A 67,333-nucleotide genomic window follows, 5' to 3' on the forward strand; every position below is an offset into this window, starting at 1 on the left:
GCCCCACGGGCTGTGGGGCCACGCGAGCCGCTGCCAAAGAGCTTTCCAACGAGGCACGGCTTTCCCTCCTGGCTCTTCGGGCGTTGGAGCTGTGGCCAGAGACGCGGCCCTACCGGAAAATGCTTCGGGGGCTGGAACGGCGGCGCCACATGGGCGCCGGTGGCGCCGAGGCTGACGGCCGCCGCAAAGCCCGCAGCCCCACGGGCTGTGGGGCCACGCGAGCGGCTGCCAAAGAGCTTTCCAACGAGGCAAGGCTTTCCCTCCTGGCTCTTCGGGCGTGGGAGCTGTGGCCAGAGACGCGGCCCTACCGGAAAATGCTTCGGGGGCTGGCGCGGCGGCGCCACATAGGCGCCGGTGGCACCGAGGCTGACGGCCGCCGCAAAGCCCGCAGCCCCACGGGCTGTGGGGCCACGTGAGTGGCTGCCAAAGAGCTTTCCAACGAGGCACGGCTTTCCCTCCTGGCTCTTCGGGCGTGGGAGCTGTGGCCAGAGACGCGGCCCTACCGGAAAATGCTTCGGGGGCTGGCGCGGCGGCGCCAGGTGAGCGCCGGTGGCGCCGAGGCTGACGGCCGCCGGAAAGCCCGCAGCACCACGGGCTGTGGGGCCACGCGAGCGGCTGCCAAAGAGCTTTCCAACGAGGCACGGCTTTCCCTCCTGGCTCTTCGGGCGTGGGAGCTGTGGCCAGAGCCGCGGCCCTACCGGAAAATGCTTCGCGGGCTGGCGCGGCGGCGCCACGTGGGCGCCGGTGGCACCGAGGCTAACGGCCGCCGGAAAGCCCGCAGCCCCACGGGCTGTGGGGCCACGCGAGCGGCTGCCAAAGAGCTTTCCAACGAGGCACGGCTTTCCCTCCTGGCTCTTCGGTCGTGGGAGCTGTGGCCAGAGCCGCGGCCCTACCGGAAAATGCTTTGGGGGCTGGCGCGGCGGCGCCACATAGGCGCCGGTGGCGCCGAGGCTGACGGCCGCCGCAAAGCCCGCAGCCCCACGGGCTGTGGGGCCACGCGAGCGGCTGCCAAAGAGCTTTCCAACGAGGCACGGCTTTCCCTCCTGGCTCTTCGGGCGTGGGAGCTGTGGCCAGAGCCGCGGCCCTACCGGAAAATGCTTCTCAGGATGGCGCAGCGGCGCCAGGTGGGCGCCGGTGGCGCCGAGGCTGACGGCCGCCGCAAAGCCCGCAGCCCCACGGGCTGTGGGGCCATGCGAGCGGCTGCCAAAGAGCTTTCCAATGAGGCACGGCTTTCCCTCCTGGCTCTTCGGGCGTTGGAGCTGTGGCCAGAGACGCGGCCCTACCGGAAAATGCTTCGGGGGCTGGAACGGCGGCGCCACATGGGCGCCGGTGGCGCCGAGGCTGACGGCCGCCGCAAAGCCCGCAGCCCCACGGGCTGTGGGGCCACGCGAGCGGCTGCCAAAGAGCTTTCCAACGAGGCAAGGCTTTCCCTCCTGGCTCTTCGGGCGTGGGAGCTGTGGCCAGAGACGCGGTCCTACCGGAAAATGCTTCGCAGGCTGGCGCGGCGGCGCCAGGTGGGTGCCGGTGGCGCCGAGGCTGACGGCCGCCGCAAAGCCCGCAGCCCCACGGGCTGTGGGGCCACGCGAGCGGCTGCCAAAGAGCTTTCCAACGAGGCACGGCTTTCCCTCCTGGCTCTTCGGGCCTGCGAGTTGTGGCCAGAGACGCGGCCCTACCGGAAAATGCTTCGCGGGCTGGCACGGCGGCGCCACGTGGGCGCCGGTGGCACGGAGGCTGACGGCCGCCGCAAAGCCCGCAGCCCCACGGGCTGTGGGGCCACGCGAGCGGCTGCCAAAGAGCTTTCCAACGAGGCACGGCTTTCCCTCCTGGCTCTTTGGCTGTGGGAGCTGTGGCCAGAGCAGCGGCCCTACCGGAAAATGCTTCGGGGGCTGGCGCGGCGGCGCCAGGTGGGCGCCGGTGGCGCCGAGGCTGACGGCCGCCGCAAAGCCCGCAGCCCCACGGGCTGTGGGGCCACGCGAGCGGCTGCCAAAGAGCTTTCCAACGAGGCACGGCTTTCCCTCCTGGCTCTTCGGGCGTGGGAGCTGTGGCCAGAGCCGCGGCCCTACCGGAAAATGCTTCGCGGGCTGGCGCGGCGGCGCCACGTGGGCGCCGGTGGCACCGAGGCTAACGGCCGCCGGAAAGCCCGCAGCCCCACGGGCTGTGGGGCCACGCGAGCGGCTGCCAAAGAGCTTTCCAACGAGGCACGGCTTTCCCTCCTGGCTCTTCGGGCGTGGGAGCTGTGGCCAGAGACGCGGCCCTACCGGAAAATGCTTCGGGGGCTGGCGCGGCGGCGCCAGGTGGGCGCCGGTGGCGCCGAGGCTGACGGCCGCCGCAAAGCCCGCAGCCCCACGGGCTGTGGGGCCACGCGAGCCGCTGCCAAAGAGCTTTCCAACGAGGCACGGCTTTCCCTCCTGGCTCTTCGGGCGTTGGAGCTGTGGCCAGAGACGCGGCCCTACCGGAAAATGCTTCGGGGGCTGGAACGGCGGCGCCACATGGGCGCCGGTGGCGCCGAGGCTGACGGCCGCCGCAAAGCCCGCAGCCCCACGGGCTGTGGGGCCACGCGAGCGGCTGCCAAAGAGCTTTCCAACGAGGCAAGGCTTTCCCTCCTGGCTCTTCGGGCGTGGGAGCTGTGGCCAGAGCCGCGGCCCTACCGGAAAATGCTTCTCAGGATGGCGCGGCGGCACCAGGTGGGCGCCGGTGGCGCCGAGGCTGACGGCCGCCGCAAAGCCCGCAGCCCCACGGGCTGTGGGGCCATGCGAGCGGCTGCCAAAGAGCTTTCCAATGAGGCACGGCTTTCCCTCCTGGCTCTTCGGGCGTTGGAGCTGTGGCCAGAGACGCGGCCCTACCGGAAAATGCTTCGGGGGCTGGAACGGCGGCGCCACATGGGCGCCGGTGGCGCCGAGGCTGACGGCCGCCGCAAAGCCCGCAGCCCCACGGGCTGTGGGGCCACGCGAGCGGCTGCCAAAGAGCTTTCCAACGAGGCAAGGCTTTCCCTCCTGGCTCTTCGGGCGTGGGAGCTGTGGCCAGAGACGCGGTCCTACCGGAAAATGCTTCGCAGGCTGGCGCGGCGGCGCCAGGTGGGTGCCGGTGGCGCCGAGGCTGACGGCCGCCGCAAAGCCCGCAGCCCCACGGGCTGTGGGGCCACGCGAGCGGCTGCCAAAGAGCTTTCCAACGAGGCACGGCTTTCCCTCCTGGCTCTTCGGGCCTGCGAGTTGTGGCCAGAGACGCGGCCCTACCGGAAAATGCTTCGCGGGCTGGCACGGCGGCGCCACGTGGGCGCCGGTGGCACGGAGGCTGACGGCCGCCGCAAAGCCCGCAGCCCCACGGGCTGTGGGGCCACGCGAGCGGCTGCCAAAGAGCTTTCCAACGAGGCACGGCTTTCCCTCCTGGCTCTTTGGCTGTGGGAGCTGTGGCCAGAGCAGCGGCCCTACCGGAAAATGCTTCGGGGGCTGGTGCGGCGGCGCCAGGTGGGCGCCGGTGGCGCCGAGGCTGACGGCCGCCGCAAAGCCCGCAGCCCCACGGGCTGTGGGGCCACGCGAGCGGCTGCCAAAGAGCTTTCCAACGAGGCACGGCTTTCCCTCCTGGCTCTTCGGGCGTGGGAGCTGTGGCCAGAGCCGCGGCCCTACCGGAAAATGCTTCGCGGGCTGGCGCGGCGGCGCCACGTGGGCGCCGGTGGCACCGAGGCTAACGGCCGCCGGAAAGCCCGCAGCCCCACGGGCTGTGGGGCCACGCGAGCGGCTGCCAAAGAGCTTTCCAACGAGGCACGGCTTTCCCTCCTGGCTCTTCGGGCGTGGGAGCTGTGGCCAGAGCCGCGGCCCTACCGGAAAATGCTTCGGGGGCTGGCGCGGCGGCGCCAGGTGGGCGCCGGTGGCGCCGAGGCTGACGGCCGCCGCAAAGCCCGCAGCCCCACGGGCTGTGGGGCCACGCGAGCGGCTGCCAAAGAGCTTTCCAATGAGGCACGGCTTTCCCTCCTGGCTCTTCGGGCGTTGGAGCTGTGGCCAGAGACGCGGCCCTTCCGGAAAATGCTTCCGGGGCTGGTGCGGCGGCGCCAGGTGGGCGCCGGTGGCGCCGAGGCTGACGGCCGCCGCAAAGCCCGCAGCCCCACGGGCTGTGGGGCCACGCGAGCGGCTGCCAAAGAGCTTTCCAACGAGGCACGGCTTTCCCTCCTGGCTCTTCGGGCGTGGGAGCTGTGGCCAGAGACGCGGCCCTACCGGAAAATGCTTCGGGGGCTGGCGCAGCGGCGCCAGGTGGGCGCCGGTGGCGCCGAGGCTGACGGCCGCCGCAAAGCCCGCAGCCCCACGGGCTGTGGGGCCACGCGAGCGGCTGCCAAAGAGCTTTCCAACGAGGCATGGCTTTCCCTCCTGGCTCTTCGGGCGTGGGAGCTGTGGCCAGAGCCGCGGCCCAACAAGAAAATGCTTCGGGGGCTGGCGCGGCGGCGCCAGGTGGGCGCCGGTGGCGCTGAGGCTGACGGCCGCCGCAAAGCCCGCAGCCCCACGGGCTGTGGGGCCACGCGAGCCTCTTCCAAAGAGCTTTCCAACGAGGCACGGCTTTCCCTCCTGGCTCTTCGGGCGTGGGAGCTGTGGCCAGAGACGCGGCCCTACCGGAAAATGCTTCGGGGGCTGGCGCGGCGGCGCCAGGTGGGCGCCGGTGGCGCCGAGGCTGACGGCCGCCGCAAAGCCCGCAGCCCCACGGGCTGTGGGGCCACGCGAGCGGCTGCCAAAGAGCTTTCCAACGAGGCACGGCTTTCCCTCCTGGCTCTTCGGGCGTGGGAGCTGTGGCCAGAGATGCGGCCCTACCGGGAAATGCTTAAGGGGCTGGCGCGGCGGCGCCACGTGGGCGCCGGTGGCACGGAGGCTGACGGCCGCCGCAAAGCCCGCAGCCCCACGGGCTGTGGGGCCACGCGAGCGGCTGCCAAAGAGCTTTCCAACGAGGCACGGCTTTCCCTCCTGGCTCTTCGGCCGTGGGAGCTGTGGCCAGAGACGCGGCCCTACCGGAAAATGCTTCGGGGGCTGGCGCGGCGGCGCCAGGTGGGCGCCGGTGGCGCCGAGGCTGACGGCCGCCGCAAAGCCCGCAGCCCCACGGGCTGTGGGGCCACGCGAGCGGCTGCCAAAGAGCTTTCCAACGAGGCACGGCTTTCCCTCCTGGCTCTTCGGGCGTGGGAGCTGTGGCCAGAGACGTGGCCCTACCGGAAAATGCTTCGGGGGCAGGCGCGGCGGCGCCAGGTGGGCGCCGGTGGCGCCGAGGCTGACGGCCGCCGCAACGCCCGCAGCCCCACGGGCTGTGGGGCCACGCGAGCGGCTGCCAAAGAGCTTTCCAACGAGGCACGGCTTTCCCTCCTGGCTCTTCGGGCGTGGGAGCTGTGGCCAGAGCCGCGGCCCTACCGGAAAATGCTTCGGGGGCTGGCGCAGCGGCGCCAGGTGGGCGCCGGTGGCGCCGAGGCTGACGGCCGCCGCAAAGCCCGCAGCCCCACGGGCTGTGGGGCCACGCGAGCGGCTGCCAAAGAGCTTTCTAACGAGGCACGGCTTTCCCTCCTAGCTCTTCGGGCGTGGGAGCTGTGGCCAGAGACGCGGCCCTTCCGGAAAATGCTTCCGGGGCTGGTGCGGCGGCGCCAGGTGGGCGCCGGTGGCGCCGAGGCTGACGGCCGCCGCAAAGCCCGCAGCCCCACGGGGTGTGGGGCCACGCGAGCGGCTGCCAAAGAGCTTTCCAACGAGGCATGGCTTTCCCTCCTGGCTCTTCGGGCGTGGGAGCTGTGGCCAGAGCCGCGGCCCAACAAGAAAATGCTTCGGGGGCTGGCGCGGCGGCGCCAGGTGGGCGCCGGTGGCGCCGAGGCTGACGGCCGCCGCAAAGCCCGCAGCCCCACGGGCTGTGGGGCCACGCGAGCCTCTTCCAAAGAGCTTTCCAATGAGGCACGGCTTTCCCTCCTGGCTCTTCGGGCGTGGGAGCTGTGGCCAGAGACGCGGCCCTACCGGAAAATGCTTCGGGGGCTGGCGCGGCGGCGCCAGGTGGGCGCCGGTGGCGCCGAGGCTGACGGCCGCCGCAAAGCCCGCAGCCCCATGGGCTGTGGGGCCACGCGAGCGGCTGCCAAAGAGCTTTCCAATGAGGCACGGCTTTCGCTCCTGGCTCTTCGGGCGTGGGAGCTGTGGCCAGAGCCGCGGCCCTACCGGAAAATGCTTCGGGGGCTGGCGCGGCGGCGCCAGGTGGGCGCCGGTGGCGCCGAGGCTGACGGCCGCCGCAAAGCCCGCAGCCCCACGGGCTGTGGGGCTACGCGAGCGGCTGCCAAAGAGCTTTCCAACGAGGCACGGCTTTCCCTCCTGGCTCTTCGGGCGTGGGAGCTGTGGCCAGAGCCGCGGCCCTACCGGAAAATGCTTCGGGGGCTGGCGCGGCGGCGCCAGGTGGGCGCCGGTGGCGCCGAGGCTGACGGCCGCCGCAAAGCCCGCAGCCCCATGGGCTGTGGGGCCACGCGAGCGGCTGCCAAAGAGCTTTCCAACGAGGCACGGCTTTCCCTCCTGGCTCTTCGGCCGTGGGAGCTGTGGCCAGAGACGCGGCCCTACCGGAAAATGCTTCGGGGGCTGGCGCGGCGGCGCCAGGTGGGCGCCGGTGGCGCCGAGGCTGACGGCCGCCGCAAAGCCCGCAGCCCCACGGGCTGTGGGGCCACGCGAGCGGCTGCCAAAGAGCTTTCCAACGAGGCATGGCTTTCCCTCCTGGCTCTTCGGGCGTGGGAGCTGTGGCCAGAGACGTGGCCCTACCGGAAAATGCTTCGGGGGCAGGCGCGGCGGCGCCAGGTGGGCGCCGGTGGCGCCGAGGCTGACGGCCGCCGCAACGCCCACAGCCCCACGGGCTGTGGGGCCACGCGAGCGGCTGCCAAAGAGCTTTCCAACGAGGCACGGCTTTCCCTCCTGGCTCTTCGGGCGTGGGAGCTGTGGCCAGAGACGCGGCCCTACCGGAAAATGCTTCGGGGGCTGGCGCGGCGGCGCCAGGTGGGCGCCGATGGCGCCGAGTCTGACGGCCGCCGCAACGCCCCCAGCCCCACGGGCTGTGGGGCCACGCGAGCGGCTGCCAAAGAGCTTTCCAACGAGGCACGGCTTTCCCTCCTGGCTCTTCGGCCGTGGGAGCTGTGGCCAGAGACGCGGCCCTACCGGAAAATGCTTCGGGGGCTGGCGCGGCGGCGCCAGGTGGGCGCCGGTGGCGCCGAGTCTGACGGCCGCCGCAAAGCCCACAGCCCCACGGGCTGTGGGGCCACGCGAGCGGCTGCCAAAGAGCTTTCCAACGAGGCACGGCTTTCCCTCCTGGCTCTTCGGGCGTGGGAGCTGTGGCCAGAGACGTGGCCCTACCGGAAAATGCTTCGGGGGCTGGCGCGGCGGCGCCAGGTGGGCGCCGGTGGCGCCGAGGCTGACGGCCGCCGCAAAGCCCGCAGCCCCACGGGCTGTGGGGCCACGCGAGCGGCTGCCAAAGAGCTTTCCAACGAGGCACGGCTTTCCCTCCTGGCTCTTCGGGCGTGGGAGCTGTGGCCAGAGCCGCGGCCCTACCGGAAAATGCTTCGGGGGCTGGCGCGGCGGCGCCAGGTGGGCGCCGGTGGCGCCGAGGCTGACGGCCGCCGCAAAGCCCGCAGCCCCATGGGCTGTGGGGCCACGCGAGCGGCTGCCAAAGAGCTTTCCAACGAGGCACGGCTTTCCCTCCTGGCTCTTCGGGCGTGGGAGCTGTGGCCAGAGACGCGGCCCTACCGGAAAATGCTTTTTGGGCTGGCGCGGCGGCGCCAGGTGGGTGCCGGTGGCGCCGAGGCTGACGGCCGCCGCAAAGCCCGCAGCCCCACGGGCTGTGGGGCCACGCGAGCGGCTGCCAAAGAGCTTTCTAACGAGGCACGGCTTTCCCTCCTAGCTCTTCGGGCGTGGGAGCTGTGGCCAGAGACGCGGCCCTTCCGGAAAATGCTTCCGGGGCTGGTGCGGCGGCGCCAGGTGGGCGCCGGTGGCGCCGAGGCTGACGGCCGCCGCAAAGCCCGCAGCCCCACGGGCTGTGGGGCCACGCGAGCGGCTGCCAAAGAGCTTTCCAACGAGGCATGGCTTTCCCTCCTGGCTCTTCGGGCGTGGGAGCTGTGGCCAGAGCCGCGGCCCAACAAGAAAATGCTTCGGGGGCTGGCGCGGCGGCGCCAGGTGGGCGCCGGTGGCGCCGAGGCTGACGGCCGCCGCAAAGCCCGCAGCCCCACGGGCTGTGGGGCCACGCGAGCCTCTTCCAAAGAGCTTTCCAATGAGGCACGGCTTTCCCTCCTGGCTCTTCGGGCGTGGGAGCTGTGGCCAGAGACGCGGCCCTACCGGAAAATGCTTCGGGGGCTGGCGCGGCGGCGCCAGGTGGGCGCCGGTGGCGCCGAGGCTGACGGCCGCCGCAAAGCCCGCAGCCCCACGGGCTGTGGGGGCACGCGAGCGGCTGCCAAAGAGCTTTCCAACGAGGCGCGGCTTTCCCTCCTGGCTCTTCGGGCGTGGGAGCTGTGGCCAGAGACGCGGCCCTACCGGGAAATGCTTAAGGGGCTGGCGCGGCGGCGCCACGTGGGCGCCGGTGGCACGGAGGCTGACGGCCGCCGCAAAGCCCGCAGCCCCACGGGCTGTGGGGCCACGCGAGCGGCTGCCAAAGAGCTTTCCAACGAGGCACGGCTTTCCCTCCTGGCTCTTCGGCCGTGGGAGCTGTGGCCAGAGACGCGGCCCTACCGGAAAATGCTTCGGGGGCTGGCGCGGCGGCGCCAGGTGGGCGCCGGTGGCGCCGAGGCTGACGGCCGCCGCAAAGCCCGCAGCCCCACGGGCTGTGGGGCCACGCGAGCGGCTGCCAAAGAGCTTTCCAACGAGGCACGGCTTTCCCTCCTGGCTCTTCGGGCGTGGGAGCTGTGGCCAGAGACGCGGCCCTACCGGAAAATGCTTCGGGGGCTGGCGCGGCGGCGCCAGGTGGGCGCCGGTGGCGCCGAGGCTGACGGCTGCCGCAAAGCCCGCAGCCCCATGGGCTGTGGGGCCACGCGAGCGGCTGCCAAAGAGCTTTCCAACGAGGCACGGCTTTCCCTCCTGGCTCTTCGGGCGTGGGAGCTGTGGCCAGAGACGCGGCCCTACCGGAAAATGCTTCGGGGGCTGGCGCGGCGGCGCCACGTGGGCGCCGGTGGCACCGAGGCTGACGGCCGCCGCAAAGCCCGTAGCCCCACGGGCTGTGGGGCCACGCGAGCGGCTGCCAAAGAGCTTTCCAACGAGGCACGGCTTTCCCTCCTGGCTCTTTGGCCGTGGGAGCTGTGGCCAGAGACGCGGCCCTTCCGGAAAATGCTTCCGGGGCTGGTGCGGCGGCGCCAGGTGGGCGCCGGTGGCGCCGAGGCTGACGGCCGCCGCAAAGCCCGCAGCCCCACGGGCTGTGGGGCCACGCGAGCGGCTGCCAAAGAGCTTTCCAACGAGGCACGGCTTTCCCTCCTGGCTCTTCGGGCGTGGGAGCTGTGGCCAGAGACGCGGCCCTACCGGAAAATGCTTCGGGGGCTGGCGCAGCGGCGCCAGGTGGGCGCCGGTGGCGCCGAGGCTGACGGCCGCCGCAAAGCCCGCAGCCCCACGGGCTGTGGGGCCACGCGAGCGGCTGCCAAAGAGCTTTCCAACGAGGCATGGCTTTCCCTCCTGGCTCTTCGGGCGTGGGAGCTGTGGCCAGAGCCGCGGCCCTACCGGAAAATGCTTCGGGGGCTGGCGCGGCGGCGCCAGGTGGGCGCCGGTGGCGCTGAGGCTGACGGCCGCCGCAAAGCCCGCAGCGCCACGGGCTGTGGGGCCACGCGAGCCTCTTCCAAAGAGCTTTCCAACGAGGCACGGCTTTCCCTCCTGGCTCTTCGGGCGTGGGAGCTGTGGCCAGAGACGCGGCCCTACCGGAAAATGCTTCGGGGGCTGGCGCGGCGGCGCCAGGTGGGCGCCGGTGGCGCCGAGGCTGACGGCCGCCGCAAAGCCCGCAGCCCCACGGGCTGTGGGGCCACGCGAGCGGCTGCCAAAGAGCTTTCCAACGAGGCACGGCTTTCCCTCCTGGCTCTTCGGGCGTGGGAGCTGTGGCCAGAGATGCGGCCCTACCGGGAAATGCTTAAGGGGCTGGCGCGGCGGCGCCACGTGGGCGCCGGTGGCACGGAGGCTGACGGCCGCCGCAAAGCCCGCAGCCCCACGGGCTGTGGGGCCACGCGAGCGGCTGCCAAAGAGCTTTCCAACGAGGCACGGCTTTCCCTCCTGGCTCTTCGGCCGTGGGAGCTGTGGCCAGAGACGCGGCCCTACCGGAAAATGCTTCGGGGGCTGGCGCGGCGGCGCCAGGTGGGCGCCGGTGGCGCCGAGGCTGACGGCCGCCGCAAAGCCCGCAGCCCCACGGGCTGTGGGGCCACGCGAGCGGCTGCCAAAGAGCTTTCCAACGAGGCACGGCTTTCCCTCCTGGCTCTTCGGGCGTGGGAGCTGTGGCCAGAGACGTGGCCCTACCGGAAAATGCTTCGGGGGCAGGCGCGGCGGCGCCAGGTGGGCGCCGGTGGCGCCGAGGCTGACGGCCGCCGCAACGCCCACAGCCCCACGGGCTGTGGGGCCACGCGAGCGGCTGCCAAAGAGCTTTCCAACGAGGCACGGCTTTCCCTCCTGGCTCTTCGGGCGTGGGAGCTGTGGCCAGAGACGCGGCCCTACCGGAAAATGCTTCGGGGGCTGGCGCGGCGGCGCCAGGTGGGCGCCGATGGCGCCGAGTCTGACGGCCGCCGCAACGCCCACAGCCCCACGGGCTGTGGGGCCACGCGAGCGGCTGCCAAAGAGCTTTCCAACGAGGCACGGCTTTCCCTCCTGGCTCTTCGGGCGTGGGAGCTGTGGCCAGAGACGCGGCCCTACCGGAAAATGCTTCGGGGGCTGGCGCGGCGGCGCCAGGTGGGCGCCGGTGGCGCCGAGTCTGACGGCCGCCGCAAAGCCCACAGCCCCACGGGCTGTGGGGCCACGCGAGCGGCTGCCAAAGAGCTTTCCAACGAGGCACGGCTTTCCCTCCTGGCTCTTCGGGCGTGGGAGCTGTGGCCAGAGACGCGGCCCTACCGGAAAATGCTTCGGGGGCTGGCGCGGCGGCGCCAGGTGGGCGCCGGTGGCGCTGAGGCTGACGGCCGCCGCAAAGCCCGCAGCCCCACGGGCTGTGGGGCCACGCGAGCGGCTGCCAAAGAGCTTTCCAACGAGGCACGGCTTTCCCTCCTGGCTCTTCGGGTGTGGGAGCTGTGGCCAGAGACGCGGCCCTACCGGAAAATGCTTCGGGGGTTGGCGCGGCGGCGCCAGGTGGGCGCCGGTGGCGCCGAGGCTGACGGCCGCCACAAAGCCCGCAGCCCCATGGGCTGTGGGGCCACGCGAGCGGCTGCCAAAGAGCTTTCCAACGAGGCACGGCTTTCCCTCCTGGCTCTTCGGGCGTGGGAGCTGTGGCCAGAGACGCGGCCCTACCGGAAAATGCTTCGGGGGCTGGCGCAGCGGCGCCAGGTGGGCGCCGGTGGCGCCGAGGCTGACGGCCGCCGCAAAGCCCGCAGCCCCACGGGCTGTGGGGCCACGCGAGCGGCTGCCAAAGAGCTTTCCAACGAGGCACGGCTTTCCCTCCTGGCTCTTCGGGCGTGGGAGCTGTGGCCAGAGACGCGGCCCTACCGGAAAATGCTTCGGGGGCTGGCGCGGCGGCGCCAGGTGGGTGCCGGTGGCGCCGAGGCTGACGGCCGCCGCAAAGCCCGCAGCCCCACGGGCTGTGGGGCCACGCGAGCGGCTGCCAAAGAGCTTTCTAACGAGGCACGGCTTTCCCTCCTAGCTCTTCGGGCGTGGGAGCTGTGGCCAGAGACGCGGCCCTTCCGGAAAATGCTTCCGGGGCTGGTGCGGCGGCGCCAGGTGGGCGCCGGTGGCGCCGAGGCTGACGGCCGCCGCAAAGCCCGCAGCCCCACGGGGTGTGGGGCCACGCGAGCGGCTGCCAAAGAGCTTTCCAACGAGGCATGGCTTTCCCTCCTGGCTCTTCGGGCGTGGGAGCTGTGGCCAGAGCCGCGGCCCAACAAGAAAATGCTTCGGGGGCTGGCGCGGCGGCGCCAGGTGGGCGCCGGTGGCGCCGAGGCTGACGGCCGCCGCAAAGCCCGCAGCCCCACGGGCTGTGGGGCCACGCGAGCCTCTTCCAAAGAGCTTTCCAATGAGGCACGGCTTTCCCTCCTGGCTCTTCGGGCGTGGGAGCTGTGGCCAGAGACGCGGCCCTACCGGAAAATGCTTCGGGGGCTGGCGCGGCGGCGCCAGGTGGGCGCCGGTGGCGCCGAGGCTGACGGCCGCCGCAAAGCCCGCAGCCCCACGGGCTGTGGGGCCACGCGAGCGGCTGCCAAAGAGCTTTCCAACGAGGCGCGGCTTTCCCTCCTGGCTCTTCGGGCGTGGGAGCTGTGGCCAGAGACGCGGCCCTACCGGGAAATGCTTAAGGGGCTGGCGCGGCGGCGCCAGGTGGGCGCCGGTGGCGCCGAGGCTGACGGCCGCCGCAAAGCCCGCAGCCCCACGGGCTGTGGGTCCACGCGAGCGGCTGCCAAAGAGCTTTCCAACGAGGCACGGCTTTCCCTCCTGGCTCTTCGGGTGTGGGAGCTGTGGCCAGAGCCGCGGCCCTACCGGAAAATGCTTCGGGGGCTGGCGCGGCGGCGCCACGTGGGCGCCAGTGGCACCGAGGCTGACGGCCGCCGGAAAGCCCGCAGCCCCACGGGCTGTGGGGCCACGCGAGCGGCTGCCAAAGAGCTTTCCAACGAGGCACGGCTTTCCCTCCTGGCTCTTCGGGCGTGGGAGCTGTGGCCAGAGACGCGGCCCTACCGGAAAATGCTTTTTGGGCTGGCGCGGCGGCGCCAGGTGGGCGCCGGTGGCGCCGAGGCTGACGGCCGCCGGAAAGCCCGCAGCCCCACGGGCTGTGTGGCCACGCGAGCGGCTGCCAAAGAGCTTTCCAACGAGGCACGGCTTTCCCTCCTGGCTCTTCGGGCGTGGGAGCTGTGGCCAGAGACGCGGCCCTACGGGAAAATGCTTTTTGGGCTGGCGCGGCGGCGCCAGGTGGGCGCCGGTGGCGCCGAGGCTGACGGCTGCCGCAAAGCCCGCAGCCCCACGGGCTGTGTGGCCACGCGAGCGGCTGCCAAAGAGCTTTCCAACGAGGCACGGCATTCCCTCCTGGCTCTTCGGGCGTGGGAGCTGTGGCCAGAGCCGTGGCCCTACCGGAAAATGCTTCGCAGCTTGGCGCGGCGGCGCCAGGTGGGCGCCGGTGGCGCCGAGGCTGACGGCCGCCGCAAAGCCCGCAGCCCCACGGGCTGTGGGGCCACGCGAGCGGCTGCCAAAGAGCTTTCCAACGAGGCACGGCTTTCCCTCCTGGCTCTTCGGGCGTGGGAGCTGTGGCCAGAGACGCGGCCCTACCGGAAAATGCTTCGGGGGCTGGCGCGGCGGCGTCACGTGGGCGCCGGTGGCGCCGAGGCTGACGGCCGCCGCAAAGCCCGCAGCCCCACGGGCTGTGGGGCCACGCGAGCGGCTGCCAAAGAGCTTTCCAACGAGGCATGGCTTTCCCTCCTGGCTCTTCGGGCGTGGGAGCTGTGGCCAGAGACGCGGCCCTACCGGAAAATGCTTTTTGGGCTGGCGCGGCGGCGCCAGGTGGGCGCCGGTGGCGCCGAGGCTGACGGCCGCCGGAAAGCCCGCAGCCCCACGGGCTGTGGGGCCACGCGAGCGGCTGCCAAAGAGCTTTCCAACGAGGCACGGCTTTCCCTCCTGGCTCTTCGGGCGTGGGAGCTGTGGCCAGAGACGCGGCCCTACCGGAAAATGCTTCGGGGGCTGGCGCGGCGGCGCCAGGTGGGCGCCGGTGGCGCCGAGGCTGACGGCCGCCGCAAAGCCCGCAGCCCCACGGGCTGTGGGGCCACGCGAGCGGCTGCCAAAGAGCTTTCCAACGAGGCATGGCTTTCCCTCCTGGCTCTTCGGGCGTGGGAGCTGTGGCCAGAGACGCGGCCCTACCGGAAAATGCTTTTTGGGCTGGCGCGGCGGCGCCAGGTGGGCGCCGGTGGCGCCGAGGCTGACGGCCGCCGCAAAGCCCGCAGCCCCACGGGCTGTGGGGCCACGCGAGCGGCTGCCAAAGAGCTTTCCAACGAGGCACGGCTTTCCCTCCTGGCTCTTCGGGCGTGGGAGCTGTGGCCAGAGACGCGGCCCTACCGGAAAATGCTTCGGGGGCTGGCGCGGCGGCGCCAGGTGGGCGCCGGTGGCGCCGAGGCTGACGGCTGCCGCAAAGCCCGCAGCCCCACGGGCTGTGTGGCCACGCGAGCGGCTGCCAAAGAGCTTTCCAACGAGGCACGGCATTCCCTCCTGGCTCTTCGGGCGTGGGAGCTGTGGCCAGAGCCGTGGCCCTACCGGAAAATGCTTCGCAGCTTGGCGCGGCGGCGCCAGGTGGGCGCCGGTGGCGCCGAGGCTGACGGCCGCCGCAAAGCCCGCAGCCCCACGGGCTGTGGGGCCACGCGAGCGGCTGCCAAAGAGCTTTCCAACGAGGCACGGCTTTCCCTCCTGGCTCTTCGGGCGTGGGAGCTGTGGCCAGAGACGCGGCCCTACCGGAAAATGCTTCGGGGGCTGGAACGGCGGCGCCACATGGGCGCCGGTGGCGCCGAGGCTGACGGCCGCCGCAAAGCCCGCAGCCCCACGGGCTGTGGGGCCACGCGAGCGGCTGCCAAAGAGCTTTCCAACGAGGCACGGCTTTCCCTCCTGGCTCTTCGGGCGTGGGAGCTGTGGCCAGAGCCGCGGCCCTACCGGAAAATGATTCACAGGCTGGCGCGGGGGCGCCAGGTGGGCGCCGGTGGCACCGAGGCTGACGGCCGCCGCAAAGCCCGCAGCCCCACGGGCTGTGGGGCCACGTGAGTGGCTGCCAAAGAGCTTTCCAACGAGGCACGGCTTTCCCTCCTGGCTCTTCGGGCGTGGGAGCTGTGGCCAGAGACGCGGCCCTACTGGAAAATGCTTCGCAGGCTGATGCGGCGGCACCAGGTGGGCCCGGTGGCGCCGAGGCTGACGGCCGCCGCAAAGCCCGCAGCCCCACGGGCTGTGGGGCCACGCGAGCGGCTGCCAAAGAGCTTTCCAACGAGGCACGGCTTTCCCTCCTGGCTCTTCGGGCGTGGGAGCTGTGGCCAGAGCCGCGGCCCTACCGGAAAATGCTTCAGGGGCTGGCGCGGCGGCGCCAGGTGGGCGCCGGTGGCGCCGAGGCTGACGGCCGCCGCAAAGCCCGCAGCCCCACGGGCTGTGGGGCCATGCGAGCGGCTGCCAAAGAGCTTTCCAATGAGGCACGGCTTTCCCTCCTGGCTCTTTGGGCGTTGGAGCTGTGGCCAGAGACGCGGCCCTACCGGAAAATGCTTCGGGGGCTGGAACGGCGGCGCCACATGGGCGCCGGTGGCGCCGAGGCTGACGGCCGCCGCAAAGCCCGCAGCCCCACGGGCTGTGGGGCCACGCGAGCGGCTGCCAAAGAGCTTTCCAACGAGGCACGGCTTTCCCTCCTGGCTCTTCGGGCGTGCGAGCTGTGGCCAGAGCCGCGGCCCTACCGGAAAATGCTTCGCAGGATGGCGCGGCGGCGCCACGTGGGCGCCGGTGGTGCCGAGGCTGACGGCCGCCGCAAAGCCCGCAGCCCCACGGGCTGTGGGGCCATGCGAGCGGCTGCCAAAGAGCTTTCCAATGAGGCATGGCTTTCCCTCCTGGCTCTTCGGGCGTTGGAGCTGTGGCCAGAGACGCGGCCCTACCGGAAAATGCTTCGGGGGCTGGAACGGCGGCGCCACATGGGCGCCGGTGGCGCCGAGGCTGACGGCCGCCGCAAAGCCCGCAGCCCCACGGGCTGTGGGGCCACGCGAGCGGCTGCCAAAGAGCTTTCCAACGAGGCACGGCTTTCCCTCCTGGCTCTTCGGGCGTGGGAGCTGTGGCCAGAGCCGCGGCCCTACCGGAAAATGATTCACAGGCTGGCGCGGGGGCGCCAGGTGGGCGCCGGTGGCACCGAGGCTGACGGCCGCCGCAAAGCCCGCAGCCCCACGGGCTGTGGGGCCACGTGAGTGGCTGCCAAAGAGCTTTCCAACGAGGCACGGCTTTCCCTCCTGGCTCTTCGGGCGTGGGAGCTGTGGCCAGAGACGCGGCCCTACTGGAAAATGCTTCGCAGGCTGATGCGGCGGCACCAGGTGGGCCCGGTGGCGCCGAGGCTGACGGCCGCCGCAAAGCCCGCAGCCCCACGGGCTGTGGGGCCACGCGAGCGGCTGCCAAAGAGCTTTCCAACGAGGCACGGCTTTCCCTCCTGGCTCTTCGGGCGTGGGAGCTGTGGCCAGAGCCGCGGCCCTACCGGAAAATGCTTCTCAGGATGGCGCGGCGGCGCCAGGTGGGCGCCGGTGGCGCCGAGGCTGACGGCCGCCGCAAAGCCCGCAGCCCCACGGGCTGTGGGGCCATGCGAGCGGCTGCCAAAGAGCTTTCCAATGAGGCACGGCTTTCCCTCCTGGCTCTTTGGGCGTTGGAGCTGTGGCCAGAGACGCGGCCCTACCGGAAAATGCTTCGGGGGCTGGAACGGCGGCGCCACATGGGCGCCGGTGGCGCCGAGGCTGACGGCCGCCGCAAAGCCCGCAGCCCCACGGCCTGTGGGGCCACGCGAGCGGCTGCCAAAGAGCTTTCCAACGAGGCAAGGCTTTCCCTCCTGGCTCTTCGGGCGTGGGAGCTGTGGCCAGAGACGCGGCCCTACCGGAAAATGATTCACAGGCTGGCGCGGGGGCGCCAGGTGGGCGCCGGTGGCACCGAGGCTGACGGCCGCCGCAAAGCCCGCAGCCCCACGGGCTGTGGGGCCACGTGAGTGGCTGCCAAAGAGCTTTCCAACGAGGCACGGCTTTCCCTCCTGGCTCTTCGGGCGTGGGAGCTGTGGCCAGAGACGCGGCCCTACCGGAAAATGCTTTTTGGGCTGGCGCGGCGGCGCCAGGTGGGCGCCGGTGGCGCCGAGGCTGACGGCCGCCGGAAAGCCCGCAGCCCCACGGGCTGTGGGGCCACGCGAGCGGCTGCCAAAGAGCTTTCCAACGAGGCACGGCTTTCCCTCCTGGCTCTTCGGGCGTGGGAGCTGTGGCCAGAGACGCGGCCCTACCGGAAAATGCTTCGGGGGCTGGCGCGGCGGCGCCAGGTGGGCGCCGGTGGCGCCGAGGCTGACGGCTGCCGCAAAGCCCGCAGCCCCACGGGCTGTGTGGCCACGCGAGCGGCTGCCAAAGAGCTTTCCAACGAGGCACGGCATTCCCTCCTGGCTCTTCGGGCGTGGGAGCTGTGGCCAGAGCCGTGGCCCTACCGGAAAATGCTTCGCAGCTTGGCGCGGCGGCGCCAGGTGGGCGCCGGTGGCGCCGAGGCTGACGGCCGCCGCAAAGCCCGCAGCCCCACGGGCTGTGGGGCCACGCGAGCGGCTGCCAAAGAGCTTTCCAACGAGGCACGGCTTTCCCTCCTGGCTCTTCGGGCGTGGGAGCTGTGGCCAGAGACGCGGCCCTACCGGAAAATGCTTCGGGGGCTGGCGCGGCGGCGTCACGTGGGCGCCGGTGGCGCCGAGGCTGACGGCCGCCGCAAAGCCCGCAGCCCCACGGGCTGTGGGGCCACGCGAGCGGCTGCCAAAGAGCTTTCCAACGAGGCATGGCTTTCCCTCCTGGCTCTTTGGGCGTGGGAGCTGTGGCCAGAGACGCGGCCCTACCGGAAAATGCTTCGGGGGCTGGCGCGGCGGCGCCAGGTGGGCGCCGGTGGCGCCGAGGCTGACGGCCGCCGCAAAGCCCGCAGCCCCATGGGCTGTGGGGCCACGCGAGCGGCTTCCAAAGAGCTTTCCAACGAGGCACGGCTTTCCCTCCTGGCTCTTTGGGCGTGGGAGCTGTGGCCAGAGCCGCGGCCCTACCGGAAAATGCTTCGGGGGCTGGCGCAGCGGCGCCAGGTGGGCGCCGGTGGCGCCGAGGCTGACGGCCGCCGCAAAGCCCGCAGCCCCATGGGCTGTGGGGCCACGCGAGCGGCTGCCAAAGAGCTTTCCAACGAGGCACGGCTTTCCCTCCTGGCTCTTCGGGCATGGGAGCTGTGGCCAGAGACGCGGCCCTACCGGAAAATGCTTCGGGGGCTGGCGCGGCGGCGCCACGTGGGCGCCGGTGGCGCCGAGGCTGACGGCCGCCGCAAAGCCCGCAGCCCCACGGGCTGTGGGGCCACGCGAGCGGCTGCCAAAGAGCTTTGCAACGAGGCACGGCTTTCCCTCCTGGCTCTTCGGGCGTGGGAGCTGTGGCCAGAGACGCGGCCCTACCGGAAAATGCTTCGCAGGCTGGCACAGCGGCGCCAGGTGGGCGCCGGTGGCGCCGAGGCTGACGGCCGCCGCAAAGCCCGCAGCCCCACGGGCTGTGGGGCCACGCGAGCGGCTGCCAAAGAGCTTTCCAATGAGGCACGGCTTTCCCTCCTGGCTCTTCGGGCGTGGGAGCTGTGGCCAGAGCCGCGGCCCTACCGGAAAATGCTTTGCAGGCTGGCGCGGCGGCGCCAGGTGGGCGCCGTTGGCACCGAGGCTGACGGCCGCCGGAAAGCCCGCAGCCCCACGGGCTGTGGGGCCACGCGAGCGGCTGCCAAAGAGCTTTCCAACGAGGCACGGCTTTCCCTCCTGGCTCTTCGGGTGTGGGAGCTGTGGCCAGAGACGCGGCCCTACCGGAAAATGATTCACAGGCTGGCGCGGGGGCGCCAGGTGGGCGCCGGTGGCACCGAGGCTGACGGCCGCCGCAAAGCCCGCAGCCCCACGGGCTGTGGGGCCACGTGAGTGGCTGCCAAAGAGCTTTCCAACGAGGCACGGCTTTCCCTCCTGGCTCTTCGGGCGTGGGAGCTGTGGCCAGAGACGCGGCCCTACCGGAAAATGCTTCGGGGGCTGGCGCGGCGGCGCCAGGTGAGCGCCGGTGGCGCCGAGGCTGACGGCCGCCGGAAAGCCCGCAGCACCACGGGCTGTGGGGCCACGCGAGCGGCTGCCAAAGAGCTTTCCAACGAGGCACGGCTTTCCCTCCTGGCTCTTCGGGCATGGGAGCTGTGGCCAGAGCCGCGGCCCTACCGGAAAATGCTTCACGGGCTGGCGCGGCGGCGCCACGTGGGCGCCGGTGGCACCGAGGCTAACGGCCGCCGGAAAGCCCGCAGCCCCACGGGCTGTGGGGCCACGCGAGCGGCTGCCAAAGAGCTTTCCAACGAGGCACGGCTTTCCCTCCTGGCTCTTCGGGCGTGGGAGCTGTGGCCAGAGACGCGGCCCTACCGGAAAATGCTTTGGGGGCTGGCGCGGCGGCGCCACATAGGCGCCGGTGGCGCCGAGGCTGACGGCCGCCGGAAAGCCCGCAGCCCCACGGGCTGTGGGGCCACGCGAGCGGCTGCCAAAGAGCTTTCCAACGAGGCACGGCTTTCCCTCCTGGCTCTTCGGGCGTGGGAGCTGTGGCCAGAGCCGCGGCCCTACCGGAAAATGCTTCTCAGGATGGCGCGGCGGCGCCAGGTGGGCGCCGGTGGCGCCGAGGCTGACGGCCGCCGCAAAGCCCGCAGCCCCACGGGCTGTGGGGCCATGCGAGCGGCTGCCAAAGAGCTTTCCAATGAGGCACGGCTTTCCCTCCTGGCTCTTTGGGCGTTGGAGCTGTGGCCAGAGACGCGGCCCTACCGGAAAATGCTTCGGGGGCTGGCGCGGCGGCGCCAGGTGAGCGCCGGTGGCGCCGAGGCTGACGGCCGCCGGAAAGCCCGCAGCACCACGGGCTGTGGGGCCACGCGAGCGGCTGCCAAAGAGCTTTCCAACGAGGCACGGCTTTCCCTCCTGGCTCTTCGGGCGTGGGAGCTGTGGCCAGAGCCGCGGCCCTACCGGAAAATGCTTCGCGGGCTGGCGCGGCGGCGCCACGTGGGCGCCGGTGGCACCGAGGCTAACGGCCGCCGGAAAGCCCGCAGCCCCACGGGCTGTGGGGCCACGCGAGCGGCTGCCAAAGAGCTTTCCAATGAGGCACGGCTTTCCCTCCTGGCTCTTCGGGCGTTGGAGCTGTGGCCAGAGACGCGGCCCTACCGGAAAATGCTTCGGGGGCTGGAACGGCGGCGCCACATGGGCGCCGGTGGCGCCGAGGCTGACGGCCGCCGCAAAGCCCGCAGCCCCACGGCCTGTGGGGCCACGCGAGCGGCTGCCAAAGAGCTTTCCAACGAGGCAAGGCTTTCCCTCCTGGCTCTTCGGGCGTGGGAGCTGTGGCCAGAGACGCGGTCCTACCGGAAAATGCTTCGCAGGCTGGCGCGGCGGCGCCAGGTGGGTGCCGGTGGCGCCGAGGCTGACGGCCGCCGCAAAGCCCGCAGCCCCACGGGCTGTGGGGCCACGCGAGCGGCTGCCAAAGAGCTTTCCAAGGAGGCACGGCTTTCCCTCCTGGCTCTTCGGGCCTGCGAGTTGTGGCCAGAGACGCGGCCCTACCGGAAAATGCTTCGCGGGCTGGCACGGCGGCGCCACGTGGGCGCCGGTGGCACGGAGGCTGACGGCCGCCGCAAAGCCCGCAGCCCCACGGGCTGTGGGGCCACGCGAGCGGCTGCCAAAGAGCTTTCCAACGAGGCACGGCTTTCCCTCCTGGCTCTTTGGCTGTGGGAGCTGTGGCCAGAGCAGCGGCCCTACCGGAAAATGCTTCGGGGGCTGGCGCGGCGGCGCCAGGTGGGCGCCGGTGGCGCCGAGGCTGACGGCCGCCGCAAAGCCCGCAGCCCCACGGGCTGTGGGGCCACGCGAGCGGCTGCCAAAGAGCTTTCCAACGAGGCACGGCTTTCCCTCCTGGCTCTTCGGGCGTGGGAGCTGTGGCCAGAGCCGCGGCCCTACCGGAAAATGCTTCGCGGGCTGGCGCGGCGGCGCCACGTGGGCGCCGGTGGCACCGAGGCTAACGGCCGCCGGAAAGCCCGCAGCCCCACGGGCTGTGGGGCCACGCGAGCGGCTGCCAAAGAGCTTTCCAACGAGGCACGGCTTTCCCTCCTGGCTCTTCGGGCGTGGGAGCTGTGGCCAGAGACGCGGCCCTACCGGAAAATGCTTCGCAGGATGGCGCGGCGGCGCCACGTGGGCGCCGGTGGCGCCGAGGCTGACGGCCGCCGCAAAGCCCGCAGCCCCACGGGCTGTGGGGCCACGCGAGCCGCTGCCAAAGAGCTTTCCAACGAGGCACGGCTTTCCCTCCTGGCTCTTCGGGCGTTGGAGCTGTGGCCAGAGACGCGGCCCTACCGGAAAATGCTTCGGGGGCTGGAACGGCGGCGCCACATGGGCGCCGGTGGCGCCGAGGCTGACGGCCGCCGCAAAGCCCGCAGCCCCACGGGCTGTGGGGCCACGCGAGCGGCTGCCAAAGAGCTTTCCAACGAGGCACGGCTTTCCCTCCTGGCTCTTCGGGCGTGGGAGCTGTGGCCAGAGACGCGGCCCTACCGGAAAATGATTCACAGGCTGGCGCGGGGGCGCCAGGTGGGCGCCGGTGGCACCGAGGCTGACGGCCGCCGCAAAGCCCGCAGCCCCACGGGCTGTGGGGCCACGTGAGTGGCTGCCAAAGAGCTTTCCAACGAGGCATGGCTTTCCCTCCTGGCTCTTCGGGCGTGGGAGCTGTGGCCAGAGACGCGGCCCTACCGGAAAATGCTTCGGGGGCTGGCGCGGCGGCGCCAGGTGAGCGCCGGTGGCGCCGAGGCTGACGGCCGCCGGAAAGCCCGCAGCACCACGGGCTGTGGGGCCACGCGAGCGGCTGCCAAAGAGCTTTCCAACGAGGCACGGCTTTCCCTCCTGGCTCTTCGGGCGTGGGAGCTGTGGCCAGAGCCGCGGCCCTACCGGAAAATGCTTCGCGGGCTGGCGCGGCGGCGCCACGTGGGCGCCGGTGGCACCGAGGCTAACGGCCGCCGGAAAGCCCGCAGCCCCACGGGCTGTGGGGCCACGCGAGCGGCTGCCAAAGAGCTTTCCAACGAGGCACGGCTTTCCCTCCTGGCTCTTCGGTCGTGGGAGCTGTGGCCAGAGCCGCGGCCCTACCGGAAAATGCTTTGGGGGCTGGCGCGGCGGCGCCACATAGGCGCCGGTGGCGCCGAGGCTGACGGCCGCCGCAAAGCCCGCAGCCCCACGGGCTGTGGGGCCACGCGAGCGGCTGCCAAAGAGCTTTCCAACGAGGCACGGCTTTCCCTCCTGGCTCTTCGGGCGTGGGAGCTGTGGCCAGAGCCGCGGCCCTACCGGAAAATGCTTCTCAGGATGGCGCGGCGGCGCCAGGTGGGCGCCGGTGGCGCCGAGGCTGACGGCCGCCGCAAAGCCCGCAGCCCCACGGGCTGTGGGGCCATGCGAGCGGCTGCCAAAGAGCTTTCCAATGAGGCACGGCTTTCCCTCCTGGCTCTTCGGGCGTTGGAGCTGTGGCCAGAGACGCGGCCCTACCGGAAAATGCTTCGGGGGCTGGAACGGCGGCGCCACATGGGCGCCGGTGGCGCCGAGGCTGACGGCCGCCGCAAAGCCCGCAGCCCCACGGGCTGTGGGGCCACGCGAGCGGCTGCCAAAGAGCTTTCCAACGAGGCACGGCTTTCCCTCCTGGCTCTTCGGGCCTGCGAGTTGTGGCCAGAGACGCGGCCCTACCGGAAAATGCTTCGCAGGCTGGCACGGCGGCGCCACGTGGGCGCCGGTGGCACGGAGGCTGACGGCCGCCGCAAAGCCCGCAGCCCCACGGGCTGTGGGGCCACGCGAGCGGCTGCCAAAGAGCTTTCCAACGAGGCACGGCTTTCCCTCCTGGCTCTTTGGCTGTGGGAGCTGTGGCCAGAGCAGCGGCCCTACCGGAAAATGCTTCGGGGGCTGGCGCGGCGGCGCCAGGTGGGCGCCGGTGGCGCCGAGGCTGACGGCCGCCGCAAAGCCCGCAGCCCCACGGGCTGTGGGGCCACGCGAGCCGCTGCCAAAGAGCTTTCCAACGAGGCACGGCTTTCCCTCCTGGCTCTTCGGGCGTTGGAGCTGTGGCCAGAGACGCGGCCCTACCGGAAAATGCTTCGGGGGCTGGAACGGCGGCGCCACATGGGCGCCGGTGGCGCCGAGGCTGACGGCCGCCGCAAAGCCCGCAGCCCCACGGGCTGTGGGGCCACGCGAGCGGCTGCCAAAGAGCTTTCCAACGAGGCAAGGCTTTCCCTCCTGGCTCTTCGGGCGTGGGAGCTGTGGCCAGAGCCGCGGCCCTACCGGAAAATGCTTCTCAGGATGGCGCGGCGGCGCCAGGTGGGCGCCGGTGGCGCCGAGGCTGACGGCCGCCGCAAAGCCCGCAGCCCCACGGGCTGTGGGGCCATGCGAGCGGCTGCCAAAGAGCTTTCCAATGAGGCACGGCTTTCCCTCCTGGCTCTTCGGGCGTTGGAGCTGTGGCCAGAGACGCGGCCCTACCGGAAAATGCTTCGGGGGCTGGAACGGCGGCGCCACATGGGCGCCGGTGGCGCCGAGGCTGACGGCCGCCGCAAAGCCCGCAGCCCCACGGGCTGTGGGGCCACGCGAGCGGCTGCCAAAGAGCTTTCCAACGAGGCAAGGCTTTCCCTCCTGGCTCTTCGGGCGTGGGAGCTGTGGCCAGAGACGCGGTCCTACCGGAAAATGCTTCGCAGGCTGGCGCGGCGGCGCCAGGTGGGTGCCGGTGGCGCCGAGGCTGACGGCCGCCGCAAAGCCCGCAGCCCCACGGGCTGTGGGGCCACGCGAGCGGCTGCCAAAGAGCTTTCCAACGAGGCACGGCTTTCCCTCCTGGCTCTTCGGGCCTGCGAGTTGTGGCCAGAGACGCGGCCCTACCGGAAAATGCTTCGCGGGCTGGCACGGCGGCGCCACGTGGGCGCCGGTGGCACGGAGGCTGACGGCCGCCGCAAAGCCCGCAGCCCCACGGGCTGTGGGGCCACGCGAGCGGCTGCCAAAGAGCTTTCCAACGAGGCACGGCTTTCCCTCCTGGCTCTTTGGCTGTGGGAGCTGTGGCCAGAGCAGCGGCCCTACCGGAAAATGCTTCGGGGGCTGGTGCGGCGGCGCCAGGTGGGCGCCGGTGGCGCCGAGGCTGACGGCCGCCGCAAAGCCCGCAGCCCCACGGGCTGTGGGGCCACGCGAGCGGCTGCCAAAGAGCTTTCCAACGAGGCACGGCTTTCCCTCCTGGCTCTTCGGGCGTGGGAGCTGTGGCCAGAGCCGCGGCCCTACCGGAAAATGCTTCTCAGGATGGCGCGGCGGCGCCAGGTGGGCGCCGGTGGCGCCGAGGCTGACGGCCGCCGCAAAGCCCGCAGCCCCACGGGCTGTGGGGCCATGCGAGCGGCTGCCAAAGAGCTTTCCAATGAGGCACGGCTTTCCCTCCTGGCTCTTCGGGCGTTGGAGCTGTGGCCAGAGACGCGGCCCTACCGGAAAATGCTTCGGGGGCTGGAACGGCGGCGCCACATGGGCGCCGGTGGCGCCGAGGCTGACGGCCGCCGCAAAGCCCGCAGCCCCACGGGCTGTGGGGCCACGCGAGCGGCTGCCAAAGAGCTTTCCAACGAGGCAAGGCTTTCCCTCCTGGCTCTTCGGGCGTGGGAGCTGTGGCCAGAGACGCGGTCCTACCGGAAAATGCTTCGCAGGCTGGCGCGGCGGCGCCAGGTGGGTGCCGGTGGCGCCGAGGCTGACGGCCGCCGCAAAGCCCGCAGCCCCACGGGCTGTGGGGCCACGCGAGCGGCTGCCAAAGAGCTTTCCAACGAGGCACGGCTTTCCCTCCTGGCTCTTCGGGCCTGCGAGTTGTGGCCAGAGACGCGGCCCTACCGGAAAATGCTTCGCGGGCTGGCACGGCGGCGCCACGTGGGCGCCGGTGGCACGGAGGCTGACGGCCGCCGCAAAGCCCGCAGCCCCACGGGCTGTGGGGCCACGCGAGCGGCTGCCAAAGAGCTTTCCAACGAGGCACGGCTTTCCCTCCTGGCTCTTTGGCTGTGGGAGCTGTGGCCAGAGCAGCGGCCCTACCGGAAAATGCTTCGGGGGCTGGTGCGGCGGCGCCAGGTGGGCGCCGGTGGCGCCGAGGCTGACGGCCGCCGCAAAGCCCGCAGCCCCACGGGCTGTGGGGCCACGCGAGCGGCTGCCAAAGAGCTTTCCAACGAGGCACGGCTTTCCCTCCTGGCTCTTCGGGCGTGGGAGCTGTGGCCAGAGCCGCGGCCCTACCGGAAAATGCTTCTCAGGATGGCGCGGCGGCGCCAGGTGGGCGCCGGTGGCGCCGAGGCTGACGGCCGCCGCAAAGCCCGCAGCCCCACGGGCTGTGGGGCCATGCGAGCGGCTGCCAAAGAGCTTTCCAATGAGGCACGGCTTTCCCTCCTGGCTCTTTGGGCGTTGGAGTTGTGGCCAGAGACGCGGCCCTACCGGAAAATGCTTCGGGGGCTGGCGCGGCGGCGCCAGGTGAGCGCCGGTGGCGCCGAGGCTGACGGCCGCCGGAAAGCCCGCAGCACCACGGGCTGTGGGGCCACGCGAGCGGCTGCCAAAGAGCTTTCCAACGAGGCACGGCTTTCCCTCCTGGCTCTTCGGGCGTGGGAGCTGTGGCCAGAGCCGCGGCCCTACCGGAAAATGCTTCGCGGGCTGGCGCGGCGGCGCCACGTGGGCGCCGGTGGCACCGAGGCTAACGGCCGCCGGAAAGCCCGCAGCCCCACGGGCTGTGGGGCCACGCGAGCGGCTGCCAAAGAGCTTTCCAATGAGGCACGGCTTTCCCTCCTGGCTCTTCGGGCGTTGGAGCTGTGGCCAGAGACGCGGCCCTACCGGAAAATGCTTCGGGGGCTGGAACGGCGGCGCCACATGGGCGCCGGTGGCGCCGAGGCTGACGGCCGCCGCAAAGCCCGCAGCCCCACGGCCTGTGGGGCCACGCGAGCGGCTGCCAAAGAGCTTTCCAACGAGGCAAGGCTTTCCCTCCTGGCTCTTCGGGCGTGGGAGCTGTGGCCAGAGACGCGGTCCTACCGGAAAATGCTTCGCAGGCTGGCGCGGCGGCGCCAGGTGGGTGCCGGTGGCGCCGAGGCTGACGGCCGCCGCAAAGCCCGCAGCCCCACGGGCTGTGGGGCCACGCGAGCGGCTGCCAAAGAGCTTTCCAAGGAGGCACGGCTTTCCCTCCTGGCTCTTCGGGCCTGCGAGTTGTGGCCAGAGACGCGGCCCTACCGGAAAATGCTTCGCGGGCTGGCACGGCGGCGCCACGTGGGCGCCGGTGGCACGGAGGCTGACGGCCGCCGCAAAGCCCGCAGCCCCACGGGCTGTGGGGCCACGCGAGCGGCTGCCAAAGAGCTTTCCAACGAGGCACGGCTTTCCCTCCTGGCTCTTTGGCTGTGGGAGCTGTGGCCAGAGCAGCGGCCCTACCGGAAAATGCTTCGGGGGCTGGCGCGGCGGCGCCAGGTGGGCGCCGGTGGCGCCGAGGCTGACGGCCGCCGGAAAGCCCGCAGCCCCACGGGCTGTGGGGCCACGCGAGCGGCTGCCAAAGAGCTTTCCAACGAGGCACGGCTTTCCCTCCTGGCTCTTCGGGCGTGGGAGCTGTGGCCAGAGCCGCGGCCCTACCGGAAAATGCTTCGCGGGCTGGCGCGGCGGCGCCACGTGGGCGCCGGTGGCACCGAGGCTGACGGCCGCCGCAAAGCCCGCAGCCCCACGGGCTGTGGGGCCACGCGAGCGGCTGCCAAAGAGCTTTCCAACGAGGCACGGCTTTCCCTCCTGGCTCTTCGGGCGTGGGAGCTGTGGCCAGAGACGCGGCCCTACCGGAAAATGCTTCGGGGGCTGGCGCGGCGGCGCCAGGTGGGCGCCGGTGGCGCCGAGGCTGACGGCCGCCGCAAAGCCCGCAGCCCCACGGGCTGTGGGGCCACGCGAGCCGCTGCCAAAGAGCTTTCCAACGAGGCACGGCTTTCCCTCCTGGCTCTTCGGGCGTTGGAGCTGTGGCCAGAGACGCGGCCCTACCGGAAAATGCTTCGGGGGCTGGAACGGCGGCGCCACATGGGCGCCGGTGGCGCCGAGGCTGACGGCCGCCGCAAAGCCCGCAGCCCCACGGGCTGTGGGGCCACGCGAGCGGCTGCCAAAGAGCTTTCCAACGAGGCAAGGCTTTCCCTCCTGGCTCTTCGGGCGTGGGAGCTGTGGCCAGAGACGCGGCCCTACCGGAAAATGATTCACAGGCTGGCGCGGGGGCGCCAGGTGGGCGCCGGTGGCACCGAGGCTGACGGCCGCCGCAAAGCCCGCAGCCCCACGGGCTGTGGGGCCACGTGAGTGGCTGCCAAAGAGCTTTCCAACGAGGCACGGCTTTCCCTCCTGGCTCTTCGGGCGTGGGAGCTGTGGCCAGAGACGCGGCCCTACCGGAAAATGCTTCGGGGGCTGGCGCGGCGGCGCCAGGTGAGCGCCGGTGGCGCCGAGGCTGACGGCCGCCGGAAAGCCCGCAGCACCACGGGCTGTGGGGCCACGCGAGCGGCTGCCAAAGAGCTTTCCAACGAGGCACGGCTTTCCCTCCTGGCTCTTCGGGCGTGGGAGCTGTGGCCAGAGCCGCGGCCCTACCGGAAAATGCTTCGCGGGCTGGCGCGGCGGCGCCACGTGGGCGCCGGTGGCACCGAGGCTAACGGCCGCCGGAAAGCCCGCAGCCCCACGGGCTGTGGGGCCACGCGAGCGGCTGCCAAAGAGCTTTCCAACGAGGCACGGCTTTCCCTCCTGGCTCTTCGGTCGTGGGAGCTGTGGCCAGAGCCGCGGCCCTACCGGAAAATGCTTTGGGGGCTGGCGCGGCGGCGCCACATAGGCGCCGGTGGCGCCGAGGCTGACGGCCGCCGCAAAGCCCGCAGCCCCACGGGCTGTGGGGCCACGCGAGCGGCTGCCAAAGAGCTTTCCAACGAGGCACGGCTTTCCCTCCTGGCTCTTCGGGCGTGGGAGCTGTGGCCAGAGCCGCGGCCCTACCGGAAAATGCTTCTCAGGATGGCGCGGCGGCGCCAGGTGGGCGCCGGTGGCGCCGAGGCTGACGGCCGCCGCAAAGCCCGCAGCCCCACGGGCTGTGGGGCCATGCGAGCGGCTGCCAAAGAGCTTTCCAATGAGGCACGGCTTTCCCTCCTGGCTCTTCGGGCGTTGGAGCTGTGGCCAGAGACGCGGCCCTACCGGAAAATGCTTCGGGGGCTGGAACGGCGGCGCCACATGGGCGCCGGTGGCGCCGAGGCTGACGGCCGCCGCAAAGCCCGCAGCCCCACGGGCTGTGGGGCCACGCGAGCGGCTGCCAAAGAGCTTTCCAACGAGGCAAGGCTTTCCCTCCTGGCTCTTCGGGCGTGGGAGCTGTGGCCAGAGACGCGGTCCTACCGGAAAATGCTTCGCAGGCTGGCGCGGCGGCGCCAGGTGGGTGCCGGTGGCGCCGAGGCTGACGGCCGCCGCAAAGCCCGCAGCCCCACGGGCTGTGGGGCCACGCGAGCGGCTGCCAAAGAGCTTTCCAACGAGGCACGGCTTTCCCTCCTGGCTCTTCGGGCCTGCGAGTTGTGGCCAGAGACGCGGCCCTACCGGAAAATGCTTCGCAGGCTGGCACGGCGGCGCCACGTGGGCGCCGGTGGCACGGAGGCTGACGGCCGCCGCAAAGCCCGCAGCCCCACGGGCTGTGGGGCCACGCGAGCGGCTGCCAAAGAGCTTTCCAACGAGGCACGGCTTTCCCTCCTGGCTCTTTGGCTGTGGGAGCTGTGGCCAGAGCAGCGGCCCTACCGGAAAATGCTTCGGGGGCTGGCGCGGCGGCGCCAGGTGGGCGCCGGTGGCGCCGAGGCTGACGGCCGCCGCAAAGCCCGCAGCCCCACGGGCTGTGGGGCCACGCGAGCGGCTGCCAAAGAGCTTTCCAACGAGGCACGGCTTTCCCTCCTGGCTCTTCGGGCGTGGGAGCTGTGGCCAGAGCCGCGGCCCTACCGGAAAATGCTTCGCGGGCTGGCGCGGCGGCGTCACGTGGGCGCCGGTGGCACCGAGGCTAACGGCCGCCGGAAAGCCCGCAGCCCCACGGGCTGTGGGGCCACGCGAGCGGCTGCCAAAGAGCTTTCCAACGAGGCACGGCTTTCCCTCCTGGCTCTTCGGGCGTGGGAGCTGTGGCCAGAGACGCGGCCCTACCGGAAAATGCTTCGGGGGCTGGCGCGGCGGCGCCAGGTGGGCGCCGGTGGCGCCGAGGCTGACGGCCGCCGCAAAGCCCGCAGCCCCACGGGCTGTGGGGCCACGCGAGCCGCTGCCAAAGAGCTTTCCAACGAGGCACGGCTTTCCCTCCTGGCTCTTCGGGCGTTGGAGCTGTGGCCAGAGACGCGGCCCTACCGGAAAATGCTTCGGGGGCTGGAACGGCGGCGCCACATGGGCGCCGGTGGCGCCGAGGCTGACGGCCGCCGCAAAGCCCGCAGCCCCACGGGCTGTGGGGCCACGCGAGCGGCTGCCAAAGAGCTTTCCAACGAGGCAAGGCTTTCCCTCCTGGCTCTTCGGGCGTGGGAGCTGTGGCCAGAGCCGCGGCCCTACCGGAAAATGCTTCTCAGGATGGCGCGGCGGCGCCAGGTGGGCGCCGGTGGCGCCGAGGCTGACGGCCGCCGCAAAGCCCGCAGCCCCACGGGCTGTGGGGCCATGCGAGCGGCTGCCAAAGAGCTTTCCAATGAGGCACGGCTTTCCCTCCTGGCTCTTCGGGCGTTGGAGCTGTGGCCAGAGACGCGGCCCTACCGGAAAATGCTTCGGGGGCTGGAACGGCGGCGCCACATGGGCGCCGGTGGCGCCGAGGCTGACGGCCGCCGCAAAGCCCGCAGCCCCACGGGCTGTGGGGCCACGCGAGCGGCTGCCAAAGAGCTTTCCAACGAGGCAAGGCTTTCCCTCCTGGCTCTTCGGGCGTGGGAGCTGTGGCCAGAGACGCGGTCCTACCGGAAAATGCTTCGCAGGCTGGCGCGGCGGCGCCAGGTGGGTGCCGGTGGCGCCGAGGCTGACGGCCGCCGCAAAGCCCGCAGCCCCACGGGCTGTGGGGCCACGCGAGCGGCTGCCAAAGAGCTTTCCAACGAGGCACGGCTTTCCCTCCTGGCTCTTCGGGCCTGCGAGTTGTGGCCAGAGACGCGGCCCTACCGGAAAATGCTTCGCGGGCTGGCACGGCGGCGCCACGTGGGCGCCGGTGGCACGGAGGCTGACGGCCGCCGCAAAGCCCGCAGCCCCACGGGCTGTGGGGCCACGCGAGCGGCTGCCAAAGAGCTTTCCAACGAGGCACGGCTTTCCCTCCTGGCTCTTTGGCTGTGGGAGCTGTGGCCAGAGCAGCGGCCCTACCGGAAAATGCTTCGGGGGCTGGTGCGGCGGCGCCAGGTGGGCGCCGGTGGCGCCGAGGCTGACGGCCGCCGCAAAGCCCGCAGCCCCACGGGCTGTGGGGCCACGCGAGCGGCTGCCAAAGAGCTTTCCAACGAGGCACGGCTTTCCCTCCTGGCTCTTCGGGCGTGGGAGCTGTGGCCAGAGCCGCGGCCCTACCGGAAAATGCTTCGCGGGCTGGCGCGGCGGCGCCACGTGGGCGCCGGTGGCACCGAGGCTAACGGCCGCCGGAAAGCCCGCAGCCCCACGGGCTGTGGGGCCACGCGAGCGGCTGCCAAAGAGCTTTCCAACGAGGCACGGCTTTCCCTCCTGGCTCTTCGGGCGTGGGAGCTGTGGCCAGAGACGCGGCCCTACCGGAAAATGCTTCGGGGGCTGGCGCGGCGGCGCCAGGTGGGCGCCGGTGGCGCCGAGGCTGACGGCCGCCGCAAAGCCCGCAGCCCCACGGGCTGTGGGGCCACGCGAGCCGCTGCCAAAGAGCTTTCCAACGAGGCACGGCTTTCCCTCCTGGCTCTTCGGGCGTTGGAGCTGTGGCCAGAGACGCGGCCCTACCGGAAAATGCTTCGGGGGCTGGAACGGCGGCGCCACATGGGCGCCGGTGGCGCCGAGGCTGACGGCCGCCGCAAAGCCCGCAGCCCCACGGGCTGTGGGGCCACGCGAGCGGCTGCCAAAGAGCTTTCCAACGAGGCAAGGCTTTCCCTCCTGGCTCTTCGGGCGTGGGAGCTGTGGCCAGAGCCGCGGCCCTACCGGAAAATGCTTCTCAGGATGGCGCGGCGGCGCCAGGTGGGCGCCGGTGGCGCCGAGGCTGACGGCCGCCGCAAAGCCCGCAGCCCCACGGGCTGTGGGGCCATGCGAGCGGCTGCCAAAGAGCTTTCCAATGAGGCACGGCTTTCCCTCCTGGCTCTTCGGGCGTGGGAGCTGTGGCCAGAGACGCGGTCCTACCGGAAAATGCTTCGCAGGCTGGCGCGGCGGCGCCAGGTGGGCGCCGGTGGCGCCGAGGCTGACGGCCGCCGCAAAGCCCGCAGCCCCACGGGCTGTGGGGCCACGCGAGCGGCTGCCAAAGAGCTTTCCAACGAGGCACGGCTTTCCCTCCTGGCTCTTCGGGCCTGCGAGTTGTGGCCAGAGACGCGGCCCTACCGGAAAATGCTTCGCGGGCTGGCACGGCGGCGCCACGTGGGCGCCGGTGGCACGGAGGCTGACGGCCGCCGCAAAGCCCGCAGCCCCACGGGCTGTGGGGCCACGCGAGCGGCTGCCAAAGAGCTTTCCAACGAGGCACGGCTTTCCCTCCTGGCTCTTTGGCTGTGGGAGCTGTGGCCAGAGCAGCGGCCCTACCGGAAAATGCTTCGGGGGCTGGCGCGGCGGCGCCAGGTGGGCGCCGGTGGCGCCGAGGCTGACGGCCGCCGCAAAGCCCGCAGCCCCACGGGCTGTGGGGCCACGCGAGCGGCTGCCAAAGAGCTTTCCAAGGAGGCACGGCTTTCCCTCCTGGCTCTTCGGGCGTGGGAGCTGTGGCCAGAGCCGCGGCCCTACCGGAAAATGCTTCGCGGGCTGGCGCGGCGGCGCCACGTGGGCGCCGGTGGCACCGAGGCTAACGGCCGCCGGAAAGCCCGCAGCCCCACGGGCTGTGGGGCCACGCGAGCGGCTGCCAAAGAGCTTTCCAACGAGGCACGGCTTTCCCTCCTGGCTCTTCGGGCGTGGGAGCTGTGGCCAGAGCCGCGGCCCTACCGGAAAATGCTTCGGGGGCTGGCGCGGCGGCGCCAGGTGGGCGCCGGTGGCGCCGAGGCTGACGGCCGCCGCAAAGCCCGCAGCCCCACGGGCTGTGGGGCCACGCGAGCCGCTGCCAAAGAGCTTTCCAACGAGGCACGGCTTTCCCTCCTGGCTCTTCGGGAGTGGGAGCTGTGGCCAGAGACGCGGCCCTACCGGAAAATGCTTCGGGGGCTGGCGCGGCGGCACCACGTGGGCGCCGGTGGCGCCGAGGCTGACGGCCGCCGCAAAGCCCGCAGCCCCACGGGCTGTGGGGCCACGCGAGCGGCTGCCAAAGAGCTTTCCAACGAGGCACGGCTTTCCCTCCTGGCTCTTCGGGCGTGGGAGCTGTGGCCAGAGCCGCGGCCCTACCGGAAAATGCTTCGCAGCTTGGCGCGACGGCGCCAGGTGGGCGCCGGTGGCACGGAGGCTGACGGCCGCCGCAAAGCCCGCAGCCCTACGGGCTGTGGTGCCACGCGAGCGGCTGCCAAAGAGCTTTCCAACGAGGCACGGCTTTCCCTCCTGGCTCTTCGGGCGTGGGAGCTGTGGCCAGAGCCGTGGCCCTACCGGAAAATGATTCACAGGCTGGCGTGGCAGCGCTACGTAGGCGTCGGTGGCGCCGAGGCTGACGGCCGCCGCAAAGCCCGCAGCCCCACGGGCTGTGGGGCCACGCGAGCGGCTGCCAAAGAGCTTTCCAACGAGGCACGGCTTTCCCTCCTGGCTCTTCGGGCGTGGGAGCTGTGGCCAGAGACGCGGCCCTACCGGAAAATGCTTCGGGGCCTGGCGCAGCGGCGCCAGGTGGGCGCCGGTGGCGCCGAGGCTGACGGCCGCCGCAAAGCCCGCAGCCCCACGGGCTGTGGGGCCACGCGAGCGGCTGCCAAAGAGCTTTCCAACGAGGCACGGCTTTCCCTCCTGGCTCTTCGGGCGTGGGAGCTGTGGCCAGAGCCGCGGCCCAACAAGAAAATGCTTCGGGGGCTGGCGCGGCGGCGCCACGTGGGCGCCGGTGGCGCCGAGGCTGACGGCCGCCGCAAAGCCCGCAGCCCCACGGGCTGTGGGGCCACGCTAGCCTCTTCCAAAGAGCTTTCCAACGAGGCACGGCTTTCCCTCCTGGCTCTTCGGGCGTGGGAGCTGTGGCCAGAGACGCGGCCCTACCGGAAAATGCTTTTTGGGCTGGCGCGGCGGCGCCAGGTGGGCGCCGGTGGCGCCGAGGCTGACGGCCGCCGCAAAGCCCGCAGCCCCACGGGCTGTGGGGCCACGCGAGCGGCTGCCAAAGAGCTTTCCAACGAGGCACGGCTTTCCCTCCTGGCTCTTCGGGCGTGGGAGCTGTGGCCAGAGACGCGGCCCTACCGGGAAATGCTTAAGGGGCTGGCGCGGCGGCGCCACGTGGGCGCCGGTGGCACGGAGGCTGACGGCCGCCGCAAAGCCCGCAGCCCCACGGGCTGTGGGGCCACGCGAGCGGCTGCCAAAGAGCTTTCCAACGAGGCACGGCTTTCCCTCCTGGCTCTTCGGCCGTGGGAGCTGTGGCCAGAGACGCGGCCCTACTGGAAAATGCTTCGGGGGATGGCGCGGCGGCGCCAGGTGGGCGCCGGTGGCGCCGAGGCTGACGGCCGCCGCAAAGCCCGCAGCCCCACGGGCTGTGGGGCCACGCGAGCGGCTGCCAAAGAGCTTTCCAACGAGGCACGGCTTTCCCTCCTGGCTCTTTGGGCGTGGGAGCTGTGGCCAGAGACGCGGCCCTACCGGAAAATGCTTCGGGGGCTGGCGCGGCGGCGCCAGGTGGGCGCCGTTGGCGCCGAGGCTGACGGCTGCCGCAAAGCCCGCAGCCCCATGGGCTGTGGGGCCACACGAGCAGCTGCCAAAGAGCTTTCCAACGAGGCACGGCTTTCCCTCCTGGCTCTTCGGGCGTGGGAGCTGTGGCCAGAGACGCGGCCCTACCGGAAAATGCTTCAGGGGCTGGCGCGGCGGCGCCACGTGGGCGCCGGTGGCGCCGAGGCTGACGGCCGCCGCAAAGCCCGCAGCCCCACGGGCTGTGGGTCCACGCGAGCGGCTGCCAAAGAGCTTTCCAACGAGGCACGGCTTTCCCTCCTGGCTCTTCGGGTGTGGGAGCTGTGGCCAGAGCCGCGGCCCTACCGGAAAATGCTTCGGGGGCTGGCGCGGCGGCGCCACGTGGGCGCCAGTGGCACCGAGGCTGACGGCCGCCGGAAAGCCCGCAGCCCCACGGGGTGTGGGGCCACGCGAGCTTCTGCCAAAGAGCTTTTCAACGAGGCACGGCTTTCCCTCCTGGCTCTTCGGGCGTGGGAGCTGTGGCCAGAGCCGCGGCCCTACCGGAAAATGCCTCGGGGGCTGGCGCGGCGGCGCCAGGTGGGCGCTGGTGGCGCCGAGGCTGACGGCCGCCGCAAAGCCCGCAGCCCCACGGGCTGTGGGGCCACGCGAGCGGCTGCCAAAGAGCTTTCCAACGAGGCACGGCTTTCCCTCCTGGCTCTTCGGGCGTGGGAGCTGTGGCCAGAGACGCGGCCCTACCGGAAAATGCTTCGGGGGCTGGCGCGGCGGCGCCAGGTGGGCGCCGGTGGCGCCGAGGCTGACGGCCGCCGGAAAGCCCGCAGCCCCACGGGCTGTGGGGCCACGCGAGCGGCTGCCAAAGAGCTTTCCAACGAGGCACGGCTTTCCCTCCTGGCTCTTCGGGCGTGGGAGCTGTGGCCAGAGACGCGGCCCTACCGGAAAATGCTTCGGGGGCTGTCGTGGCGGCGCCAGGTGGGCGCCTGTGGCGCCGAGGCTGACGGCTGCCGCAAAGCCCGCAGCCCCACGGGCTGTGGGGCCACGCGAGCGGCTGCCAAAGAGCTTTCCAACGAGGCACGGCTTTCCCTCCTGGCTCTTCGGGCGTGGGAGCTGTGGCCAGAGCCGTGGCCCTACCGGAAAATGCTTCGCAGCTTGGCGCGGCGGCGCCAGGTGGGCGCCGGTGGCGCCAAGGCTGACGGCCGCCGGAAAGCCCGCAGCCCCACGGGCTGTGGGGCCACGCGAGCGGCTGCCAAAGAGCTTTCCAACGAGGCACGGCTTTCCCTCCTGGCTCTTCGGGCGTGGGAGCTGTGGCCAGAGACGCGGCCCTACCGGAAAATGCTTCAGGGGCTGGCGCGGCGGCGCCACGTGGGCGCCGGTGGCGCCGAGGCTGACGGCCGCCGCAAAGCCCGCAGCCCCACGGGCTGTGGGGCCACGCGAGCGGCTGCCAAAGAGCTTTCCAACGAGGCACGGCTTTCCCTCCTGGCTCTTCGGGCGTGGGAGCTGTGGCCAGAGACGCGGCCCTACCGGAAAATGCTTCGCAGGCTGGCACAGCGGCGCCAGGTGGGCGCCGGTGGCGCCGAGGCTGACGGCCGCCGCAAAGCCCGCAGCCCCACGGGCTGTGGGGCCACGCGAGCGGCTGCCAAAGAGCTTTCCAATGAGGCACGGCTTTCCCTCCTGGCTCTTCGGGCGTGGGAGCTGTGGCCAGAGACGCGGCCCTACCGGAAAATGCTTCGCAGGCTGGCGCGGCGGCGCCAGGTGGGCGCCGTTGGCACCGAGGCTGACGGCCGCCGCAAAGCCCGCAGCCCCACGGGCTGTGGGGCCACGCGAGCGGCTGCCAAAGAGCTTTCCAACGAGGCACGGCTTTCCCTCCTGGCTCTTTGGGCGTGGGAGCTGTGGCCAGAGACTCGGCCCTACCGGAAAATGCTTCGGGGGCTGGCGCGGCGGCGCCAGGTGAGCGCCGGTGGCGCCGAGGCTGACGGCCGCCGGAAAGCCCGCAGCCCCACGGGCTGTGGGGCCATGCGAGCGGCTGCCAAAGAGCTTTCCAACGAGGCACGGCTTTCCCTCCTGGCTCTTCGGGCGTGGGAGCTGTGGCCAGAGCCGCGGCCCTACCGGAAAATGCTTCGGGGGCTGGCGCGGCGGCGCCAGGTGAGCGCCGGTGGCGCCGAGGCTGACGGCCGCCGGAAAGCCCGCAGCCCCACGGGCTGTGGGGCCACGCGAGCGGCTGCCAAAGAGCTTTCCAACGAGGCACGGCTTTCCCTCCTGGCTCTTCGGGCGTGGGAGCTGTGGCCAGAGACGCGGCCCTACCGGAAAATGCTTCGCAGGCTGGCACGGCGGCGCCACATGGGCGCCGGTGGCGCCGAGGCTGACGGCCGCCGCAAAGCCCGCAGCCCCACGGGCTGTGGGGCCACGCGAGCGGCTGCCAAAGAGCTTTCCAATGAGGCACGGCTTTCCCTCCTGGCTCTTCGGGCGTGGGAGCTGTGGCCAGAGACGCGGCCCTACCGGAAAATGCTTCGCAGGCTGGCGCGGCGGCGCCAGGTGGGCGCCGGTGGCACCGAGGCTGACGGCCGCCGGAAAGCCCGCAGCCCCACGGGCTGTGGGGCCACGCGAGCGGCTGCCAAAGAGCTTTCCAACGAGGCACGGCTTTCCCTCCTGGCTCTTCGGCCGTGGGAGCTGTGGCCAGAGACGCGGCCCTACCGGAAAATGCTTTGGGGGCTGGCGCGGCGGCGCCACGTGGGCGCCGGTGGCACCGAGGCTGACGGCCGCCGCAAAGCCCGCAGCCCCACGGGCTGTGGGGCCACGTGAGTGGCTGCCAAAGAGCTTTCCAACGAGGCACGGCTTTCCCTCCTGGCTCTTCGGGCGTGGGAGCTGTGGCCAGAGATGCGGCCCTACCGGAAAATGCTTCGGGGGCTGGCGCGGCGGCGCCAGGTGAGCGCCGGTGGCGCCGAGGCTGACGGCCGCCGCAAAGCCCGCAGCCCCACGGGCTGTGGGGGCACGCGAGCGGCTGCCAAAGAGCTTTCCAACGAGGCACGGCTTTCCCTCCTGGCTCTTCGGGCGTGGGAGCTGTGGCCAGAGCCGCGGCCCTACCGGAAAATGCTTCGCGGGCTGGCGCGGCGGCGCCACGTGGGCGCCGGTGGCACCGAGGCTAACGGCCGCCGGAAAGCCCGCAGCCCCACGGGCTGTGGGGCCACGCGAGCGGCTGCCAAAGAGCTTTCCAACGAGGCACGGCTTTCCCTCCTGGCTCTTCGGTCGTGGGAGCTGTGGCCAGAGCCGCGGCCCTACCGGAAAATGCTTCGGGGGCTGGCGCGTCGGCGCCACATAGGCGCCGGTGGCGCCGAGGCTGACGGCCGCCGCAAAGCCCGCAGCCCCACGGGCTGTGGGGCCACGCGAGCGGCTGCCAAAGAGCTTTCCAACGAGGCACGGCTTTCCCTCCTGGCTCTTCGGGCGTGGGAGCTGTGGCCAGAGACGCGGCCCTACCGGAAAATGCTTCGCAGGATGGCGCGGCGGCGCCACGTGGGCGCCGGTGGCGCCGAGGCTGACGGCCGCCGCAAAGCCCGCAGCCCCACGGGCTGTGGGGCCATGCGAGCGGCTGCCAAAGAGCTTTCCAATGAGGCACGGCTTTCCCTCCTGGCTCTTCGGGCGTTGGAGCTGTGGCCAGAGACGCGGCCCTACCGGAAAATGCTTCGGGGGCTGGAACGGCGGCGCCACATGGGCGCCGGTGGCGCCGAGGCTGACGGCCGCCGCAAAGCCCGCAGCCCCACGGGCTGTGGGGCCACGCGAGCGGCTGCCAAAGAGCTTTCCAACGAGGCAAGGCTTTCCCTCCTGGCTCTTCGGGCGTGGGAGCTGTGGCCAGCGACGCGGCCCTACCGGAAAATGCTTCGGGGGCTGGCGCGGCGGCGCCAGGTGGGTGCCGGTGGCGCCGAGGCTGACGGCCGCCGCAAAGCCCGCAGCCCCACGGGCTGTGGGGCCACGCGAGCGGCTGCCAAAGAGCTTTCCAACGAGGCACGGCTTTCCCTTCTGGCTCTTCGGGCGTGGGAGCTGTGGCCAGAGACGCGGCCCTACCGGAAAATGCTTCGCGGGCTGGCGCGGCGGCGCCACGTGGGCGCCGGTGGCGCCGAGGCTGACGGCCGCCGCAAAGCCCGCAGCCCCACGGGCTGTGGGGCCACGCGAGCGGCTGCCAAAGAGCTTTCCAACGAGGCACGGCTTTCCCTCCTGGCTCTTTGGCCGTGGGAGCTGTGGCCAGAGACGCGGCCCTACCGGAAAATGCTTCGGGGGCTGGCGCGGCGGCGCCAGGTGGGCGCCGGTGGTGCCGAGGCTGACGGCCGCCGCAAAGCCCGCAGCCCCACGGGCTGTGGGGCCACGCGAGCGGCTGCCAAAGAGCTTTCCAACGAGGCACGGCTTTCGCTCCTGGCTCTTCGGGAGTGGGAGCTGTGGCCAGAGACGCGGCCCTACCGGAAAATGCTTCGGGGGCTGGCGCGGCGGCACCACGTGGGCGCCGGTGGCGCCGAGGCTGACGGCCGCCGCAAAGCCCGCAGCCCCACGGGCTGTGGGGCCACGCGAGCGGCTGCCAAAGAGCTTTCCAACGAGGCACGGCTTTCCCTCCTGGCTCTTCGGGCGTGGGAGCTGTGGCCAGAGCCGCGGCCCTACCGGAAAATGCTTCGCAGCTTGGCGCGGCGGCGCCAGGTGGGTGCCGGTGGCGCCGAGGCTGACGGCCGCCGCAAAGCCCGCAGCCCCACGGGCTGTGGTGCCACGCGAGCGGCTGCCAAAGAGCTTTCCAATGAGGCACGGCTTTCCCTCCTGGCTCTTCGGGCGTGGGAGCTGTGGCCAGAGCCGCGGCCCTACCGGAAAATGCTTCGGGGGCTGGCGCGGCGGCGCCACATAGGCGCCAGTGGCGCCGAGGCTGACGGCCGCCGCAAAGCCCGCAGCCCCACGGGCTGTGGGGCCACGCGAGCGGCTGCCAAAGAGCTTTCCAACGAGGCACGGCTTTCCCTCCTGGCTCTTCGGGCGTGGGAGCTGTGGCCAGAGACGCGGCCCTACCGGAAAATGCTTCGGGGGCTGGCGCGGCGGCGCCAGGTGGGCGCCGGTGGCGCCGAGGCTGACGGCCGCCGCAAAGCCCGCAGCCCCACGGGCTGTGGGACCATGCGAGCGGCTGCCAAAGAGCTTTCCAATGAGGCACGGCTTTCCCTCCTGGCTCTTCGGGCGTTGGAGCTGTGGCCAGAGACGCGGCCCTACCGGAAAATGCTTCGGGGGCTGGAACGGCGGCGCCACATGGGCGCCGGTGGCGCCGAGGCTGACGGCCGCCGCAAAGCCCGCAGCCCCACGGGCTGTGGGGCCACGCGAGCGGCTGCCAAAGAGCTTTCCAACGAGGCAAGGCTTTCCCTCCTGGCTCTTCGGGCGTGGGAGCTGTGGCCAGAGACGCGGCCCTACCGGAAAATGCTTTGGGGCTGTCGTGGCTGCGCCAGGTGGGCGCCGGTGGCGCCGAGGCTGACGGTAGCCGCAGAGCCCGCAGCCCCATGGGCTGTGGGGCCACGCGATCGGCTGCCAAAGAGCTTTCCAACGAGGCACGGCTTTCCCTCCTGGCTCTTCGGGCGTGGGAGCTGTGGCCAGAGACGCGGCCCTACCGGAAAATGCTTCGCAGCTTGGCGCGGCGGTGCCAGGTGGGCGCCGGTGGCGCCGAGGCTGACGGCCGCCGCAAAGCCCGCAGCCCCACGGGCTGTGGGGCCACGCGAGCGGCTGCCAAAGAGCTTTCCAACGAGGCACGGCTTTCCCTCCTGGCTCTTCGGGCCTGCGAGTTGTGGCCAGAGACGCGGCCCTACCGGAAAATGCTTCGCGGGCTGGCACGGCGGCGCCACGTGGGCGCCGGTGGCACGGAGGCTGACGGCCGCCGGAAAGCCCGCAGCCCCACGGGCTGTGGGGCCACGCGAGCGGCTGCCAAAGAGCTTTCCAACGAGGCACGGCTTTCCCTCCTGGCTCTTTGGCCGTGGGAGCTGTGGCCAGAGCCGCGGCCCTACCGGAAAATGCTTCGGGGGCTGGCGCGGCGGCGCCAGGTGGGCGCCGGTGGCGCCGAGGCTGACGGCCGCCGCAAAGCCCGCAGCCCCACGGGCTGTGGGGCCACGCGAGCGGCTGCCAAAGAGCTTTCCAACGAGGCACGGCTTTCCCTCCTGGCTCTTCGGGCGTGGGAGCTGTGGCCAGAGCCGCGGCCCTTACGGAAAATGCTTCGCGGGCTGGCGCGGCGGCGCCAGGTGGGCGCCGGTGGCACCGAGGCTAACGGCCGCCGGAAAGCCCGCAGCCCCACGGGCTGTGGGGCCACGCGAGCGGCTGCCAAAGAGCTTTCCAACGAGGCACGGCTTTCCCTCCTGGCTCTTCGGGCGTGGGAGCTGTGGCCAGAGCCGCGGCCCTTACGGAAAATGCTTCGCGGGCTGGCGCGGCGACGCCACATAGGCGCCGGTGGCGCCGAGGCTGACGGCCGCCGCAAAGCCCGCAGCCCCACGGGTTGTGGGGCCACGCGAGCGGCTGCCAAAGAGCTTTCCAACGAGGCACGGCTTTCCCTCCTGGCTCTTCGGGCGTGGGAGCTGTGGCCAGAGCCGCGGCTCTACCGGAAAATGCTTCGGGGGCTGGAGCGGCGGCGCCAGGTGGGCGCCGGTGGCGCCCAGGCTGATGGCCGCCGCAAAGCCCGGATCCCCACGGGCTGTGGGGCCACGCGAGCGGCTGCCAAAGAGCTTTCCAACGAGGCACGGCTTTCCCTCCTGGCTCTTCGGGCATGGGAGCTGTGGCCAGAGCCGCGGCCCTACCGGAAAATGCTTCGCGGGCTGGCGCGGCGGCGCCACGTGGGCGCCGGTGGCACCGAGGCTAACGGCCGCCGGAAAGCCCGCAGCCCCACGGGCTGTGGGGCCACGCGAGCGGCTGCCAAAGAGCTTTCCAACGAGGCACGGCTTTCCCTCCTGGCTCTTCGGGCGTGGGAGCTGTGGCCAGAGCCGCGGCCCTACCGGAAAATGCTTCGGGGGCTGGCGCAGCGGCGCCAGGTGGGCGCCGGTGGCGCCGAGGCTGACGGCCGCCGCAAAGCCCGCAGCCCCACGGGCTGTGGGGCCACGCGAGCGGCTGCCAAAGAGCTTTCCAACGAGGCACGGCTTTCCCTCCTGGCTCTTCGGGCATGGGAGCTGTGGCCAGAGCCGCGGCCCTACCGGAAAATGCTTCGCGGGCTGGCGCGGCGGCGCCACGTGGGCGCCGGTGGCACCGAGGCTAACGGCCGCCGGAAAGCCCGCAGCCCCACGGGCTGTGGGGCCATGCGAGCGGCTGCCAAAGAGCTTTCCAACGAGGCACGGCTTTCCCTCCTGGCTCTTCGGGCGTGGGAGCTGTGGCCAGAGCCGCGGCCCTACCGGAAAATGCTTCGGGGGCTGGCGCAGCGGCGCCAGGTGGGCGCCGGTGGCGCCGAGGCTGACGGCCGCCGCAAAGCCCGCAGCCCCACGGGCTGTGGGGCCACGCGAGCGGCTGCCAAAGAGCTTTCCAAGGAGGCACGGCTTTCCCTCCTGGCTCTTCGGGCGTGGGAGCTGTGGCCAGAGCCGCGGCCCTAACGGAAAATGCTTCGGGGGCTGGCGCGGCGGCGCCAGGTGGGCGCCGGTGGCGCCGAGGCTGACGGCCGCCGGAAAGCCCGCAGCCCCACGGGCTGTGGGGCCATGCGAGCGGCTGCCAAAGAGCTTTCCAATGAGGCACGGCTTTCCCTCCTGGCTCTTCGGGCGTTGGAGCTGTGGCCAGAGACGCGGCCCTACCGGAAAATGCTTCGGGGGCTGGAACGGCGGCGCCACATGGGCGCCGGTGGCGCCGAGGCTGACGGCCGCCGCAAAGCCCGCAGCCCCACGGGCTGTGGGGCCACGCGAGCGGCTGCCAAAGAGCTTTCCAACGAGGCAAGGCTTTCCCTCCTGGCTCTTCGGGCGTGCGAGTTGTGGCCAGAGACGCGGCCCTACCGGAAAATGCTTCGCGGGCTGGCGCGGCGGCACCAGCTGGGCGCCGGTGGCGCCGAGGCTGACGGCCGCCGCAAAGCCCGCAGCCCCACGGGCTGTGGGGCCACGCGAGCGGCTGCCAAAGAGCTTTCCAACGAGGCACGGCTTTCCCTCCTGGCTCTTCGGGCGTGGGAGCTGTGGCCAGAGCCGCGGCCCTTACGGAAAATGCTTCGCGGGCTGGCGCGGCGGCGCCACGTGGGCGCCGGTGGCACCGAGGCTAACGGCCGCCGGAAAGCCCGCAGCCCCACGGGCTGTGGGGCCACGCGAGCGGCTGCCAAAGAGCTTTCCAAGGAGGCACGGCTTTCCCTCCTGGCTCTTCGGGCGTGGGAGCTGTGGCCAGAGCCGCGGCCCTACCGGAAAATGCTTCGGGGGCTGGAGCGGCGGCGCCAGGTGGGTGCCGGTGGCGCCGAGGCTGACGGCCGCCGCAAAGCCCGCAGCCCCACGGGCTGTGGGGCCACGCGAGCGGCTGCCAAAGAGCTTTCCCACGAGGCACGGCTTTCCCTCCTGGCTCTTCGGGCGTGGGAGCTGTGGCCAGAGACGCGGCCCTACCGGAAAATGCTTCGCGGGCTGGCGCGGCGGCCCCACGTGGGCGCCGGTGGCACGGAGGCTGACGGCCGCCGCAAAGCCCGCAGCCCCACGGGCTGTGGGGCCACGCGAGCGGCTGCCAAAGAGCTTTCCAACGAGGCACGGCTTTCCCTCCTGGCTCTTTGGCCGTGGGAGCTGTGGCCAGAGACGCGGCCCTACCGGAAAATGCTTCGGGGGCTGGCGCGGCGGCGCCAGGTGGGCGCCGGTGGCGCCGAGGCTGACGGCCGCCGCAAAGCCCGCAGCCCCACGGGCTGTGGGGCCACGCGAGCGGCTGCCAAAGAGCTTTCCAACGAGGCACGGCTTTCCCTCCTGGCTCTTCGGGAGTGGGAGCTGTGGCCAGAGACGCGGCCCTACCGGAAAATGCTTCGGGGGCTGGCGCGGCGGCACCACGTGGGCGCCGGTGGCGCCGAGGCTGACGGCCGCCGCAAAGCCCGCAGCCCCACGGGCTGTGGGGCCACGCGAGTGGCTGCCAAAGAGCTTTCCAACGAGGCACGGCTTTCCCTCCTGGCTCTTCGGGCGTGGGAGCTGTGGCCAGAGCCGCGGCCCTACCGGAAAATGCTTCGCAGCTTGGCGCGGCGGCGCCAGGTGGGCGCCGGTGTCGCCGAGGCTGACGGCCGCCGCAAAGCCCGCAGCCCCACGGGCTGTGGTGCCACGCGAGCGGCTGCCAAAGAGCTTTCCAACGAGGCACGGCTTTCCCTCCTGGCTCTTCGGGCGTGGGAGCTGTGGCCAGAACCGTGGCCCTACCGGAAAATGATTCACAGGCTGGCGCGGCAGCGCTACGTAGGCGTCGGTGGCGCCGAGGCTGACGGCCGCCGCAAAGCCCGCAGCCCCACGGGCTGTGGGGCCACGCGAGCGGCTGCCAAAGAGCTTTCCAACGAGGCACGGCTTTCCCTCCTGGCTCTTCGGGCGTGGGAGCTGTGGCCAGAGACGCGGCCCTACCGGAAAATGCTTCGCAGGCTGGCGCAGCGGCGCCACATAGGCGCCGGTGGCGCTGAGGCTGACGGCCGCCGCAAAGCCCGCAGCCCCACGGGCTGTGGGGCCACGCGAGCGGCTGCCAAAGAGCTTTCCAACGAGGCACGGCTTTCCCTCCTGGCTCTTCGGGCGTGGGAGCTGTGGCCAGAGCCGCGGCCCTACCGGAAAATGCTTCGCGGGCTGGCGCGGCGGCGCCAGGTGGGTGCCGGTGGCACCGAGGCTGACGGCCGCCGCAAAGCCCGCAGCCCCACGGGCTGTGGGGCCACGCGAGCGGCTGCCAAAGAGCTTTCCAACGAGGCACGGCTTTCCCTCCTGGCTCTTCGGGCGTGCGAGTTGTGGCCAGAGCCGCGGCCCTACCGGAAAATGCTTCGCGGGCTGGCGCGGCGGCGCCACGTGGGCGCCGGTGGCACGGAGGCTGACGGCCGCCGGAAAGCCCGCAGCCCCACGGGCTGTGGGTCCACGCGAGCGACTGCCAAAGAGCTTTCCAACGAGGCACGGCTTTCCCTCCTGGCTCTTCGGGCGTGGGAGCTGTGGCCAGAGCCGCGGCCCTTACGGAAAATGCTTCGCGGGCTGGCGCGGCGGCGCCACGTGGGCGCCGGTGGCACCGAGGCTAACGGCCGCCGGAAAGCCCGCAGCCCCACGGGCTGTGGGGCCACGCGAGCGGCTGCCAAAGAGCTTTCCAATGAGGCACGGCTTTCCCTCCTGGCTCTTCGGGCGTGGGAGCTGTGGCCAGAGACGCGGCCCTACCGGAAAATGCTTCGGGGGCTGGCGCGGCGACGCCACATAGGCGCCGGTGGCGCCGAGGCTGACGGCCGCCGCAAAGCCCGCAGCCCCACGGGCTGTGGGGCCACGCGAGCGGCTGCCAAAGAGCTTTCCAACGAGGCACGGCTTTCCCTCCTGGCTCTTCGGCCGTGGGAGCTGTGGCCAGAGACGCGGCCCTACCGGAAAATGCTTCGCGGGCTGGCGCAGCGGCGCCAGGTGGGCGCCGGTGGCGCCGAGGCTGACGGCCGCCGCAAAGCCCGCAGCCCCACGGGCTGTGGGGCCACGCGAGCGGCTGCCAAAGAGCTTTCCAACGAGGCATGGCTTTCCCTCCTGGCTCTTCGGGCGTGGGAGCTGTGGCCAGAGCCGCGGCCCAACAAGAAAATGCTTCGGGGGCTGGCGCGGCGGCGCCAGGTGGGCGCCGGTGGCGCCGAGGCTGACGGCCGCCGCAAAGCCCGCAGCCCCACGGGCTGTGGGGCCACGCGAGCCTCTTCCAAAGAGCTTTCCAACGAGGCACGGCTTTCCCTCCTGGCTCTTCGGGCGTGGGAGCTGTGGCCAGAGACGCGGCCCTACCGGAAAATGCTTCGGGGGCTGGCGCGGCGGCGCCAGGTGGGCGCCGGTGGCGCCGAGGCTGACGGCCGCCGCAAAGCCCGCAGCCCCACGGGCTGTGGGGCCACGCGAGCGGCTGCCAAAGAGCTTTCCAACGAGGCACGGCTTTCCCTCCTGGCTCTTCGGGCGTGGGAGCTGTGGCCAGAGACGCGGTCCTACCGGGAAATGCTTAAGGGGCTGGCGCGGCGGCGCCACGTGGGCGCCGGTGGCACGGAGGCTGACGGCCGCCGCAAAGCCCGCAGCCCCACGGGCTGTGGGGCCACGCGAGCGGCTGCCAAAGAGCTTTCCAACGAGGCACGGCTTTCCCTCCTGGCTCTTCGGGAGTGGGAGCTGTGGCCAGAGACGCGGCCCTACCGGAAAATGCTTCGGGGGCTGGCGCGGCGGCGCCAGGTGGGCGCCGGTGGCGCCGAGGCTGACGGCCGCCGCAAAGCCCGCAGCCCCACGGGCTGTGGGGCCACGCGAGCGGCTGCCAAAGAGCTTTCCAACGAGGCACGGCTTTCCCTCCTGGCTCTTCGGGCGTGGGAGCTGTGGCCAGAGACGCGGCCCTACCGGAAAATGCTTCGGGGGCTGGCGCGGCGGCGCCAGGTGGGCGCCGGTGGCGCCGAGGCTGACGGCTGCCGCAAAGCCCGCAGCCCCATGGGCTGTGGGGCCACGCGAGCGGCTGCCAAAGAGCTTTCCAACGAGGCACGGCTTTCCCTCCTGGCTCTTCGGGCGTGGGAGCTGTGGCCAGAGCCGCGGCCCTACCGGAAAATGCTTCAGGGGCTGGCGCGGCGGCGCCACGTGGGCGCCGGTGGCGCCGAGGCTGACGGCCGCCGCAAAGCCCGCAGCCCCACGGGCTGTGGGTCCACGCGAGCGGCTGCCAAAGAGCTTTCCAACGAGGCACGGCTTTCCCTCCTGGCTCTTCGGGTGTGGGAGCTGTGGCCAGAGCCGCGGCCCTACCGGAAAATGCTTCGGGGGCTGGCGCGGCGGCGCCACGTGGGCCCCAGTGGCACCGAGGCTGACGGCCGCCGGAAAGCCCGCAGCCCCACGGGGTGTGGGGCCACGCGAGCTTCTGCCAAAGAGCTTTTCAACGAGGCACGGCTTTCCCTCCTGGCTCTTCGGGCGTGGGAGCTGTGGCCAGAGCCGCGGCCCTACCGGAAAATGCTTCGGGGGCTGGCGCGGCGGCGCCAGGTGGGCGCCGGTGGCGCCGAGGCTGACGGCCGCCGCAAAGCCCGCAGCCCCACGGGCTGTGGGGCCACGCGAGCGGCTGCCAAAGAGCTTTCCAACGAGGCACGGCTTTCCCTCCTGGCTCTCCGGGCGTGGGAGCTGTGGCCAGAGACGCGGCCCTACCGGAAAATGCTTCGGGGGCTGGCGCGGCGGCGCCAGGTGGGCGCCGGTGGCGCCGAGGCCGACGGCCGCCGGAAAGCCCGCAGCCCCACGGGCTGTGGGGCCACGCGAGCGGCTGCCAAAGAGCTTTCCAACGAGGCACGGCTTTCCCTCCTGGCTCTTCGGGCGTGGGAGCTGTGGCCAGAGACGCGGCCCTACCGGAAAATGCTTCGGGGGCTGGCGCGGCGGCGCCAGGTGGGCGCCGGTGGCGCCGAGGCTGACGGCTGCCGCAAAGCCCGCAGCCCCACGGGCTGTGTGGCCACGCGAGCGGCTGCCAAAGAGCTTTCCAACGAGGCACGGCATTCCCTCCTGGCTCTTCGGGCGTGGGAGCTGTGGCCAGAGCCGTGGCCCTACCGGAAAATGCTTCGCAGCTTGGCGCGGCGGCGCCAGGTGGGCGCCGGTGGCGCCGAGGCTGACGGCCGCCGCAAAGGCCGCAGCCCCACGGGCTGTGGGGCCACGCGAGCGGCTGCCAAAGAGCTTTCCAACGAGGCATGGCTTTCCCTCCTGGCTCTTCGGGCGTGGGAGCTGTGGCCAGAGACGCGGCCCTACCGGAAAATGCTTCGGGGGCTGGCGCGGCGGCGCCACGTGGGCGCCGGTGGCGCCGAGGCTGACGGCCGCCGCAAAGCCCGCAGCCCCACGGGCTGTGGGGCCACGCGAGCGGCTGCCAAAGAGCTTTCCAACGAGGCACGGCTTTCCCTCCTGGCTCTTCGGGCGTGGGAGCTGTGGCCAGAGACGCGGCCCTACCGGAAAATGCTTCGGGGGCTGGCGCGGCGGCGCCAGGTGGGCGCCGGTGGCGCCGAGGCTGACGGCTGCCGCAAAGCCCGCAGCCCCACGGGCTGTGTGGCCACGCGAGCGGCTGCCAAAGAGCTTTCCAACGAGGCACGGCATTCCCTCCTGGCTCTTCGGGCGTGGGAGCTGTGGCCAGAGCCGTGGCCCTACCGGAAAATGCTTCGCAGCTTGGCGCGGCGGCGCCAGGTGGGCGCCGGTGGCGCCGAGGCTGACGGCCGCCGCAAAGCCCGCAGCCCCACGGGCTGTGGGGCCACGCGAGCGGCTGCCAAAGAGCTTTCCAACGAGGCACGGCTTTCCCTCCTGGCTCTTCGGGCGTGGGAGCTGTGGCCAGAGACGCGGCCCTACCGGAAAATGCTTCGGGGGCTCGCGCGGCGGCGTCACGTGGGCGCCGGTGGCGCCGAGGCTGACGGCCGCCGCAAAGCCCGCAGCCCCACGGGCTGTGGGGCCACGCGAGCGGCTGCCAAAGAGCTTTCCAACGAGGCATGGCTTTCCCTCCTGGCTCTTCGGGCGTGGGAGCTGTGGCCAGAGACGCGGCCCTACCGGAAAATGCTTCGGGGGCTGGCGCGGCGGCGCCAGGTGGGCGCCGGTGGCGCCGAGGCTGACGGCCGCCGCAAAGCCCGCAGCCCCACGGGCTGTGGGGCCACGCGAGCGGCTGCCAAAGAGCTTTCCAACGAGGCACGGCTTTCCCTCCTGGCCCTTCGGGCGTGGGAGCTGTGGCCAGAGACGCGGCCCTACCGGAAAATGCTTCGGGGGCTGGCGCGGCGGCGCCAGGTGGGCGCCAGTGGCGCCGAGGCTGACGGCCGCCGCAAAGCCCACAGCCCCACGGGCTGTGGGGCCACGCGAGCGGCTGCCAAAGAGCTTTCCAAGAAGGCACGGCTTTCCCTCCTGGCTCTTCGGGCGTGGGAGCTGTGGCCAGAGACGCGGCCCTACCGGAAAATGCTTCGGGGGCTGGCGCGGCGGCGCCACGTGGGCGCCGGTGGCGCCGAGGCTGACGGCCGCCGCAAAGCCCGCAGCCCCACGGGCTGTGGGGCCATGAGAGCGGCTGCCAAAGTGCTTTCCAACGAGGCAAGGCTTTCCCTCCTGGCTCTTCGGGCGTGGGAGCTGTGGCCAGAGACGCGGCCCTACTGGAAAATGCTTCGGGGGCTGGCGCGGCGGCGCCAGGTGGGCGCCGGTGGCGCCGAGGCTGACGGCCGCCGCAAAGCCCACAGCCCCACGGGCTGTGGGGCCACGCGAGCGGCTGCCAAAGAGCTTTCCAACGAGGCACGGCTTTCCCTCCTGGCTCTTCGGGCGTGGGAGCTGTGGCCAGAGACGCGGCCCTACCGGAAAATGCTTCGCGGGCTGGCACGGCGGCGCCACGTGGGCGCTGGTGGCACGGAGGCTGACGGCCGCCGCAAAGCCCGCAGCCCCACGGGCTGTGGGGCCACGCGAGCGGCTGCCAAAGAGCTTTCCAACGAGGCACGGCTTTCCCTCCTGGCTCTTTGGCCGTGGGAGCTGTGGCCAGAGCCGCGGCCCTACCGGAAAATGCTTCGGGGGCTGGCGCGGCGGCGCCAGGTGGGCGCCGGTGGCGCCGAGGCTGACGGCCGCCGCAAAGCCCGCAGCCCCACGGGCTGTGGGGCCACGCGAGCGGCTGCCAAAGAGCTTTCCAATGAGGCACGGCTTTCCCTCCTGGCTCTTCGGCCGTGGGAGCTGTGGCCAGAGACGCGGCCCTACCGGAAAATGCTTCGCAGGCTGGCGCGGCGGCGCCAGGTGGGCGCCGTTGGCACCGAGGCTGACGGCCGCCGGAAAGCCAGCAGCCCCACGGGCTGTGGGGCCACGCGAGCGGCTGCCAAAGAGCTTTCCAACGAGGCACGGCTTTCCCTCCTGGCTCTTCGGGCGTGGGAGCTGTGGCCAGAGCCGCGGCCCTACCGGAAAATGATTCACAGGCTGGCGCGGGGGCGCCAGGTGGGCGCCGGTGGCACCGAGGCTGACGGCCGCCGCAAAGCCCGCAGCCCCACGGGCTGTGGGGCCACGTGAGTGGCTGCCAAAGAGCTTTCCAACGAGGCACGGCTTTCCCTCCTGGCTCTTCGGGCGTGGGAGCTGTGGCCAGAGACGCGGCCCTACCGGAAAATGCTTCGGGGGCTGGCGCGGCGGCGCCAGGTGAGCGCCGGTGGCGCCGAGGCTGACGGCCGCCGGAAAGCCCGCAGCACCACGGGCTGTGGGGCCACGCGAGCGGCTGCCAAAGAGCTTTCCAACGAGGCACGGCTTTCCCTCCTGGCTCTTCGGGCGTGGGAGCTGTGGCCAGAGACGCGGCCCTACCGGAAAATGCTTCGCGGGCTGGCGCGGCGGCGCCACGTGGGCGCCGGTGGCACCGAGGCTAACGGCCGCCGGAAAGCCCGCAGCCCCACGGGCTGTGGGGCCACGCGAGCGGCTGCCAAAGAGCTTTCCAAAGAGGCACGGCTTTCCCTCCTGGCTCTTCGGTCGTGGGAGCTGTGGCCAGAGCCGCGGCCCTACCGGAAAATGCTTTGGGGGCTGGCGCGGCGGCGCCACATGGGCGCCGGTGGCGCCGAGGCTGACGGCCGCCGCAAAGCCCGCAGCCCCACGGGCTGTGGGGCCACGCGAGCGGCTGCCAAAGAGCTTTCCAACGAGGCACGGCTTTCCCTCCTGGCTCTTCGGGCGTGGGAGCTGTGGCCAGAGCCGCGGCCCTACCGGAAAATGCTTCTCAGGATGGCGCGGCGGCGCCAGGTGGGCGCCGGTGGCGCCGAGGCTGACGGCCGCCGCAAAGCCCGCAGCCCCACGGGCTGTGGGGCCATGCAAGCGGCTGCCAAAGAGCTTTCCAACGAGGCACGGCTTTCCCTCCTGGCTCTTCGGGCGTGGGAGCTGTGGCCAGAGACGCGGCCCTACCGGAAAATGCTTCGGGGGCTGGCGCGGCGGCGCCAGGTGGGCGCCGGTGGCGCCGAGGCTGACGGCTGCCGCAAAGCCCGCAGCCCCACGGGCTGTGTGGCCACGCGAGCGGCTGCCAAAGAGCTTTCCAACGAGGCACGGCATTCCCTCCTGGCTCTTCGGGCGTGGGAGCTGTGGCCAGAGCCGTGGCCCTACCGGAAAATGCTTCGCAGCTTGGCGCGGCGGCGCCAGGTGGGCGCCGGTGGCGCCGAGGCTGACGGCCGCCGCAAAGCCCGCAGCCCCACGGGCTGTGGGGCCACGCGAGCGGCTGCCAAAGAGCTTTCCAACGAGGCACGGCTTTCCCTCCTGGCTCTTCGGGCGTGGGAGCTGTGGCCAGAGACGCGGCCCTACCGGAAAATGCTTCGGGGGCTGGCGCGGCGGCGTCACGTGGGCGCCGGTGGCGCCGAGGCTGACGGCCGCCGCAAAGCCCGCAGCCCCACGGGCTGTGGGGCCACGCGAGCGGCTGCCAAAGAGCTTTCCAACGAGGCATGGCTTTCCCTCCTGGCTCTTCGGGCGTGGGAGCTGTGGCCAGAGACGCGGCCCTACCGGAAAATGCTTCGGGGGCTGGCGCGGCGGCGCCAGGTGGGCGCCGGTGGCGCCGAGGCTGACGGCCGCCGCAAAGCCCGCAGCCCCATGGGCTGTGGGGCCACGCGAGCGGCTTCCAAAGAGCTTTCCAACGAGGCACGGCTTTCCCTCCTGGCTCTTTGGGCGTGGGAGCTGTGGCCAGAGCCGCGGCCCTACCGGAAAATGCTTCGGGGGCTGGCGCGGCGGCGCCAGGTGGGCGCCGGTGGCGCCGACGCTGACGGCCGCCGCAAAGCCCGCAGCCCCACGGGCTTTGGGGCCACGCGAGCGGCTGCCAAAGAGCTTTCCAACGAGGCATGGCTTTCCCTCCTGGCTCTTCGGGCGTGGGAGCTGTGGCCAGAGCCGCGGCCCTACCGGAAAATGTTTCGCAGGATGGCGCGGCGGCGCCACGTGGGCGCCGGTGGCGCCGAGGCTGACGGCCGCCGCAAAGCCCGCAGCCCCACGGGCTGTGGGGCCACGCGAGCGGCTGCCAAAGAGCTTTCCAACAAGGCAAGGCTTTCCCTCCTGGCTCTTCGGGCGTGGGAGCTGTGGCCAGAGACGCGGCCCTACCGGAAAATGCTTCGCAGGCTGGCACGGCGGCGCCAGGTGGGCGCCGGTGGCGCCGAGGCTGACGGCCGCCGCAAAGCCCGCAGCCCCACGGGCTGTGGGGCCACGCGAGCGGCTGCCAAAGAGCTTTCCAATGAGGCACGGCTTTCCCTCCTGGCTCTTCGGGCGTGGGAGCTGTGGCCAGAGCCGCGGCCCTACCGGAAAATGCTTCGCAGGCTGGCGCGGCGGCGCCAGGTGGGCGCCGTTGGCACCGAGGCTGACGGCCGCCGGAAAGCCCGCAGCCCCACGGGCTGTGGGGCCACGCGAGCGGCTGCCAAAGAGCTTTCCAACGAGGCACGGCTTTCCCTCCTGGCTCTTCGGGCGTGGGAGCTGTGGCCAGAGCCGCGGCCCTACCGGAAAATGATTCACAGGCTGGCGCGGGGGCGCCAGGTGGGCGCCGGTGGCACCGAGGCTGACGGCCGCCGCAAAGCCCGCAGCCCCACGGGCTGTGGGGCCACGTGAGTGGCTGCCAAAGAGCTTTCCAACGAGGCACGGCTTTCCCTCCTGGCTCTTCGGGCGTGGGAGCTGTGGCCAGAGCCGCGGCCCTACCGGAAAATGCTTCGGGGGCTGGCGCGGCGGCGCCAGGTGAGCGCCGGTGGAGCCGAGGCTGACGGCCGCCGGAAAGCCCGCAGCACCACGGGCTGTGGGGCCACGCGAGCGGCTGCCAAAGAGCTTTCCAACGAGGCACGGCTTTCCCTCCTGGCTCTTCGGTCGTGGGAGCTGTGGCCAGAGCCGCGGCCCTACCGGAAAATGCTTTGGGGGCTGGCGCGGCGGCGCCACATAGGCGCCGGTGGCGCCGAGGCTGACGGCCGCCGCAAAGCCCGCAGCCCCACGGGCTGTGGGGCCATGCAAGCGGCTGCCAAAGAGCTTTCCAATGAGGCACGGCTTTCCCTCCTGGCTCTTCGGGCGTTGGAGCTGTGGCCAGAGACGCGGCCCTACTGGAAAATGCTTCGGGGGCTGGAACGGCGGCGCCACATGGGCGCCGGTGGCGCCGAGGCTGACGGCCGCCGCAAAGCCCGCAGCCCCACGGGCTGTGGGGCCACGCGAGCGGCTGCCAAAGAGCTTTCCAACGAGGCAAGGCTTTCCCTCCTGGCTCTTCGGGCGTGGGAGCTGTGGCCAGAGACGCGGCCCTACCGGAAAATGCTTCGGGGGCTGGAACGGCGGCGCCAGGTGGGCGCCGGTGGCGCCGAGGCTGACGGTAGCCGCAGAGCCCGCAGCCCCATGGGCTGTGGGGCCACGCAATCGGCTGCCAAAGAGCTTTCCAACGAGGCACGGCTTTCCCTCCTGGCTCTTCGGGCGTGGGAGCTGTGGCCAGAGACGCGGCCCTACCGGAAAATGCTTCGCAGGCTGGCGCGGCGGCGCCAGGTGGGCGCCGGTGGCGCCGAGGCTGACGGCCGCCGCAAAGCCCGCAGCCCCACGGGCTGTGGGGCCACGCGAGCGGCTGCCAAAGAGCTTTCCAACGAGGCACGGCTTTCCCTCCTGGCTCTTCGGGCCTGCGAGTTGTGGCCAGAGACGCGGCCCTACCGGAAAATGCTTCGCGGGCTGGCACGGCGGCGCCACGTGGGCGCCGGTGGCACGGAGGCTGACGGCCGCCGGAAAGCCCGCAGCCCTACGGGCTGTGGGGCCACGCGAGCGGCTGCCAAAGAGCTTTCCAACGAGGCACGGCTTTCCCTCCTGGCTCTTTGGCTGTGGGAGCTGTGGCCAGAGCCGCGGCCCTACCGGAAAATGCTTCGGGGGCTGGCGCGGCGGCGCCAGGTGGGCGCCGGTGGCGCCGAGGCTGACGGCCGCCGCAAAGCCCGCAGCCCCACGGGCTGTGGGGCCACGCGAGCGGCTGCCAAAGAGCTTTCCAACGAGGCACGGCTTTCCCTCCTGGCTCTTCGGGCGTGGGAGCTGTGGCCAGAGCCGCGGCCCTTACGGAAAATGCTTCGCGGGCTGGCGCGGCGGCGCCACGTGGGCGCCGGTGGCACCGAGGCTAACGGCCGCCGGAAAGCCCGCAGCCCCACGGGCTGTGGGGCCACGCGAGCGGCTGCCAAAGAGCTTTCCAACGAGGCACGGCTTTCCCTCCTGGCTCTTCGGGCGTGGGAGCTGTGGCCAGAGACGCGGCCCTACCGGAAAATGCTTCGCAGCTTGGCGCGGCGGCGCCAGGTGGGCGCCGGTGGCGCCGAGGCTGACGGCCGCCGCAAAGCCCGCAGCCCTACGGGCTGTGGTGCCACGCGAGCGGCTGCCAAAGAGCTTTCCAACGAGGCACGGCTTTCCCTCCTGGCTCTTCGGGCGTGGGAGCTGTGGCCAGAGCCGTGGCCCTACCGGAAAATGATTCACAGGCTGGCGTGGCAGCGCTACGTAGGCGTCGGTGGCGCCGAGGCTGACGGCCGCCGCAAAGCCCGCAGCCCCACGGGCTGTGGGGCCACGCGAGCGGCTGCCAAAGAGCTTTCCAACGAGGCACGGCTTTCCCTCCTGGCTCTTCGGGCGTGGGAGCTGTGGCCAGAGACGCGGCCCTACCGGAAAATGCTTCGGGGCCTGGCGCAGCGGCGCCAGGTGGGCGCCGGTGGCGCCGAGGCTGACGGCCGCCGCAAAGCCCGCAGCCCCATGGGCTGTGGGGCCATGCGAGCGGCTGCCAAAGAGCTTTCCAATGAGGCACGGCTTTCCCTCCTGGCTCTTCGGGCGTTGGAGCTGTGGCCAGAGACGCGGCCCTACCGGAAAATGCTTCGGGGGCTGGAACGGCGGCGCCACATGGGCGCTGGTGGCGCCGAGGCTGACGGCCGCCGCAAAGCCCGCAGCCCCACGGGCTGTGGGGCCACGCGAGCGGCTGCCAAAGAGCTTTCCAACGAGGCAAGGCTTTCCCTCCTGGCTCTTCGGGCGTGGGAGCTGTGGCCAGAGACGCGGCCCTACCGGAAAATGCTTCGGGGGCTGGAACGGCGGCGCCAGGTGGGCGCCGGTGGCGCCGAGGCTGACGGTAGCCGCAGAGCCCGCAGCCCCATGGGCTGTGGGGCCACGCAATCGGCTGCCAAAGAGCTTTCCAACGAGGCACGGCTTTCCCTCCTGGCTCTTCGGGCGTGGGAGCTGTGGCCAGAGACGCGGCCCTACCGGAAAATGCTTCGCAGGCTGGCGCGGCGGCGCCAGGTGGGTGCCGGTGGCGCCGAGGCTGACAGCCGCCGCAAAGCCCGCAGCCCCACGGGCTGTGGGGCCACGCGAGCGGCTGCCAAAGAGCTTTCCAACGAGGCACGGCTTTCCCTCCTGGCTCTTCGGGCCTGCGAGTTGTGGCCAGAGACGCGGCCCTACCGGAAAATGCTTCGCGGGCTGGCACGGCGGCGCCACGTGGGCGCCGGTGGCACGGAGGCTGACGGCCGCCGGAAAGCCCGCAGCCCCACGGGCTGTGGGGCCACGCGAGCGGCTGCCAAAGAGCTTTCCAACGAGGCACGGCTTTCCCTCCTGGCTCTTTGGCTGTGGGAGCTGTGGCCAGAGCCGCGGCCCTACCGGAAAATGCTTCGGGGGCTGGCGCGGCGGCGCCAGGTGGGCGCCGGTGGCGCCGAGGCTGACGGCCGCCGCAAAGCCCGCAGCCCCACGGGCTGTGGGGCCACGCGAGCGGCTGCCAAAGAGCTTTCCAACGAGGCACGGCTTTCCCTCCTGGCTCTTCGGGCGTGGGAGCTGTGGCCAGAGCCGCGGCCCTTACGGAAAATGCTTCGGGGGCTGGCGCGGCGGCGCCACGTGGGCGCCGGTGGCACCGAGGCTAACGGCCGCCGGAAAGCCCGCAGCCCCACGGGCTGTGGGGCCACGCGAGCGGCTGCCAAAGAGCTTTCCAACGAGGCACGGCTTTCCCTCCTGGCTCTTCGGGCGTGGGAGCTGTGGCCAGAGCCGCGGCCCTACCGGAAAATGCTTCGGGGGCTGGCGCGGCGGCGCCAGGTGGGCGCCGGTGGCGCCGAGGCTGACGGCCGCCGCAAAGCCCGCAGCCCCACGGGCTGTGGGGCCACGCGAGCGGCTGCCAAAGAGCTTTCCAACGAGGCACGGCTTTCCCTCCTGGCTCTTCGGGCGTGGGAGCTGTGGCCAGAGACGCGGCCCTACCGGAAAATGCTTCGCAGCTTGTCGCGGCGGCGCCAGGTGGGCGCCGGTGGCGCCGAGGCTGACGGCCGCCGCAAAGCCCGCAGCCCTACGGGCTGTGGTGCCACGCGAGCGGCTGCCAAAGAGCTTTCCAACGAGGCACGGCTTTCCCTCCTGGCTCTTCGGGCGTGGGAGCTGTGGCCAGAGCCGTGGCCCTACCGGAAAATGATTCACAGGCTGGCGTGGCAGCGCTACGTAGGCGTCGGTGGCGCCGAGGCTGACGGCCGCCGCAAAGCCCGCAGCCCCACGGGCTGTGGGGCCACGCGAGCGGCTGCCAAAGAGCTTTCCAACGAGGCACGGCTTTCCCTCCTGGCTCTTCGGGCGTGGGAGCTGTGGCCAGAGACGCGGCCCTACCGGAAAATGCTTCGGGGGCTGGCGCGGCGGCGCCACGTGGGCGCCGGTGGCGCCGAGGCTGACGGCCGCCGCAAAGCCCGCAGCCCCACGGGCTGTGGGGCCACGCGAGCGGCTGCCAAAGAGCTTTCCAACGAGGCACGGCTTTCCCTCCTGGCTCTTCGGGCGTGGGAGCTGTGGCCAGAGCCGCGGCCCTACCGGAAAATGCTTCGGGGGCTGGCGCGGCGGCGCCAGGTGGGCGCCGGTGGCGCCGAGGCTGACGGCCGCCGCAAAGCCCGCAGCCCCACGGGCTGTGGGGCCACGCGAGCGGCTGCCAAAGAGCTTTCCAACGAGGCACGGCTTTCCCTCCTGGCTCTTCGGGCGTGGGAGCTGTGGCCAGAGCCGCGGCCCTACCGGGAAATGCTTAAGGGGCTGGCGCGGCGGCGCCACGTGGGCGCCGGTGGCGCCGAGGCTGACGGCCGCCGCAAAGCCCGCAGCCCCACGGGCTGTGGGGCCACGCGAGCGGCTGCCAAAGAGCTTTCCAACGAGGCACGGCTTTCCCTCCTGGCTCTTCGGGCGTGGGAGCTGTGGCCAGAGACGCGGCCCTACCGGAAAATGCTTCGGGGGCTGGCGCGGCGGCGCCAGGTGGGCGCCGGTGGCGCCGAGGCTGACGGCCGCCGCAAAGCCCGCAGCCCCACGGGCTGTGGGGCCACGCGAGCGGCTGCCAAAGAGCTTTCCAACGAGGCACGGCTTTCCCTCCTGGCTCTTCGGGCGTGGGAGCTGTGGCCAGAGACGCGGCCCTACCGGAAAATGCTTCGGGGGCTGGCGCGGCGGCGCCAGGTGGGCGCCGGTGGCGCCGAGGCTGACGGCTGCCGCAAAGCCCGCAGCCCCATGGGCTGTGGGGCCACGTGAGCGGCTGCCAAAGAGCTTTCCAACGAGGCACGGCTTTCCCTCCTGGCTCTTCGGGCGTGGGAGCTGTGGCCAGAGACGCGGCCCTACCGGAAAATGCTTCAGGGGCTGGCGCGGCGGCGCCACGTGGGCGCCGGTGGCGCCGAGGCTGACGGCCGCCGCAAAGCCCGCAGCCCCACGGGCTGTGGGGCCACGCGAGCGGCTGCCAAAGAGCTTTCCAACGAGGCACGGCTTTCCCTCCTGGCTCTTCGGGTGTGGGAGCTGTGGCCAGAGCCGCGGCCCTACCGGAAAATGCTTCGGGGGCTGGCGCGGCGGCGCCACGTGGGCGCCAGTGGCACCGAGGCTGACGGCCGCCGGAAAGCCCGCAGCCCCACGGGGTGTGGGGCCACGCGAGCTTCTGCCAAAGAGCTTTTCAACGAGGCACGGCTTTCCCTCCTGGCTCTTCGGGCGTGGGAGCTGTGGCCAGAGCCGCGGCCCTACCGGAAAATGCCTCGGGGGCTGGCGCGGCGGCGCCAGGTGGGCGCTGGTGGCGCCGAGGCTGACGGCCGCCGCAAAGCCCGCAGCCCCACGGGCTGTGGGGCCACGCGAGCGGCTGCCAAAGAGCTTTCCAACGAGGCACGGCTTTCCCTCCTGGCTCTTCGGGCGTGGGAGCTGTGGCCAGAGACCCGGCCCTACCGGAAAATGATTCACAGGCTGGTGCGGCGGCGTCACGTGGGCGCCGGTGGCGCCGAGGCTGACGGCCGCCGCAAAGCCCGCAGCCCCACGGGCTGTGGGGCCACGCGAGCGGCTGCCAAAGAGCTTTGCAACGAGGCACGGCTTTCCCTCCTGGCTCTTCGGGCGTGGGAGCTGTGGCCAGAGCCGCGGCCCTACCGGAAAATGCTTCGGGGGCTGGCGCGGCGGCGCCAGGTGGGCGCCGGTGGCGCCGAGGCTGACGGCCGCCGCAAAGCCCGCAGCCCCATGGGCTGTGGGGCCACGCGAGCGGCTTCCAAAGAGCTTTCCAACGAGGCACGGCTTTCCCTCCTGGCTCTTCGGGCGTGGGAGCTGTGGCCAGAGACGCGGCCCTACCGGAAAATGCTTCGGGGGCTGGCGCGGCGGCGCCAGGTGGGCGCCGGTGGCGCCGACGCTGATGGCCGCCGCAAAGCCCGCAGCCCCACGGGCTGTGGGGCCACGCGAGCGGCTGCCAAAGAGCTTTCCAACGAGGCACGGCTTTCCCTCCTGGCTCTTTGGGCGTGGGAGCTGTGGCCAGAGCCGCGGCCCTACCGGAAAATGCTTCGGGGGCTGGCGCGGCGGCGCCAGGTGGGCGCCGGTGGCGCCGAGGCTGACGGCCGCCGCAAAGCCCGCAGCCCCACGGGCTGTGGGGCCACGCGAGCGGCTGCCAAAGAGCTTTCCAACGAGGCACGGCTTTCCCTCCTGGCTCTTCGGGCGTGGGAGCTGTGGCCAGAGACGCGGCCCTACCGGAAAATGCTTCGCAGGCTGGCACAGCGGCGCCAGGTGGGCGCCGGTGGCGCCGAGGCTGACGGCCGCCGCAAAGCCCGCAGCCCCACGGGCTGTGGGGCCACGCGAGCGGCTGCCAAAGAGCTTTCCAACGAGGCACGGCTTTCCCTCCTGGCTCTTCGGGCGTGGGAGCTGTGGCCAGAGCCGCGGCCCTACCGGAAAATGCTTCGGGGGCTGGCGCGGCGGCGCCAGGTGAGCGCCGGTGGCGCCGAGGCTGACGGCCGCCGGAAAGCCCGCAGCCCCACGGGCTGTGGGGCCACGCGAGCGGCTGCCAAAGAGCTTTCCAACGAGGCACGGCTTTCCCTCCTGGCTCTTCGGGCGTGGGAGCTGTGGCCAGAGACGCGGCCCTACCGGAAAATGCTTCGCAGGCTGGCGCGGCGGCGCCAGGTGGGCGCCGTTGGCACCGAGGCTGACGGCCGCCGGAAAGCCCGCAGCCCCACGGGCTGTGGGGCCACGCGAGCGGCTGCCAAAGAGCTTTCCAACGAGGCACGGCTTTCCCTCCTGGCTCTTCGGCCGTGGGAGCTGTGGCCAGAGCCGCGGCCCTACCGGAAAATGATTCACAGGCTGGCGCGGGGGCGCCAGGTGGGCTCCGGTGGCACCGAGGCTGACGGCCGCCGCAAAGCCCGCAGCCCCACGGGCTGTGGGGCCACGTGAGTGGCTGCCAAAGAGCTTTCCAACGAGGCACGGCTTTCCCTCCTGGCTCTTCGGGCGTGGGAGCTGTGGCCAGAGACGCGGCCCTACCGGAAAATGCTTCGGGGGCTGGCGCGGCGGCGCCAGGTGAGCGCCGGTGGCGCCGAGGCTGACGGCCGCCGCAAAGCCCGCAGCCCCACGGGCTGTGGGGCCACGCGAGCGGCTGCCAAAGAGCTTTCCAACGAGGCACGCCTTTCCCTCCTGGCTCTTCGGGCGTGGGAGCTGTGGCCAGAGCCGCGGCCCTACCGGAAAATGCTTCGCGGGCTGGCGCGGCGGCGCCACGTGGGCGCCGGTGGCACCGAGGCTAACGGCCGCCGGAAAGCCCGCAGCCCCACGGGCTGTGGGGCCACGCGAGCGGCTGCCAAAGAGCTTTCCAACGAGGCACGGCTTTCCCTCCTGGCTCTTCGGGCGTGGGAGCTGTGGCCAGAGCCGCGGCCCTACCGGAAAATGCTTCGGGGGCTGGCGCGGCGGCGCCACATAGGCGCCGGTGGCGCCGAGGCTGACGGCCGCCGCAAAGCCCGCAGCCCCATGGGCTGTGGGGCCACGCGAGCGGCTGCCAAAGAGCTTTCCAACGAGGCACGGCTTTCCCTCCTGGCTCTTCGGGCGTGGGAGCTGTGGCCAGAGACGCGGCCCTACCGGAAAATGCTTCGGGGGCTGGCGCGGCGGCGCCACGTGGGCGCCGGTGGCGCCGAGGCTGACGGCCACCGCAAAGCCCGCAGCCCCACGGGCTGTGGGGCCATGCGAGCGGCTGCCAAAGAGCTTTCCAATGAGGCACGGCTTTCCCTCCTGGCTCTTCGGGCGTTGGAGCTGTGGCCAGAGACGCGGCCCTACCGGAAAATGCTTCGGGGGCTGGCGCGGCGGCACCACGTGGGCGCCGGTGGCGCCGAGGCTGACGGCCGCCGCAAAGCCCGCAGCCCCATGGGCTGTGGGGCCACGCGAGCGGCTGCCAAAGAGCTTTCCAACGAGGCACGGCTTTCCCTCCTGGCTCTTCGGGCGTGGGAGCTGTGGCCAGAGCCGCGGCCCTACCGGAAAATGCTTCGCAGCTTGGCGCGGCGGCGCCAGGTGGGCGCCGGTGGCGCCGAGGCTGACGGCCGCCGCAAAGCCCGCAGCCCCACGGGCTGTGGTGCCACGCGAGCGGCTGCCAAAGAGCTTTCCAACGAGGCAGGGCTTTCCCTCCTGGCTCTTCGGGCGTGGGAGCTGTGGCCAGAGACGCGGCCCTACCGGAAAATGCTTTGCAGGCTGGCGCGGCGACGCCAGGTGGGTGCCGGTGGCGCCGAGGCTGACGGCCGCCGCAAAGCCCGCAGCCCCACGGGCTGTGGGGCCACGCGAGCGGCTGCCAAAGAGCTTTCCAACGAGGCACGGCTTTCCCTCCTGGCTCTTCGGGCGTGGGAGCTGTGGCCAGAGACGCGGCCCTACCGGAAAATGCTTCGCGGGCTGGCGCGGCGGCGCCACGTGGGCGCCGGTGGCGCCGAGGCTGACGGCCGCCGCAAAGCCCGCAGCCCCACGGGCTGTGGGGCCACGCGAGCGGCTGCCAAAGAGCTTTCCAACGAGGCACAGCTTTCCCTCCTGGCTCTTCGGGCGTGGGAGCTGTGGCCAGCGACGCGGCCCTACCGGAAAATGCTTCGCAGCTTGGCGCGGCGGCGCCAGGTGGGCGCCGGTGGCGCCGAGGCTGACGGCCGCCGCAAAGCCCGCAGCCCCACGGGCTGTGGTGCCACGCGAGCGGCTGCCAAAGAGCTTTCCAACGAGGCACGGCTTTCCCTCCTGGCTCTTCGGGCGTGGGAGCTGTGGCCAGAGACGCGGCCCTACCGGAAAATGCTTTGCAGGCTGGCGCGGCGACGCCAGGTGGGTGCCGGTGGCGCCGAGGCTGACGGCCGCTGCAAAGCCCGCAGCCCCACGGGCTGTGGGGCCACGCGAGCGGCTGCCAAAGAGCTTTCCAACGAGGCACGGCTTTCCCTCCTGGCTCTTCGGGCGTGGGAGCTGTGGCCAGAGACGCGGCCCTACCGGAAAATGCTTCGCGGGCTGGCGCGGCGGCGCCACGTGGGCGCCGGTGGCGCCGAGGCTGACGGCCGCCGCAAAGCCCGCAGCCCCACGGGCTGTGGGGCCACGCGAGCGGCTGCCAAAGAGCTTTCCAACGAGGCACGGCTTTCCCTCCTGGCTCTTCGGGCGTGGGAGCTGTGGCCAGAGCCGCGGCCCTACCGGAAAATGCTTCGCAGCTTGGCGCGGCGGCGCCAGGTGGGCGCCGGTGGCGCCGAGGCTGACGGCCGCCGCAAAGCCCGCAGCCCCACGGGCTGTGGTGCCACGCGAGCGGCTGCCAAAGAGCTTTCCAATGAGGCACGGCTTTCCCTCCTGGCTCTTCGGGCGTGGGAGCTGTGGCCAGAGCCGCGGCCCTACCGGAAAATGCTTCGGGGGCTGGCGCGGCGGCGCCACATAGGCGCCGGTGGCGCCGAGGCTGACGGCCGCCGCAAAGCCCGCAGCCCCACGGGCTGTGGGGCCACGCGAGCGGCTGCCAAAGAGCTTTCCAACGAGGCACGGCTTTCCCTCCTGGCTCTTCGGGCGTGGGAGCTGTGGCCAGAGACGCGGCCCTACCGGAAAATGCTTCGGGGGCTGGCGCGGCGGCGCCAGGTGGGCGCCGGTGGCGCCGAGGCTGACGGCCGCCGCAAAGCCCGCAGCCCCACGGGCTGTGGGGCCACGCGAGCGGCTGCCAAAGAGCTTTCCAATGAGGCACGGCTTTCCCTCCTGGCTCTTCGGGCGTTGGAGCTGTGGCCAGAGACGCGGCCCTACCGGAAAATGCTTCGGGGGCTGGAACGGCGGCGCCACATGGGCGCCGGTGGCGCCGAGGCTGACGGCCGCCGCAAAGCCCGCAGCCCCACGGGCTGTGGGGCCACGCGAGCGGCTGCCAAAGAGCTTTCCAACGAGGCAAGGCTTTCCCTCCTGGCTCTTCGGGCGTGGGAGCTGTGGCCAGAGACGCGGCCCTACCGGAAAATGCTTTGGGGCTGTCGTGGCGGCGCCAGGTGGGCGCCGGTGGCGCCGAGGCTGACGGTAGCCGCAGAGCCCGCAGCCCCATGGGCTGTGGGGCCACGCGATCGGCTGCCAAAGAGCTTTCCAACGAGGCACGGCTTTCCCTCCTGGCTCTTCGGGCGTTGGAGCTGTGGCCAGAGACGCGGCCCTACCGGAAAATGCTTCGGGGGCTGGAACGGCGGCGCCACATGGGCGCCGGTGGCGCCGAGGCTGACGGCCGCCGCAAAGCCCGCAGCCCCACGGGCTGTGGGGCCACGCGAGCGGCTGCCAAAGAGCTTTCCAACGAGGCACGGCTTTCCCTCCTGGCTCTTCGGGCCTGCGAGTTGTGGCCAGAGACGCGGCCCTACCGGAAAATGCTTCGCGGGCTGGCACGGCGGCGCCACGTGGGCGCCGGTGGCACGGAGGCTGACGGCCGCCGGAAAGCCCGCAGCCCCACGGGCTGTGGGGCCACGCGAGCGGCTGCCAAAGAGCTTTCCAACGAGGCACGGCTTTCCCTCCTGGCTCTTTGGCCGTGGGAGCTGTGGCCAGAGCCGCGGCCCTACCGGAAAATGCTTCGCGGGCTGGCGTGGCGGCGCCAGGTGGGCGCCGGTGGCACCGAGACTAACGGCCGCCGCAAAGCCCGCAGCCCCACGGGCTGTGGGGCCACGCGAGCGGCTGCCAAAGAGCTTTCCAACGAGGCACGGCTTTCCCTCCTGGCTCTTCGGGCGTGGGAGCTGTGGCCAGAGCCGCGGCCCTTACGGAAAATGCTTCGCGGGCTGGCGCGGCGACGCCACATAGGCGCCGGTGGCGCCGAGGCTGACGGCCGCCGCAAAGCCCGCAGCCCCACGGGCTGTGGGGCCACGCGAGCGGCTGCCAAAGAGCTTTCCAACGAGGCACGGCTTTCCCTCCTGGCTCTTCGGGCGTGGGAGCTGTGGCCAGAGACGCGGCTCTACCGGAAAATGCTTCGGGGGCTGGAGCGGCGGCGCCAGGTGGGCGCCGGTGGCGCCCAGGCTGATGGCCGCCGCAAAGCCCGCATCCCCACGGGCTGTGGGGCCACGCGAGCGGCTGCCAAAGAGCTTTCCAACGAGGCACGGCTTTCCCTCCTGGCTCTTCGGGCATGGGAGCTGTGGCCAGAGCCGCGGCCCTACCGGAAAATGCTTCGCGGGCTGGCGCGGCGGCACCACGTGGGCGCCGGTGGCACCGAGGCTAACGGCCGCCGGAAAGCCCGCAGCCCCACGGGCTGTGGGGCCACGCGAGCGGCTGCCAAAGAGCTTTCCAACGAGGCACGGCTTTCCCTCCTGGCTCTTCGGGCGTGGGAGCTGTGGCCAGAGCCGCGGCCCTACCGGAAAATGCTTCGGGGGCTGGCGCGGCGGCGCCAGGTGGGCGACGGTGGCGCCGAGGCTGACGGCCGCCGCAAAGCCCGCAGCCCCACGGGCTGTGGGGCCACGCGAGCGGCTGCCAAAGAGCTTTCCAACGAGGCACGGCTTTCCCTCCTGGCTCTTCGGGCGTGGGAGCTGTGGCCAGAGCCGCGGCCCTACCGGAAAATGCTTCGCAGGATGGCGCGGCGGCGCCACGTGGGCGCCGGTGGCGCCGAGGCTGACGGCCGCCGCAAAGCCCGCAGCCCCACGGGCTGTGGGGCCATGAGAGCGGCTGCCAAAGAGCTTTCCAATGAGGCACGGCTTTCCCTCCTGGCTCTTCAGGCGTTGGAGCTGTGGCCAGAGACGCGGCCCTACCGGAAAATGCTTCGGGGGCTGGAACGGCGGCGCCACATGGGCGCCGGTGGCGCCGAGGCTGACGGCCGCCTCAAAGCCCGCAGCCCCACGGGCTGTGGGGCCATGCGAGCGGCTGCCAAAGAGCTTTCCAACGAGGCAAGGCTTTCCCTCCTGGCTCTTCGGGCGTGGGAGCTGTGGCCAGAGACGCGGCCCTACCGGAAAATGCTTCGGGGCTGGCGCGGCGGCGCCAGGTGGGCGCCGGTGGCGCCGAGGCTGACGGCCGCCGGAAAGCCCGCAGCCCCATGGGCTGTGGGGCCACGCGAGCGGCTGCCAAAGAGCTTTCCAACGAGGCACGGCTTTCCCTCCTGGCTCTTCGGGAGTGGGAGCTGTGGCCAGAGACGCGGCCCTACCGGAAAATGCTTCGCAGGCTGGCGCGGCGGCGCCAGGTGGGTGCCGGTGGCGCCGAGGCTGACGGCCGCCGCAAAGCCCGCAGCCCCACGGGCTGTGGGGCCACGCGAGCGGCTGCCAAAGAGCTTTCCAACGAGGCACGGCTTTCCCTCCTGGCTCTTCGGGTGTGCGAGTTGTGGCCAGAGACGCGGCCCTACCGGAAAATGCTTCGCGGGCTGGCGCGGCGGCGCCAGGTGGGCGCCGGTGGCGCCGAGGCTGACGGCCGCCGCAAAGCCCGCAGCCCCACGGGCTGTGGGGCCACGCGAGCGGCTGCCAAAGAGCTTTCCAACGAGGCACGGCTTTCGCTCCTGGCTCTTCGGGAGTGGGAGCTGTGGCCAGAGACGCGGCCCTACCGGAAAATGCTTCGGGGGCTGGCGCGGCGGCACCACGTGGGCGCCGGTGGCGCCGAGGCTGACGGCCGCCGCAAAGCCCGCAGCCCCATGGGCTGTGGGGCCACGCGAGCGGCTGCCAAAGAGCTTTCCAACGAGGCACGGCTTTCCCTCCTGGCTCTTCGGGCGTGGGAGCTGTGGCCAGAGCCGCGGCCCTACCGGAAAATGCTTCGCAGCTTGGCGCGGCGGCGCCAGGTGGGCGCCGGTGGCGCCGAGGCTGACGGCCGCCGCAAAGCCCGCAGCCCCACGGGCTGTGGTGCCACGCGAGCGGCTGCCAAAGAGCTTTCCAACGAGGCACGGCTTTCCCTCCTGGCTCTTCGGGCGTGGGAGCTGTGGCCAGAGACGCGGCCCTACCGGAAAATGCTTTGCAGGCTGGCGCGGCGACGCCAGGTGGGTGCCGGTGGCGCCGAGGCTGACGGCCGCCGCAAAGCCCGCAGCCCCACGGGCTGTGGGGCCACGCGAGCGGCTGCCAAAGAGCTTTCCAACGAGGCACGGCTTTCCCTCCTGGCTCTTCGGGCGTGGGAGCTGTGGCCAGAGACGCGGCCCTACCGGAAAATGCTTCGCGGGCTGGCGCGGCGGCGCCACGTGGGCGCCGGTGGCGCCGAGGCTGACGGCCGCCGCAAAGCCCGCAGCCCCACGGGCTGTGGGGCCACGCGAGCGGCTGCCAAAGAGCTTTCCAACGAGGCACGGCTTTCCCTCCTGGCTCTTCGGGCGTGGGAGCTGTGGCCAGAGCCGCGGCCCTACCGGAAAATGCTTCGCAGCTTGGCGCGGCGGCGCCAGGTGGGCGCCGGTGGCGCCGACGCTGACGGCCGCCGCAAAGCCCGCAGCCCCACGGGCTCTGGTGCCACGCGAGCGGCTGCCAAAGAGCTTTCCAATGAGGCACGGCTTTCCCTCCTGGCTCTTCGGGCGTGGGAGCTGTGGCCAGAGCCGCGGCCCTACCGGAAAATGCTTCGGGGGCTGGCGCGGCGGCGCCACATAGGCGCCGGTGGCGCCGAGGCTGACGGCCGCCGCAAAGCCCGCAGCCCCACGGGCTGTGGGGCCACGCGAGCGGCTGCCAAAGAGCTTTCCAATGAGGCACGGCTTTCCCTCCTGGCTCTTCGGGCGTTGGAGCTGTGGCCAGAGACGCGGCCCTACCGGAAAATGCTTCGGGGGCTGGAACGGCGGCGCCACATGGGCGCCGGTGGCGCCGAGGCTGACGGCCGCCGCAAAGCCCGCAGCCCCACGGGCTGTGGGGCCACGCGAGCGGCTGCCAAAGAGCTTTCCAACGAGGCACGGCTTTCCCTCCTGGCTCTTCGGGCCTGCGAGTTGTGGCCAGAGACGCGGCCCTACCGGAAAATGCTTCGCGGGCTGGCACGGCGGCGCCACGTGGGCGCCGGTGGCACGGAGGCTGACGGCCGCCGGAAAGCCCGCAGCCCCACGGGCTGTGGGGCCACGCGAGCGGCTGCCAAAGAGCTTTCCAACGAGGCACGGCTTTCCCTCCTGGCTCTTTGGCCGTGGGAGCTGTGGCCAGAGCCGCGGCCCTACCGGAAAATGCTTCGCGGGCTGGCGTGGCGGCGCCAGGTGGGCGCCGGTGGCACCGAGACTAACGGCCGCCGCAAAGCCCGCAGCCCCACGGGCTGTGGGGCCACGCGAGCGGCTGCCAAAGAGCTTTCCAACGAGGCACGGCTTTCCCTCCTGGCTCTTCGGGCGTGGGAGCTGTGGCCAGAGCCGCGGCCCTTACGGAAAATGCTTCGCGGGCTGGCGCGGCGACGCCACATAGGCGCCGGTGGCGCCGAGGCTGACGGCCGCCGCAAAGCCCGCAGCCCCACGGGCTGTGGGGCCACGCGAGCGGCTGCCAAAGAGCTTTCCAACGAGGCACGGCTTTCCCTCCTGGCTCTTCGGGCGTGGGAGCTGTGGCCAGAGACGCGGCTCTACCGGAAAATGCTTCGGGGGCTGGAGCGGCGGCGCCAGGTGGGCGCCGGTGGCGCCGAGGCTGATGGCCGCCGCAAAGCCCGCATCCCCACGGGCTGTGGGGCCACGCGAGCGGCTGCCAAAGAGCTTTCCAACGAGGCACGGCTTTCCCTCCTGGCTCTTCGGGCATGGGAGCTGTGGCCAGAGCCGCGGCCCTACCGGAAAATGCTTCGCGGGCTGGCGCGGCGGCACCACGTGGGCGCCGGTGGCACCGAGGCTAACGGCCGCCGGAAAGCCCGCAGCCCCACGGGCTGTGGGGCCACGCGAGCGGCTGCCAAAGAGCTTTCCAACGAGGCACGGCTTTCCCTCCTGGCTCTTCGGGCGTGGGAGCTGTGGCCAGAGCCGCGGCCCTACCGGAAAATGCTTCGCAGGATGGCGCGGCGGCGCCACGTGGGCGCCGGTGGCGCCGAGGCTGACGGCCGCCGCAAAGCCCGCAGCCCCACGGGCTGTGGGGCCATGAGAGCGGCTGCCAAAGAGCTTTCCAATGAGGCACGGCTTTCCCTCCTGGCTCTTCGGGCGTTGGAGCTGTGGCCAGAGACGCGGCCCTACCGGAAAATGCTTCGGGGGCTGGAACGGCGGCGCCACATGGGCGCCGGTGGCGCCGAGGCTGACGGCCGCCGCAAAGCCCGCAGCCCCACGGGCTGTGGGGCCACGCGAGCGGCTGCCAAAGAGCTTTCCAACGAGGCACGGCTTTCCCTCCTGGCTCTTCGGGCGTGGGAGCTGTGGCCAGAGCCGCGGCCCTACCGGAAAATGCTTCGCAGGATGGCGCGGCGGCGCCACGTGGGCGCCGGTGGCGCCGAGGCTGACGGCCGCCGCAAAGCCCGCAGCCCCACGGGCTGTGGGGCCATGAGAGCGGCTGCCAAAGAGCTTTCCAATGAGGCACGGCTTTCCCTCCTGGCTCTTCGGGCGTTGGAGCTGTGGCCAGAGACGCGGCCCTACCGGAAAATGCTTCGGGGGCTGGAACGGCGGCGCCACATGGGCGCCGGTGGCGCCGAGGCTGACGGCCGCCGCAAAGCCCGCAGCCCCACGGGCTGTGGGGCCATGCGAGCGGCTGCCAAAGAGCTTTCCAACGAGGCAAGGCTTTCCCTCCTGGCTCTTCGGGCGTGGGAGCTGTGGCCAGAGACGCGGCCCTACCGGAAAATGCTTCGGGGCTGGCGCGGCGGCGCCAGGTGGGCGCCGGTGGCGCCGAGGCTGACGGCCGCCGGAAAGCCCGCAGCCCCATGGGCTGTGGGGCCACGCGAGCGGCTGCCAAAGAGCTTTCCAACGAGGCACGGCTTTCCCTCCTGGCTCTTCGGGAGTGGGAGCTGTGGCCAGAGACGCGGCCCTACCGGAAAATGCTTCGCAGGCTGGCGCGGCGGCGCCAGGTGGGTGCCGGTGGCGCCGAGGCTGACGGCCGCCGCAAAGCCCGCAGCCCCACGGGCTGTGGGGCCACGCGAGCGGCTGCCAAAGAGCTTTCCAACGAGGCACGGCTTTC

The sequence above is a fragment of the Larus michahellis genome, unplaced genomic scaffold (assembly GCF_964199755.1).
Source record: "Larus michahellis unplaced genomic scaffold, bLarMic1.1 SCAFFOLD_26, whole genome shotgun sequence".
Classification (NCBI taxonomy): domain Eukaryota; kingdom Metazoa; phylum Chordata; class Aves; order Charadriiformes; family Laridae; genus Larus; species Larus michahellis.